The following is a 58,057-nucleotide window of genomic DNA, read 5'->3' on the forward strand; positions in this document are numbered from 1 at the left end:
AACAGTTTGATGTCGCTAGGATACGTGTTTTCAGATCCTTGATTTGATTGGTTAATTAGATCTTGAATCTCAAATTTCGAATCTCAAATCTCGTAGTTCGAATCTCGTATTTCGAATCTCGTATCTCGAATGATCCTTCTCGGCTTTCGTACCAAAGCGGGGTGTGACCCGATGTTCGTTCAGTTGGGCGATGTCATTAATCTTTAAAATGGAACATAATTCGGTGTCTTTCTAAATGTACATTACTACATTTAACAATTACTTATCAAGTGTGTTTTTTAATTCGATATATTTCTTCCGAAATTCCAAAACATCGGATCCAAAGTATAATATAATGTATGTAGCAATTACAAAACAAATGTTAAAAAATTCATCCCCCCCCCACCCCAGATCTCTGCCAATGGATGAGTTCATTCCTTGCTTGAACGGTAAAGCAGGATTTCACGCCAACATGTCTCATTCATAGTTTTTGCGCGCCGATTAGTTGACGAGTCCGTTGTGATCATGCAAATACCCCAGAGCACATCACAGGCACGTAGCATCGGGGGTTGGGGTGAGGGAGGCTGCTTTCCCCTCCCCTCTTTTTTGACAGCTGGCACTTTTCTTAACTTTATAGGATAAATTGAAATATCATGGATTTGCCTCCCCCCTCCACTTTTGTAGGAGCATGCAATAATGAAACTGCAAATAAGGAATTCTAATTGAATTGAAGTTACAGTTAGGGTTTTTGTAATGAATTTGAGAATTTACCCTTTTTTAATTGCTTGTCAAGATGATTTTGATGAAGCTGCCCACACACATTCAAAAAAAAAATACGTTTTTGTATACCCTCTCATATTTCATAAGGTTGGAAGTTTTTAAAAATGCCTTTCAGTTACATGTATGTAGCAATTTTGCAATTAATATAACAAATACAATTTGAAAAAAAACGACTAATAATTATACTCTTTAGCTTTCAAGTTTACATGAACTTACATGATATGTGTGCATATGTGCATTATAAATTTATGATCAGCAGCGAAAATTAAAATTCATTTCCGATAAGATAGCCTAATTGATACATGCATGCTTAAATTAAATAATTTCATTTAGTCAGGCAAGCTTTTTGGAAAGCTATTACTTGTAAAATATTGAGGTTTTGGTCAGAAAATTATCATGGTACTTAACTTTGCTAAATATTAAATTTTACTGTTCTTAATTATCTAAGGACACACGAGACGGTCCTCAATTTTATATAATTTTCCTTGATAAATTATTCCTTATTTATTAACATTTAAACCTGTTAATTTCCAAATATTCAAGGTTTATTACCAGGCTATTTTTAGAGCTATAATATTTAGAATTTTCCTTAAAATAGCATGCAAAATGCATTTGAATGCTTATAAATAAAGTCATAGTATATATTTTCAATTGAACACTTTATATCTAAATTAAAAAAAAGTATCATATAACAGGAAAATATAATTATGGAATCACTTGGTGGAAATCTTCACATTGAGGAAATAGGAAAAAATAGAAAATAATGGAAGATAGGTCGGGTCTGACCGTAAAGTGTGTTAAGTCAATGTAGTTCGTTATTGTTGCTCAGGTGAGCGATGTGGCCCATGGGCCTCTTGTTTTAAAAATTCAAATAAATTTTTATTAAACTTTGCAGGCAGCAACAGTTGAATGAGGAGTCAAGGAAGCAAGAGGAACAGATGAGACACAACACCGTAGTGATGATGGAGATGCAGGACACGATCAACGAGTTACAACGGGAGTTAACTGCCCTTGGTAAAGCCTCCAGTCGATCAAGACCTCCCTCTGAAGGAGTGGGGCAACAGGTAAAACAAATATTCCTTTTAAAGGAATGATCGGTAATAATGATATATTGATAGCTAGAAGCAATCAACATGATCAGTTTTTTGTAAAATAATTAAAAAAGTACTGTATTTTTACATAATATAGAATATTTTGAATCTGTACACCATTATTTTATCATTATAAACCGTCAACAAAGTTAATTTCGTAATAAATTTGGGGAAAGCAGTTCGTAAACTTGTTGTCTAGTTTTATATTTTTAACGTAACTATTAAATGTTAATGTATCTTCTTCTTTAGAATACTGAGTAGGGCTCTTCATAGATCATTAACACGTATAGAAAGAATGAATTGTTTTAAAATAATTTAATGCGACTGAAAAACATTGAATGCCATCATAACTTGCTATTGAGGTCGCATTATAACGTTACCTTGTTTATAAATCAAGCCGTCTTCCTCGCTTCTATTATGCAACATCAATAGATCGACGTCAGTTCATGGATCATCTTCTTATGATTGAGGTCAGTTCATCGAGGTCAACTGCATTACTGAATGAATCTTTCGATCGAAATTCTCACGCGTGAGACAAAATGTGCATTTTGAATTAACAGGTCGAACTGTATTATATGTATGTTTGCATCTCTTTAGGTAAATGAATTAAAATAAAACTGAGTAAAATGTAACATAACTACTAAACCAAACTTCAAGTTTTTATTGAAACTACTTATGCAAGCGGAATGTGTGCGCACGTGGAAGCATTTGCCGGATGCCTCATACGGACACAATAGCGAAGCCGATCACAATCTCTCTCTCTCTCTCTCTCTCTCTCTCTCTCTCTCTCTCTCTCTCTCTCTCTCTCTCTCTCTCTCTCTCTCTCTCTCTCTCTCTCTCTCTCTCTCTCTCTCTCTCTCTCTCTCTCTCTCTCTCTCTCTCTCTCTCTCTCTCTCTCTCTCTCTCTCTCTCTCTCTCTCTCTCTTAATGCTGCTTAACTTGAATTTAAAGGAACTGTTGTTTGTCTGATAAAAGGATAACTCCTGCATGAATTTTATCATCCATTATATTTTAATTATACATGTATGTTTATTGAAAGTATGTAATATTTTTTTTGTTTAAAAATTCTGATCTTGATTGTTTATTTTTTAGCAAACCCCAGAGTCAGCCATTATGTTTACAAGGCTGGACTCAGAAAGGAATGCCAAAATTTGAAGCGAGCTGTCAACGACGAGAGATTAGATACAAACAAATACATGGTACTGGTATCAATCCAGAAAATAGATATTAACAAAATGGCGACAACCATCAAGATCTCTGAAGTGTTTTATTATAGACCAATATGAATCTACAGGATGATAGCCTATAGTTTACAGACTAGCAGTTAGAGCCCTTACTTTGTGTTTCTGTAGGATGCGGTGACAACGATGGATGAATACGTCAGTCTGCCGGCAAAAAGACTAGGTCACCTGGTCAGGAAGTATGTCCATCACAGCAGGATGAAGGATATTGAAGGTACACAGCAACCTTAATATTGTAGTATTACTGCAATGATTATATGGTGATGTAACACTTAAGCTGTGAATGCTTATTTTTGGATGTGGTCGGTCCTATGACACACCAATGCGGTGCAGACAAATTGAATACCGCGCATTAGCGTGGTATGATAATTTGTCTTCATCGCATTGGTGTGTCATAGGACCGACGACATCCAAAATTAAGCATTCAATGTTTATATTTATATTCATACTGATTTTTTTTGTATGAAATATATGTGTATCATCGCTGTAAAGCTATTATATACGCTCTTAGTCAGGGATATGAAACATACATGGAACAGCCATATTAACATGTTATTTATTACACTACCGTGGCTTAAAAATAATGCCGGCAAATTTCTAGAGAAAAGTCTTTTTAATTAAGGAGTAGATATAATTTAATAATTTTTTTTAGAAGTACATATCAAATTGGTAAAGTTGAACGTTTCATTTAATCTTACAAAAATAAATATGTATACTCAAAACACGTGAAGACGTCTATAGTTGTGCTCATGGCGCATGGATTAGCAAAGGGTATTCATAGGAAGTTGAACATCGCAGATTTCCAATGCAAACATAAGGGGAAATATGCACTAAATGTAAAAATAGAAGGATGAAGGGGATTAAAGGCATGCAGCCACCTTAATATTGTAGTGTTATTGTAATTATTCTATTGTAAATACATTTAGGCAATCAATTTGATATCATCAATCTTATAACACAGCAGGCCATGCAGACAAATTGAATACTGTGCGTTAGTGCAGTATGATGGTTTTGATGTTGTTGTACATAATTTTTATGTTGTTTAATGTCATATCAACATATTTACTGCTCTATTACAGAAAATGTTAAGAAGAGCAAAGGTCTGGATGAAAATGTGTTTGAATTTCTTGACAAAATGGAAGCGCTACAGAATAAAGTGAGATATAATAACTGTTGATGCAAATAATTATTTATCATTAAGAACTAATACAGGCAAGCAAGGATGTCATATTTTTGCAATTTGATGCAAAACAACTCAATCGCACATTTAAGTGCTTGGGTTGAATAAGAAATCTACAGTAATAGAAGACTTATTATTTAGAAAGAAAAAGTTATTTGTCCTTGTTTTAGAGAAAGCTGAGCTTTACGCATATAATGTATGTAAAAAAATTAGCATGCGACGAGGAGCTTCAAAACCAGATTTAATGTATAATTATTTACAGTAAAACAAAATCCCCTGACTGACAGTGACAGAGGTACTACATTTTTGCCGGGCAAATTGACATAGTCTTCGAATACTGTGCAATCATTAAAAATTTCAGGGGCCAATTTTCGTGGATTGATACAGGTTCAGGAGGACGTAATTTCGTGTATTCTCTTATACCAACAAAAGAAAATATGATTTTTTAACACTAATTTTTTAATTCGTGGAGGATTTTATTTTGTGGATAAACGGTACCCACGAATACCACGAAAATTGAACCACCACGAAATATATTGATCCCACAGTATGATGTAATAACAACTGTTTTATTACCTAACAACTAAAAGGTTGCCAAATTATTTCAATTTGTCCTATAATAGAGCAGTACTACAGGTATTGTGACAAAACTGATTGAAATGTTCATGCATCATTTTATCTGTCTTCTATTTTTTCAGCGGGCTAAGCGCTTGGCGGACAAGATGGACGACATGGGCTCCGAGCAGATGCGACTCGCTAACCTCCTGATGGAAACTCTGGACTCAATAGAACAGGAATCAGGGATATTCCTCATCAAACCCATGTACTCTTACAGAGGGAGGTAAACAGAATAGTTACTTTATAAATGTTATATAGAAACCATGCAACCATAATATGGGATATTCCATATCAATCCAATGTACTCCTACAGGGGGAGGTAAATATAATTGACAATCTATAAATGTTATGTAGTGGCAGATGGGAGTAGTTGTATATAATATATAGAGCAAGAGTCTGAAATATTACTCATTAACCCAAGTACTTCTATCGAGGGTTTGGGGAGAGGGGGGGGGGGGTGTTAATACAATGAACAAGTGATGGAGAGAGGTAGATGGAAAAGTCAGTTAATTTCTTTTTAAAATGTAGTATTTTCCTCCATTGCTCTGTTAAATACTATAAAAACTAAGTTGTGTCTTTCTCTGATGCAGTCCTTTAGATGCAGATTACACCCAGCTGTTGGAGTAAGATGCATGACTTTATGCACATAGATTAACTTTTTGGTCATTTTAACAAATTTATTTGTCAATATTCAAATATATATTAATTTATTTAATTTTTTTCGTATAATTAAAATTTCAAGTTATTTATCAACTGTTAGACCTCCTGTGTACATTGTAGCACTGATATGCATGAACAAATATGTTTTCCTCAGGCAGTGAACAGCTTGTTAACTATTTTTTTGTCATTGCATATATATCATATCGCTACATTACAATTTGACTTAATTCCTGACATCTTTATCAGTCTAATTATAAAATATATTGTCATTCAAAAGCTTATATTATTCCGATACCTACTCTCAATGTGGTAGCTAGCTCCGCTCTATGGTACATTTATAAAGAGTTTTTACAATTATTTTTGCAAATTCTACCAATGAAGCAAAAATTAATGTATAAACTTGGCTAGGATCATTATAATTAAAACAAAACAACACTAAGCTGATATGCATAATTGGAAAATGTTGACTTATTTATTATTTCTGTACAATGGGTAGGGGTTAGGTCGAACTTCTAGATATTGATCATTTTTCAATATTTCAAAAATTGAATTCCCCTAATGACAAGGAGGACGAAAGGGGCAAAAATAAATCTGGGGCGAATATTTCCCTGTATACAGTATGTAAAGAAGAGATAATGTTGGATCAAAGAGACAATAGTAGTAATGAAGGACTGGGGAATCTCAGAATTTGTTATCAAAATTATCATTATCAAGTGGCTGGCAGCCTCAATGTGTGTAAATAGACACACCTTGGTTCAGAATGTTCATTAATTTTCTGATGTGTTTTTTTTAACGGTAGATATTCATATGGAGCATTGACACTCGAGCGGTAATTTAATTCTGCCGTGATGGGTGACACACTCTAAACTGCACCTTGGATGAAATATTGAGAATTTTTGTAAACTCAGTTCATGAATCACCTTAAATGAACATTAAAATATATTTTGTGAACACCCAGTTCCATTCACCTTAAATGAACAATCAAAGGTGATTTGTGAACGCACAGTTTTTGAGTCACATTGAATCAACAATTAAAGATATTTTGTGAATACACGTCAGCTCTAGTCATTTATAATCGATCATCTTCACAGCTACTTTCATTTTCCATAATTAACCACAACTACTTTCATTTTCAAAACATACTTTAAATTTGACAATCATGGCCACATTATTGTGTGCAAAGGTACAGATGCATTGATCATATACTTATCTAAGTCTTGGCATGCCTCAAGTTTTACTTGAACTTGGATCTTGAAGCATATTTAATCCCAATCCTCCAACTGCAATGGCACATTACTCAATATGACTGGATTTTACTGATAGCTTATCAAAAAACTACAGAAATAATTCGAAACAGTTTATTTCATTGTTGCAAGACAGATAACCATTTATATTTCAAATGACTCCATATTATAATGAAACTTTTTCAATGTCATACATTGGGAAATGTAAGAATTCATTCTTGTTGATATTGTAATATATAGAAAGGATTATCAAATGCACTGAAAGCATTCCAAAATCAATCATTAACAACTTAATTGTAATAATGAGAGACATAATATGTCTGTATGTAATTCGTGGCAGGTAATAAGGAATTGAAACAATTTATGTCCAATGATATTACTTGTGTATATCTCCCTGTAATTTGTTCTATATATGTGACTATTTGTGTATGAACTGTGACTTTATCACTGTTTGCTACATTTATCTGTCTGTTTGTTAGGGAGATAAAGGAGCGTTATGCGGGGAAGCTTACCCGCCCCACACGACCTCACCACTGGACCGTGTCTCCGTCCCGGGAGATGAGCTCCTTTGCCCCCGCCCCCACCCCCGCCTCTAACATCCGAGGAATCACCAGACAGCTACACTAGGTCAGTCACCAGCTGTTGATTGTTAAAAATAAAAAAGTTTTTAATATTATAGCAAGAAGATAATATCAAAGAGCAACATATTGGGTATTTTTTATATTCACAAAATGATACGCTAATCTGTGAAGGTTCTTTGATGATTTTTGTTTTGCATGATGTTGGTTTGTTTTTAGAATACAACACGATATGACAATGATATACTAGGCTGTCTTTGTTCTGTACAACATCATATAACATTGTAACACTGAGGCCGTCTATTTCTGTAGAATTTGGACCCCCCTCAGCAGCCACTGTTCAGGAGGGAGATTCCCCGCCCCCTGGAAGGAGATGAGACCGGGCTGATGGGATCCTCCGCTCTGAACTATAACACCGCCGTACAACGACAGACATGGAATGTAAGTTGTAGTTAGGTTCATTTTTGTATAAACATACACTTTCTTTTAACACAGCTCTGACTTTTACTGCCCTCATATAGTGACAGCCATTGAATTTGAGTAGTGGTATTAAAGTTGTTGTATTTTATTTAAGTTGTTGTATTTGTATTTGAGTTGTTGTATTTGAATTGTTGTAATAGGCAAATAATAACACATCAAACTGGAATTTAAGGTTCTCTACTAACTGAACGAGCTATATGGTACCACTATTTAAACTGCTCTGAAGGTCACATATATTTCTTTCAGAAATAAAAAACATTGTTGAAAAGTTTTCAGAGATATGAATTTGGTTGGTCACATGATCAAATGCAATATTTATATTTTTTTCCCCAAACAAAAATATTGGTTTTTGTGGATTTTAGTGACAATCATAGTGTAGTAATGTTGTAAAAATAGATACAGTTTTGATTCATTGGTACAATTACCTGAGATTGCAGATTAACACAAAGATGATGCTTTATCTCACATGTACACTGAGACGGGTTAAGTAATTTTTTTCTTATGGAATTTCAGATGAGTACATCGCTTGTCAAGGGCGATCCCTCTGATCCAATGAACTCCATGAACACACCACGCATCCTAGAGCTGGATATAAACAGGATGCTGATTGGTCAGAACACAATCAGGTAAATGAGGGGTCTACAGGACGCATGAGAATATACATGTTTGAAGTTATGAATATCCTATAACTGTTTGGCGGTAAATTGCTTTTAAACTGCCTAGGAAAGGACTATGTGCGGTATGGTCAAATATCTGCCCCCGATTTCAACCAATTTTTAAATTGTATCGTATTGCAAACAAATGAAAATCTTCTCATTTTTGCTCTATATTTTGCATTCGGAAGTATAGAGCGCAGGTCTGCTCAAGTGCGATTTTAACATATGTTTTTCTTCAGATAGTTATACACATTATACTAAAAAATGGTACTTGAGCAAGCCTGCGCTCGATGTTTCCTAATCGAAAAACCATCGGAAAACACCCATATTTTGCCACAAATCATCAATTTATCAAAATAATGCAATCTTCATGACGTCATTTCTACATTATGACGTCACTGTGGTAATAACCCTTTACACATTTATTTCCAACATGATTTTTACTATCTCTCACCTTATTTTTAAAGCTCTTTCTTAAACTTTGATTTTGGGGGCAAAAAATGCATAAAACCGCACTTAGTCCTTTGAAAAACTTTGAGCAATTTTGACAAAAATGATTGGTATTTTTCATTGTTAACTTTGATTAGAAAAAAAAAGCTTAAAAAAACGAAGTTGTAAAAATTATCTTTTCTTAATTGATTTGTACTTAATCTTTTTATTTAAGTTGCTTATTTGATTTTTTGTTTTATGATTATTTAATGTGTAGATGATTCAATATAACATACATCCTACATTAGGCAAGGATGTCACTGTATTGTTATCATACCCAGTACTAAATATTGATAATCTTGTATATAGCTGTGGTACAGTCATGATAACACAGTGTTTGTCATACACAGTACTAAGTATGGATCATGTTGTATATAGCTGTGGTACAATCAGGGTAACACTGTTTTTGTCATACCCAGTACTAAGTATGGACCATGTTGTATATAGCTGTTGTACAATCAGAGTAACACTGTTTTTATCATACCCAGTACTAAGTATGGATCATGCTGTATATAGCTGTGGTACAGTCAGGGTAACACTGATTTTGTCATACACAGTACTAAGTATGGATCATGTTGTATATAGCTGTGGTACAATCAGTGTAACACTGTTTTTGTCATACACAGTACTAAGTATGGATCATGTTGTATATAGTTGTGGAACGATCAGGGTAACACTGTTTTTGTCATACACAGTACTAAGTATGGATCATGTTGTATATAGCTGTGGTACAATCAGGGTAACACTGTTTTTGTCATACACAGTACTAGGTATGGACCATGTTGTATATAGCTGTGGTACAATCAGGGTAACACTGTTTTTGTCATACACAGTACTAAGTATGGACCATGTTGTATATAGCTGTGGTACAATCATGGTAACACTGTTTTTGTCATACACAGTACTAAGTATGGACCATGTTGTATATAGCTGTGGTACAATCAGGGTAACACTGTTTTTGTCATACACAGTACAAAGTATGGATCCCCGGGCCTGACGGACGACCGGCTAATCAACGCCTCACAGAACAACCTCAGGTCTTATGTCACCGTCAACCGACCCACCAACACAAATAGGCCAAGGTCATTTACAGGTAGGTCAAGGTCACGTATTATATTAATCGACCCATACTGGCAAGAAAGGTTATTCATATGTCTTATGTCACTGTTAACCAACCCACCCTCACAAATTGACAAAGGTCATTCAAAGGTAGATCAAGGTCAAAGTCTTATGTACTTGTAAAGTTAAAATGACAATAACATTCAAGGTCATGAACTGATAGACTGTGTCAATGTCATTGTATCAGTAAAAAATGAAGTGTTGAGCATTCACACTAAATGGATTTTATAATGATCATTTAGAGAATTACAATTGAAATTACAAATTGCGACAATTGGAAAGGGATTTAGCATAATTATGACATAGATTTTAAACAAAAAATGAGATGATAACAAATATGAGTAATTATATGTTCCTTGGTCGATATTTTGTCATCAGATCTATAAATCGTGTATTGACCTAATCAGAACGCTATTATATTATATATCTAGGTTCTAAAGACGTGCCGACTACCACCCCAGTATCTCGAGCCGTGACCAACAGTGCAGGGAACAAGCGAGTCCGACTCAGCGACTCTGAGATGTCGACTCGGCGGTCCATGTCCAACACTCCCCCTCTACCTCCAATCTCTGGTCAGGACGTCACGGAGCAGGGACCATTCAAAGGTGGGTATTCTTTCACTCCATTTGGTTAACAAAGGTGGGTATTTTCTCACTCCATTGGTTAATAAAGGTAGGTTATCTCTCACTATATTGGTTAACAAAGATGGGAATTCTTTCATTCCTTTGGTTAACAAAGGTTGGTATTCTCTCACTCCATTGGTTAACAAAGGTGAGTTATCTCTCACTCCATTGGTTAACAAAGGTAGGTGATCTCTCACTCTATCGGTTAACGGGTTGAGGAAAGCTGACTTAAATTCATAAATACACATAGTATCCCTTTTATCTCGGACTAATGTCATGTTAATTGTCAATTTCTCCTGCTACGCTCATCATTACACATCCCCTATATCAGACAGAGAGCACTATTCTTGCTTCACCAGTTTAAGGTGTTTCATTTACCTGAGCATGTTACATTAGACAAAAGGGTTACATGTATGTAACATGTAGATTGAAGGGTTGATTAGATATTAATATACTGTGTAAGTTAATTACAGTGTAATCCACATTTTTTATCACATTACTAGTGTACATTGTACATTGCTTCAAAATAGCATGTTACATGAATCAACATGTAACAATTATGTGTTATTACTCATGTTCATGTATTTGGCCTATTTTGTAAACATAATGTTGCATCATTGGAAAGCAAATTAAGAGAAACATGTTACTTACACATTTGTGTATTTATTGTATATATGATTAGTCCTTTCTGTGGTATATTTCACCTAATGACATCTACTGTAAAATAGATACCATATAAGAAGGCGTGAATAATGTATGAAACTATTGTATTGATACACCTGTATTTTTAAACCATGTGTAACATATGATTTTTTTTTAAATTTCAGAACCCCCTAGGAGCCCCCCTGGGTCATCACTGAGAGGATCCCCCACCCCCCAGCCTCACGTCAGAGAGATGATCTCTCCACTGAAGTAGAACGATAATTAGCATCTCATTAATAAACATTAATGTAAATCAGTTAGGGTGTGTGTTTAAATGAAACAGGGCATATTATTTTTAAAATATTTTTTTTAATAATAAAAAGGATTTTGATATTTTTAAAAATAATACTGTGTATTTTTATAAAGAAAATAATATGACTAAACAACAAACACATGTGCATTTAATCTTTCAATGTTTAAGATTATTTTTATTTTTTTTATTCACGCTCATTTTAACCTCTTTTGGGTGTATTCTTCGATAATGCAGTTTTTGATAAAAAAATTTCTTGTGATAAGATATGCCTGATATAGTAGTATGGGGGATTTTTACAACATTTGGGTGTTGACCTTTGACCTTTGAGGTCATTGGTCAAAGGTGAAATTAGTTTGATCTATGTACAGCAGTATGATGATATCCAGAGAATGTTTGCAAGATTGATATTTTCTTAGTGCTTTTTGTATTATTATTAAGACGTCTATAAGCGAATTTTGAGGAAGAAAAATGATTTGTTTCTCTCGAAAAACATTAGAACAAGCATGTTTTCTTGTATATTAGAAGTTTGATTTTTTTTGTTTTCGAATTATCAAAAAAATATTTGTTTTAAAATCAGAGTCAAGAACAATTCAGTTTTTTTTTTATTTGTTGTGGAAGGTCACCATAAACATTGAGAGCAATTACAAAAATGAAAGCAATTTTGGTCAGGTTTAATGAAAAATATTTTCCTGATAAAAAATTATACACTGTATTTTATTTTTTGAAGAATTTGTTTTATGCAGTCAGATTTTTTAAAAAAAAGTTTTTGTTATAATAGATATTAATTGTTTATCATTTTTATAACTGTCTGAAAAAGTCCAGAATCTGTGATATTTTTTGTTGCGTTTTACATTTACCAATTTAAGACAACCATCACTTCCTACAAGAAAAACTAATGATATTTCAAATACTGATAGATGATTTTGTAAAACTTAGGCAAGTTTTATCTCAAGCTACAAACATTTTTGTCTGTTCTTTCTGTAAACACATTACTTGAATGACACGTTGAACGTGTTTTCAGGCAACTCTAATTATTTCTGTTGTGAAGTGATATAAACTAGAGATGAAATCTGTTTGCGAGTGTTATATTAAGCCTTGCCATCATGTCCTTAGTATAATTGAACTAAATGCTTACTGTGATAAAATTGTCTTTTGAATAAAACTATCTTTTACTGCATTGTTTTGTTTATTAACAAAAATTCAAATGTTCATACGATTATTTTGTTACAAATAGCAACATATTCGATAAAGAAAAATACATTATTGTCAAAAGATTGCTTAATTGTTTGATATCATTCTTACGGGTTTGCAAAAACGTGCACATGCTGCTCGTCACTTTCCTCAACACCCGCAACTTAAACTGACCATTGTATGAGTATCATGGACTGTTATTTAGCTATCGATGATTATCTAAACATGGGTTTATGTTTCAATATAGGATAGTAAATGCAAACATTGTATATGTTACACATCATGTATGTATATGCAAAAAAATATGTAAGAACTTTAAAAAACGTCTTAATGAACACAACTCAACGATCTTATTTTGTTGACGGACATAATGGAGACACGGTACATGTTGACATTTATATAACGTTAAACTGTTTGTGGTCATCAAATCAAGCTTGTCTGCTGCGTAATTTGAATATAATGAATGTCCATGCAAACTTAATATAATTAATCATTAATAAGTCAGTAGGCATTGTTAAATAAAATTCTATAAAGTATTGCACGGTTGTATATAATAGATGATTGCATACAATATGATATATAAACTATCGATTAGACAATAATTAGACCATAATAAAGGTCATTTATACTTTGTGTTATCAACAAATCGTACAGTTCCCATCAGTAGTTTATAGTGATCACAGTTTTTCATTATCAACTTAATCTAACGTTCACCATGTATAAGTCAAATATGTTCCACTAAATTGTTTAAACGGTGTATAAATAAACGAAATTTTAAAATGTTTATTAATCTGTTTTCTTCATAATACTTGTTTAAATGAAACAAACAATATTTTTGTTGACAAGTAAAGTAACTCAGTATCGTATTTAACTTGAAATGCCAAAAGAGTTATTCCTCTTTCTATATGTTTTTGGATAAAAATCAAATTAAATAAACAACTTAATTTTATTATGTGTATCAAAAATCGGTTTCCTAAAAGTTTCATTAAATAGGTAAAGTGGAATATTTTTGCTATAATTTTTCAATGCTACATCAGGCTGCTTGTGTGTGCAACTATATCTTGTTCAAGATATTTTTTTTTCATACCTTTAGAATGCTTAATTTTTTTTTTTTCAATAAAACACAATAACATGTCAGTTTACACAATACAGTTGTTAAAACACATGTATGTGTACTTTTTTTTAACATAAAGTGACACTTTAAAGGTAGGTTATAATGACATAAATTGTATTCGTTTGATATACCTTAGAATAGAACATGTTCCCTTCTAAGAATAGGTCATCGTCTGAATTCCACTTCTTAGAACATTGTACTAATTGTAGATGCAATATGTGTGAAGTAGAAATCAATTCTTGATGAATAAGAAACATGTACCTTTTTGCGTATTTTACAGTCAGGCTATTATAGTATATTATAACTGACTAGTTGGTTAAAAAGGTTAATTTATACGTATTGAAAACAAACAAAAACGTCATCATTTAATAAGAATATAGAAAATATACTCTAATATGTCATTGTTATTAGAGGATATGTACGAAAAATAATAATATGTACGAGGGTTGCTGGAAAAGTTTGCGGACAAAGAAATTTACAGAAAATTACTGTCACAGAGTACTTATTAGGATGAAGTTTGTTTTAATAAATGACAATCAATTGAAAATAAGCATGTAAAAAATCACATGATTTTATTTTTTTAAATATAAAGCGATTTTTACTTTGCATGCATTAAATTTACGGAGCACCTTTTCATATTTCCATGACGTCAGGTGACGGTAAACAACTGGAAGGTAAACCTGTCACTCTTTTTCAAAGAAAACACCTTTCAGTTCCACACACTTTTATGTAATTTAACCCATTTATTATATGCACCTTCATACCATAATGTATCATGTTTTTGTATAATGTCTTTTGTGCCATATCGTAGATCATTCAAGTCCAAACATCTCTATTTAAGCCATTTCTACTTTACATAAGGAAATAAAGCGAAATCCATATGTGCATGATCCTGGCTGTATGGGGCTGGGGTGTTCAAAATATCAGTCATCCGTCTTTTAAACCCTTTATTCCAATTGTCAATAACAACTGAACATGGGGACAGGTTCAGAGATGCACACAGGACAGACAAACATCGAAGTCCCTGGTAACGGATGTATGTGCTAACCAGCACGAAGAGGACTATGTAAGTAAGTAAGTAAGTAAATATCGCAACTAACATTTCTTTACACGACGACAATTTTAAAAATTATGCCTTCTCCCCATCCTCTATACTTTTTTTTCACAAAGAGTTATTACAAAGAGAAATTTATCAATTCTTCTTCATCGTCAATTAATATGTATAGTTTAATGTTACATTACTTCCGGATGGACATTTCAGCCAATGTTTATTTTATTTGAAAGAAGATTACACGAGAGATATATCAAAGTTATGTGTCAAACTATTTAACATTTTTTCTCATGAAAACAATATAAAGAAAAACAAAACAAACTGTTGGAGTAGACATACTTATTTGTTCTCTTCCAAGTACCTCAATTTCATAAGAGTCACTCTGTCCTTGTAGTACCTCTAAGTGTAAATGTAAGACGTGCTAGAACTTCGTTATCACTGATATGTGATTTAAGTGGATAAAACCACAGAACTCAAGTGCGCTCTTTAAGGAAGAACATTCTTTGCGTCTCATCAAATGTATTTAGAATAAATTTGTTTCGGTCAAACCGATGTTCATTTTTATAGCAGATTGAAAAAGAATTATAATACAGAAATTTGTCCTATTATATGATTGAAATCGTTAAACAATTTAAGTAATAATTAGATATACAAACTAAAACTAAATTATTACAAAATAATTAAGCTTCGAAAAAAAGTGACTATATTGAACTTAAAAATAAATAGTTCTTTTACCAGTCATCATTCTTTGGTTTCAAAATGAACGAAAAATAAAGTATATCACGGTTAAGTTTCTGGATAATATTTGCTTTAATTGTTAAGGTGTGTCCATGTTTCCTGTTTTAATTTGGTTTTTTTTTATTCTATTTGCTTTTATGTTAAAGTGTGAATATTTTTCAAAGTGAAAGATAACAAAAAGTTTTATATTTTTTTTTAGCATATACCATTACAATAGTTGTTTGATATTTATATCACAAGCGTATTTAACCGAAAGTCAATAAATTTAAGGTAAATCTAAAAACAATATGGTTCTCGGCCATTTTTTAATACCACGCTCAGCAACTTTGGAAAAATTACCATGAATTAATTAACTTTTGCAGAATACATGTAACTGGATGTTTTCGTTTCACATTTAGCTTTCCACAGGAGATAAATCCATTTTCAATATACAAGATTTATAAGTATTGCTCAAGAGTTATTCCTCTTTTATTTACAAGTGTCTGCAGTATAACATTAAAGACAATTCCTATTCTAATTTACATATTTAGTACATACGTTTTATGACTAGTTACTAGTAGAATAAGGTTGTATTGGTACATATGTACATTTGAAATTATAAAATGTTATAAATATTAAGGTGTATTTTATTTAAATAAATGCTTTGTTATTTGAATAATCTTATTTATTTTCTCTGTCCTCTACTTTATCTAGTCACAAAATGATCAATGTATTCTGTCCTTAACTGTGTAGATGTCATCCACTAAACATGACACATTAACAAGGAACGTTTCAATTCATTGGCAAATAGGTCATTCATCCACTAAACATGACACATTAACAAGGTAAGTTTCAATTCATTGGCAAATAGGTCATTCATCCACTAAACATGACACATTAACAAGGTAAGTTTCAATTCATTGGCAAATAGGTCATCATCCACTAAACATGACACATTAACAAGGTAAGTTTCAATTCATTGGCAAATACAGACATCGTCCTCATCGTGAACTCTTACTTTGCTAATCATTAAATTGATTTTGTTTTATATTAGACAATGATTTTAACACGTTTTGCCTTTAGAGGGTGACTTTCGGTTTTCAACTGTAGTTTTAAATGTATGATCGCATGTTGTTTCTTTCAATTGATTCTGATAAGGGTTAAATTGTTTAACAATTTGCAATAATTTACGCTAATTAGCGTACCAAAATAGAATTTTCCAATTCGGTGATTTAAATAGACTCCATGGAAATTGTGACTGATAAAATTAAAGAAATCGTCTCTAGTTTCTCTAGAGTTCAAACTGGTTTTTTGCAACAAATCAACTTTTTCCAATGTTTATCGGATGGTTTAAATTCGAATTTATATTAAATACTTTTAACTGCGTTTCACTTAAACAGTATAATTTGCAGAAAGTTAATAACTTATGTACCTTAATGGAAAAATGAAAACATTTCTTTCTTTAAAAATTTTCTTAAAAAAACGGAATATATTCCTTTAAGTGCCACAGTGAAAAAAACCACGGCACACCAATTTGTTTCAATTTTTAACTACCTTTAAATCATTTGCGCTTTAGTTTTTCACACGCAAGTAACTCATTAATGACAAACAACGAATGGTATACATATTTTACCATTATGCCGATCATGACAATGAGCAACTTAAACAACAAGTGCGACCGGTTATCAGTGAATGCTTACTGGCCATTTGTACTTGATCCTCCATCTGATGTTTTAGATTTCCGCGTTTGCCTTGCTATAGATGTATATATCCGGTATTTTGTTGGATTTTGTTAGCATGGATAGTGTACATTTCTGCCATATTTCATACATATTTGTCTTACAGATAACATGGTTATACCTGTACAGGTACAATGTCTGTACACAAACAGATACCATGGTTGTACCTGTACAGGTACAATGTCTGTACACAAACAGATAACATAGTTATACCTGTACAGGTACAATGTCTGTACACAAACAGATAACATGGTTATACCTGTACAGGTACAATGTCTGTACACAAACAGATAACATAGTTATACCTGTACAGGTACAATGTCTGTACACAAACAGATAACATAGTTATACCTGTACAGGTACAATGTCTGTACACAAACAGATAACATGGTTATACCTGTACAGGTACAAAGTCTGTACACAAACAGATAACATGGTTATACCTGTACAGGTACAATGTCTGTACACAAACAGATAACATGGTTATACCTGTACAGGTACAATGTCTGTACACAAACAGATAACATAGTTATACCTGTACAGGTACAATGTCTGTACACAAACAGATAACATAGTTATACCTGTACAGGTACAATGTCTGTACACAAACAGATAACATGGTTATACCTGTACAGGTACAATGTCTGTACACAAACAGATAACATGGTTATACCTGTACAGGTACAAAGTCTGTACACAAACAGATAACATGGTTATACCTGTACAGGTACAATGTCTGTACACAAACAGATAACATGGTTATACCTGTACAGGTACAATGTCTGTACACAAACAGATAACATGGTTATACCTGTACAGGTACAATGTCTGTACACAAACAGATAACATAGTTATACCTGTACAGGTACAATGTCTGTACACAAACAGATAACATAGTTATACCTGTACAGGTACAATGTCTGTACACAAACAGATAACATGGTTATACCTGTACAGGTACAATGTCTGTACACAAACAGATAACATAGTTATACCTGTACAGGTACAATGTCTGTACACAAACAGATAACATAGTTATACCTGTACAGGTACAATGTCTGTACACAAACAGATAACATGGTTGTACCTGTACAGGTACAATGTCTGTACACAAATAAAACGTACGTGTGCTGATGTAGACAGAACATCCTCGAAGCTGGTAAATTATATTAAATTGAACATGAGTTATATTAGATTCTGAAAAATCCATAAGTCTGTCGTTAGTAAATTAAATTAAAGTAAATATATAAAATGGAGGAAGCCTACTCGGTTGTGTTTTGATATACATATTGAATTGATTTGATTTTTTGGTCGATTTAGTTTTTTGGGTTTTTTTGTTTGTTGTTGGTTTTTTTTTGGGGGGGGGGGGTTGTTTGTTTTTGTTTTGTTTTTTTGTTTCTTTTTTGTACCGATTTAGACAGAACCCCCTGGAAGTTAATAAATTATATCATGTTATAAAATGTTTATATTTAAAAATAAAAAAAAAAGTTTCTTCAAAATGTAATGTTAGATTATTTTAAACCCGGCCATACATGAGGCAATATTAAAACTGGAATTGGAAAGCACTCGCTCTATGTAGACCTTTTCATGACTAAATTATATGCCTTGAGCAAATCTGCTTAGAAGCTCTGTATCATTTTTTCTTCAATTTATTATCAGATGGCGTTTTCAAGTTGTTTGTCGCACATTGTCTCAGGATGAGAATACTCTGTACGAAAAAGATATGAAATGCGGGTACATGTATTTATTTATTTACATGGTGCACCTCCAACACCTCCAGCAATTTTTAAACAACTCGGATTTTTCTTCACTAATTTCATAAATTATGGTTAAAGCTGATAAAATTAGCATTAGAACAAACTGAATATAAATCAGCATAAATTTTGTATACCATCTGTACATTAAATGCGTTTGACACTGGACTTCCTTTCTGTGTCAAGGCTAATATGAAATTTAAATGAACTTGTTTGCAGGACTTGAAGCGCTTAAACTGATGTGGTGAGGTGAAAAAATAATGCAGACTATAAGAAGTCTACCATCATTACTGCAGGAAGGTGTGGGAATGTTTGTTCGCACATAACATTATATTTACATTCTACTGTGCTTCTTTCCATTAAATGCCTCTAAATGCAACACCTATTCACTGCGTATGAATTTACGAGTAATTTACATAAGTAGTTCTCAAACAGTGATTTTTATGTTATCGGTTAAAAATGTATTTCATGAATGTTGTCAAAACATCATGTTTTTTTATAATTATTCAACAAAAAAGTTGACTTTATAGTTGAAAGCAAAATTTCAAGAGTTATTTTTCATGGATTATATTTTCATGCTCGTCGATCTCAACTCAACAGTCTATGTAATAACCAGTTTAAACCGGTTTTATATAACAGCTGTTCTTGCTGTTACTCCCTCCGTGATCTGCACTTTATATCGATTTATTTAAGTAAACAATTGATTTCGTCAGTAAGGGAATGTAAATATAAGCATTAAATGATTTATTTTTGAGGTCGTCGTGGGTTATTCAATTTGACTGCTCACCTGACGGCAGTTATTGACACGACGACGTCACAAATAAATCATTCAATGCTTTAATATAGACACCTGGAAATATTGATATATGGGTGGTACATTTATTCATCCCTTTGAATTTTAAAATTTTTACAATATTTCCAGGAGAATACATTTTTATAGTATCTTGGAAATATAAACATCATAGAAACACCTTATTTTCCCCGGTGATAGTTATATGTTGAGTGCGGGTGTCCCATGTAACCCCGATTTTCGTCACTGGGTGAAATGTTAATAAATGGTGGTAATTTCATTCAAACTTATCTAGCTAACTCTCAACTTGTCTTTATTATTTTAATACTTCAAGATCAGATTGGAATAGGCTCTACCCATTTAAAATCCATGCCTCGAGCATGCACTTGTCTTAATTGCATTGTTTTCTTTGTTTATTGAGCTATGATTTAGTTTGTCTAAAAAAAATTATTGTCTAGCAATAAGAACATTAATAATTTGTAATACGTAATTATTAAAAGAGTTAATTTCTGATTTGAAACCAGAGTCTCTTTTTCATTCTCTAGATACATTAGAGTTTTTCTCAAAATTTTCGGGATTAAAAATCAACAGCTCAAAAACCAAGGTGGTTTGGATAGGCTCGAGAAAGTTCTCAGATCAGGTTTTTCACCATACCCGATGGAAAATCAATTGGGGTAGTACAACTTTTAATCTGTTAGGGATAGAATTCTGTGTAGAGTTAGATAAAATTACTGAATTAAATTACAATATACAACTGCCAAAAATTCTTTCACTGATTCAACAATGGAACAGAAGGGTTCTAACTCCTGTTGGTAGAGTAACCGTGGCCAAGACTTTAATTTTGCCGAAATTGAATCATCTATTTATTTCACTACCCACACCTGATAAAGCATTTTTATCCTCATTGAATACAGCAATATTTAATTTTATATGGAAATCTAAAGGTGATAAAGTAAAAAGAAAGATAGTTACTCAAGATTACACAAAAGGTGGTTTAAAAATGCTGGATGTCCATAATTTTGTTTCTTCTCTCAAATGTTCATGGATTAAAAGGTTAACTCTCAAACACAAACCATGGATGGATATTTTTTTTGCAATTAACGGCAAAAATGTTACTATGAAAATGTTAGAGTTTGGGGATGATTTTATAAGAAAGATGATTAAACAAAATAATGTTTTTTGGCAAGATGTTTTTCAATCATGGCACCAGGTAGTGAACATGTTAAACAAACAGCCTGGTTATACTAAGAAAAATATTATCAATGTTCCAATATGGCACAACTCTTGTATTACAGTTGCCAATAAATCTTTCTTTATTAATGTATTGTACCAACATGGTGTAAAGTTAGTTGGAGATTTCTTATCTGCAAATGGAGCTTTTTTGACATACGATAATTTTTTACATAAGTTTAACTTGCCTGATATGTATGTCATGCAATACAACAGTATTATTAGCGCTATTTCAAAGTTTTTAAAATCAGTGTTTGTTGAAAGAGTAAATATTGAAAAAAATTGTACTCCTTTTTTACCAATGTATTTTGAAGTGATTTTATTGAATGAAAAATGTACCAAGGCAATTTATAAAATTTTGAACTATACTGAAGCGGTTCCAACTGCAATATCAAGATGGAATAATGAATTACCACTTGAACAAAATTTGTGCATACAAGACTGTTTCAAAATATGTTTTATGACAACTAATGATTCATCTGTTCAATGGCTACAATACAGAGTTCTACACAGAATTCTTCCTGTTAACTATTATTTAAAAAAAATCAAGATCATTACAAATGATTGTTGTACTTTTTGTAAAGAAGAAATAGAAACAATACAACATGTATTCTTTAGTTGTACTAATGTTTTACCATTGTGGAATGATCTTAGTATGTCTATATATAGAAAAACAACAAAGAGGGTTGGATTCAATGTTATCAATATACTATTTGGAGAAAATTCTCTAAGTGTAGACAATAAACCTGTGAACTTCATAATTTTATATACAAAACAATTCATATATATATGTTTGAAGCAGAATAAGATTCCAAACTATGTTGATCTATTATATTATTTGAGTTTTAAATACAAGATAGAGAAATATGCATCGGTTCAAAAATTTCAACTTAGGAAATTTGAAAAATGTTGGTCACAGTGGGAAGATCTCTTTTGTTTATAATTGTATACCTATATTTTACAGAGGTGGAAATTGCTACGAATATTATTTCATTTATTATTTTTATTAACCATTTAATATACAACCTCAGGTTCATTTAATTTTGATTTTTGAACGAGTGTATGAATGAAAGTGGTATGAAAGTGTGATTATAATATTTAAAAAAGAAGTTGACATCAGTTTAATAGCAATTATGTATGTTTGAATTTGAAAAATGCAAATAAAAAAAAAAAAATTGTAATACGTAATTATTAAAAGAGTTAATTTCTGATTTGAAAAGACCCACAATGTTATACTTAGATTATAACTCGTCATTCTCAAACAAAAAACAGAACTCAAGTTATTAAACGAATCAAGTAATATATTAACCAAAGAATCCCAGGAATGTATCTTTATTGTTTATTTAAATTTTTTTGAATCAATCGATTTCTAACAAATACACAATTCATAAATGAAAAATAACAAACCATAATTATAACCCTACATTAAAAGTAATTGTAAAAGTAAAAGTAGGTGAACGACCTTTATAGATGACCATCTTCCACGGTCTGACGTAAATCCATTGTCCAGATCACGACCAGCCAAACTATGTACGTAATACAGTATTAAGAAAAAACATTAATACATATATAAACCATTTCGTCCTTAACTATTTACGTAATATTGTAAAAAATAAAAAAATATACCAATAGATATATCAAATATTTCATTGATGTGCAAATATAAACACCAGTTATGAATCATAAAAATCAAGAATGTTTTCAATTTAAATATTTGCCATTTGCATTTATTCTGTTCGAATTTTCCCTCGTTTATTAATTCTTTATTTTGTGTTACCTATATTACTTTACAATATAACTATTTTTTGGTAATATTTCAATACCCTTTTTTTAGACAATCAATAAAAAGAAACCCTTTTCATATGATTTTGTTTTATTGTTTCCAGTAAAATAAATGTCTGACAGCGAAGAATAAACATGACGAAACAAACTTTAAGTTAAATAAATAACACAATGTTTTACAGCAAATTAGTGTCATTTTAGTAATTTTTTTTCTATGTTCAACAGCTCTCAAGGAAAGTTTCATAACAATGTTTACAAGTATGCGTTACATTTAAAACAGAATGCATCTCAACCTTTTCTTTACAAAACACTGGGTTAATTCACAGGATTTAATAAATGGAGGAGGTGATACACATTTGTTACGTTAATTACATTGTAAATGAACAAAACATCATCAGCACCAACCAAAGAGAAAATAAAAGTACAAACATGTTAAGGTGGTATGGAAGACCTGTCGATATTACTGTTGATAAAAGTATGAACCTTTACATTTCTTTCTATAGTACGTCACAATATGGAGGTGTCTCATACCACCTTAAGCAAAAGAGAAGAATCGTAACATTCCATGATCAATCAAAATCTATAGAAGATTGAATAAAGCGATTTAAACAATGCACGAGATTCTCACAATGCAAAAAAAATTAACAGGAGGGGAACCTAAACTGATGAAAATAGCTAATTATATTAAAGCGATCTATTGACTCCCGATCTTGGATCTAAACTAAATTTCTAAGGAACATAAAGTTACAATCTCTCCTTTTGTCTCCATTCTGTTGAATAATGAAGCCGACCCATATTTATATCCAAAATAACTGATCTCATTGACTTTTAAAACACACAGATAATTTCTTGTTTTAACATAGACAACTTCCCATATAACAATACATATTTATAGATTGGTAATTCGTCCTGTGAATGGCACTAAGCAAAATAAATAACTAGCATCATTAGCAGGTGCTTGGTTTTGTAGGTGGCTAGATGACAACATGTGTTAAACCATTAAGTCACTAAGTAGATGTCCTGGGACTTTCATCATAGGGATATATGAAACAGTTAAAACTCTGGGAGAGGAGGTCAAACATGTATTATTTTTACGGCGATTGAAGAATCATTTGACGACCCAGGCAAAAAAAAACCAACAAAACATTCCAGTCCTTTTCTTTAGGCTACAGTTGCGATGAAATAAAATAAATAGAAAGGGGGAAATAAAGTGAAAACAATTGTTAAAAAATGTAGTTACATATCGCCTGTACATCATCAACATTGGTTAAATGTATTTCTGAATAGCATACAATTAAAATAGAGGATATATTGCAGTTTCTACTTGTGTCAGTTCTTTGTGCTCCTACAGTGCTGCTACTGAAAGTTGACAAGGATATGATAACGTGACTAGCATTCTGTAAGGGACTTGTCACGTACCTTAAATGTACGTATACTGTACTCAGTAAAGACACAAACAGACGTAAGAAATATTTAAAGAACTGTTAACAACTTAAAATGGTTTATAGATAGAGTTAAAATAATTAAAACAAACGTTTACAAATTAAGTGGCAAAAACCCACTTTCAAAGATATGTATAAATAAAGGAAAATGATGGTTAGATAGAGTCCACGAAAAGCTGGAACCTTTTAACACAAATTATGCTAGGAAATAGAACGACCAATAGAATACATATACCATTGTTACGTCACATTCCAAGGTGCGGTCATTCTGCTCCAGTCAGTTCAATAGCACACAATGGAAAAACCTGATATTTCTAATCCATAAGAAAGGGCATAAATGATTTACATTAACTCGATAGGCCATCATCTAAACATAGTTATACTATTAGTGCAATTAATAACGAAGATATTTGCCTTGATTGAAACAATGGATCACATTTTTAACGTACATTTGCTTACATTACAATGATTAGTATAGCCTTTTATTTTATAACATGATTCAAACTGAAGTAAACAATAACCAACACTGTATGCATGAGCACAAAAACTCCAAAAAATTAAGGTCAGACGACACGTTCTTCGAGAATCTTTTTTGTATCTCCTCGTTATAGAGAGTTCCAATAAAATTATTAATTTTATAATTATTTAAAAAATGATTAATATTTAATTACATGTGGTTATGTGTCTAGATGGCCGAGTGGTTAGAACCGTGGCCGCTCACTGCCAGAAGCGTACATGTTCTGGAGGTCGTGAGTTCAAATCCCTGCTCCGGCCGAGATAGAGTTCCTCTATAGTGAATTTTGCTGTGCTGTATATGTATTTATTTTTACATCAGCAATTCGAGTGTATTTCCAAGAAGATTATATAGGAAATTGCATACTCTAGTATTTTGTAGAAATGCCTTGTAAGGAACCCTAATTTTTTGCAAGAAAGCTTGTCAAAATAGTTGTAAACCATCAACAAATTCCTGGAAAAAGTTATATAAAATTGAGGAACGTGTCGCCTGACCTTAACAATCAAAAATGCCTCAATGTAATATCATTCTACCAAAATACAGAAGGAAATAATTTATTAAAAAATAATGAACAATTGAAACCCCAATATCCCGTCATATTGTTTTTCATAATAGGAATTATGTTTGCATAATGATTTACAAAGAAATGAACACAGATCTGTATCTTTAACACAAATGTAATATTATCAAAAATACCAAAGGACTACATCATTCAAAACACATATGGAAATGTTGTTCTTCTAGTGTACATTCGTTAAAAAAATCATTAAATACGATGAATTCAATTTAGATGATATATGGTTCAAACTTTGCGCATTTCTAAATTATTGTATCTCCCGCCTTTAGCCCCTGCTCCCTTCCTGTGCCCCTGTGGTGGGCCTCCGTGTGCTGAGTATGGCGGCGGGGGTCCCGATGGGCCCTTCAATAAGAAATAAAAACAAGGCTCAGTATAGATACCATTCGTCAAAACATATAACGTAACAATTGTACTAGTCTTTATAAAATGAAGAAAAAATATTAGTAAGTGCATGCAATTAAATTGCTTAGTTATGATTACACATCTCCAAATAATCTACTGTTTCAATTGTACAAACACATAATATTATCATTCGAATTTCAAAAGCGTCACTTCTAGAAATATTTTTCGGCATATGACATTGATCTTTTTGTGCAACGCAAGTTCTCATTTTGAATTGTAATTACCACAAGATGTTAAACATCTGTTAAAAAGACAAACTGTGCCCGTTTACATGTACCATTTGTTGACCAACATTAATTTATAACATTGTTTAACCAAAAAAAAGATTATTATTAATTATCTATCAGCTTTATAGCAGATTTATTGACCATACTATAGAATAAAACACAATTTAAAATCTTACCTTTATATAATAAAACAGAACTTAGAATCGTATCTTTAGAAATGGTATAATACACTAAACTAACTGCATCTCAATGTTCGTTTTTTATTTCAAGGAAAGAGTAGATTAGTTATGCTATAAATTACAACTTTTAATTTCCCTCTCGCACACACTTATCAGAATATAAATTACATTACGAACAAATTCTTTAATATTTATTCAAAATATAAGATTCAAATAATCACTGACATTTATCTTTTTAATTATAAATTAAAAATTAATCGAACATATTTTCGCACATACTTTTCAAAAATTTTTAAAAAAAAAACCCCAGATTGTTCATATTTAATTCAATAGTCCCCTATATTCTTTATTCTTAAATACTTGGTGGAAAACAAAACCCAGTACAACACGTGATGTTATCTAGTTATACCCATAATGCATCTGGCACCCACCACCATTACTATAAATGCCGTAGTGTAAGAGGCGAAAAGGGTAAAGGAGAAAGTATGGAAGCGGCAGCGTGCGTGTGGCTAAATTGGCTAAACGTTTACCCTAAATCTTTGATGTTGCTCTTGGTTGCTTGTAAATAAAGGACATACACATTACTATGTCGCAAAATTCACCTTATAAAAAAAAGGCTCTGCATCTGATTCAGTTTTTAACAATAAGTGTTTTTACTATACGTAACTGTAGAAGCTTTAAATTTGAAGTTTACGTCTAAATCTAAGCGTAAAATTCGTCTGATACAGAAGTTCATTACAAAATTACAGAAGACGTGTACAAATCTTATAATCAAGTAATGCATTAAGTACAAACACTGGTTATACTATTAGGGTAACGTTTAGGGTTGTTTTCAATATATACAACTTTATGAAACTTGGTCATTGGGTCCACTGAAATACATGTAAGTGTATTACGTTGTACGTAAACAGCTCATGTCCAACATGCAAGCAAATGACAGGAACTCAAACACATTCTGTGAATGTTCCCTTTTAAGTCATATCCCAACTAAAAACAACCTATTCAATGATATGTCAATTTAATTCCATGGTAGCATGTGGAATACAGTTTCTCTCCGCTGATTTTCTTTCTATCACTTATTGATTGGTCAAAACCCGAAAGAACTCTACAAACTTTGAATATAAACCCATCTCATCTGGAATAACCATATCGAAATCTGAACACGTACAATTTGCCACAAACCCATCAGGCGATACTACCAATGAAGTTAGAGATCCATCTAATGTAAAGAGATCCGACTGATCAGGCGATACTACCAATGAAGTTAGAGATCCACTAATGTAAAGAGAACCGAGTGATAGTTTATCACGGAATGATGCCATCTATCATTCACTTTCACAACATCTTCAGAGGCATCAACTTTATCATCTATATCAAATGATCGATGAAAACAAAGTTAAAGAAAACATGACTTTGATGTGTGATTCTTTATGAAAGTATCAGAATGTGCTACAATGAATCAAGCAGGCAAGTCTGTTCAAACAGATGGAGCTGTTAGCCAGCTGCTAGCACGTATTGCTTGGAAAGGACATATATGTAACATGAATAAACGATTCCTGATTAACACGTATCTGTATGTTAAATTGATCATTCACAACGATATAGCAGTACGGTGGACTCGTTTTGCCTTCAATTGATTTTATTACCCCCACCTCCCCTTGTTTATTCTTGGTGTATACCTTAGAATATCTCAGAGGTGCAACTCATGCTGTATTCATCGTAAAGAATATGTTCCTCTTCTATCAAATTTGTGTTAATAATATAACTTTTCAACAATACATTTATCATAAATATCTGTTTTTATTTTGTTTCTTGCACGTGTATTCTTGTTGTGTACCTTATCAGTTGTTTTTCTATTAATACCAGGTCTGACTTCTTCATTACAAAGGATAAAAAGTAAGTACAATTAGACTAGACATTAAAAAGTTATCTAACTAGTGCAAACTACGACAGCAGTTTTAAGCACACAAATTTGGTAAAGTTTCTGTATAGATAATGGCCGACATCAACCAAATCTCACGGCTAGTCGCCTAATTTCACTTTATAACACACTGCTTACGTATAATGCTATATGAATGTGAGAACAGAAGGAATTTGGACATTTTTTTCTTGCAGATGTTTTCTCACTATATAAGTGCATGTAAAAGAAAGAAGAGGAAGTTGGTTCCTGTCAGGGGTGTTGTTTTGAGACTGGCTGTGAGATTTCGCTGATGTGCAGTGCTAGGATATATGCAGGTTAATTCACACATGTAGATTTGCCTTAGACAGGATATATATACTTACAACTATCAAAGGGTATTGAGTGTCGTGGTTCTACAAAACCCAGACAGTGTCATATTTAGTGTTTTATTGCTATTAACTCAAGGATTAATATACATGGAAATTATCAGCCTAGTTTTTTTTCGTCCCTCTTTGTCAGTAGGTGAATTTAAGACTGGACAAATTCAATAACTGTGTTAAATAAGCATTATCTATCACATTAATGTGATTGGACGATTTATTAAGGTGTGAAACGTGGAGCAAAAAACCCAAAGTAAAATCATGGGCGAATATAACCCTGTATACAGTATGTTACACTATGAGGGGAACCATTATACTGTATGAATCATGGTTTGGCTGATTGTCCATTGTCATTTTTTTCTGGAAGGGTGGGGGGGGGGGGGTCATTTAATCTACAGTTGTAATATTTCAAATCTATAGGTACAGCAAAACTTGATGCATTTCGATATTTTGAGATGCCCAAAACTATAAGCAGATGGAATGATTTAGTATTTTTTTACAGTATGGTAGAAAATGATGATATTACTAACAACATGTTAAAATTTACACCATTATAGTATTTTCTTAATCTGCTGGCAATTTTCAGAGAAAATAAACTTTTATTCTGAGGTGATCCCTTTAAAAGAAGCAATTGGTAAGTTTTTTGTTTTTTTAAATTCGCAAATAGTTTAAAACTATAGTAAATTACATACGGTTTAAATGAAGAGTTTTGCTTTTGTAATGTTTTCGCAGAAAAAACTTCGTTTGCAGGGATATAATAAAATATACAGCACTTGGTCAATACTTGGAGACGGTCGGATGGCAGTGGCTACTTTTGACAAAAGTTTATATCTATTAAATCTATATTAGAGCAAGTACACTGTTTTAAGGTTTAGACACACAAACAAATCATAATGTCAAGGCTAAAATTTATAATTGTTTCTTATTGCATAATCGTTTATAGATTTATTAAAAATGACATGTGGTATTAACAACAGTGTTCAGGTGATGAAGGTATATTAAAAGGTATGTAATAAACAATACAATATTGTTTGATAATTTACTATATTGTGTCAAACTACATGTCATGTAAAACATTTATTGGGGGTATAAACGAATGTATGTTAATAATAAGCTTCAATTATATGGATGACATGTGGTGATAACGAACAGTGTACACAATCAAAAGTCCAATTGAAAATTACTAATCTGGAGCAGATCAAACATGGACCTCTATAATAATTAGAGGTAGGATCAGGTGCCATGGAGGAGCGAGCATCCTCTGCTGACCGGTCACACCTGCCGTGAGCTCTTTGTCGTAATTGCATAAATGGCACAATTTCGTACACAAATCGGCAATTGATATAATAAGTGTGAAAAGGTCAGTCAGTATTCTTGTCAAATCCACACTTTGCAAAGATTGTTTCCCTTTGCAGGGTCAATCCAAGGTCAAAAGGGAAAGACCAAACATTTTTCTTCGTTATGCTACCAAACAAAATTTTGGGCGTCCTGTGATTAAATCTATTTGAATTTAGTTTATTCCTTCGATGTGTGGATTGCCCCATTCTTGAGCAATCAAACTACACAACGGAAACGGAATTTTATTGCCAAATGACAAAGTTACAAACCTTTAAACTACAAAAGTTACAGTGAGAAACCTATGGGTTTTTCCCCAAAGATGGCGGCCAAGGGACATAACTTTTGTAAAGTGTGGATTGGTCTATAATTTCAAAAAAAAAATTATATTTAATGGTGGATTGCCACCCAGACCCCTTAAACATTTAATCTCTGAATAAATATTCTGTTTCAAATTTCTTAATGTTAAAAAGTTAAATGTTAAAAAATAGTGCTGCCAACGAAAGTAGCAATAGTTAATAAAAAAAAAAAAGGTTAAGAAGCTTTTAAAAGCTCATTAAACTATGGAAAGCTTAAGCTGTAACCTCTCATTAGAAACTTAAACAGGCAAAGTATATTTGCATGCATAATTATTTTGAAAAGAACGAGTGCACTTAAATTATAGAGAATTGGCCCTTTTCAGTGCCGTTTACATGTAGAAAATATAAACAAGTTTCTTTTTTCCGTAATATTCAAGCACTGATGGAAACTTCTGTTTCAAATGCACGCTTAAGTTGGCATGGGACACTTTCATATTGTGGTGTATTGTTTATCAGAATAAACAATTAAATAAACTGTATTATGTTAGTAGTTTCTTTCCCAATGTTGTCATCTAACAGCGTAGTGCAGTGGATTAGATGGTTTACTACAAATCTATAGGCCATAGGTTCGAATCCCGCTGGGCTTTTAATAACTTTTACCTTTCCAAATATTTTACTCCACATTAATATCGACGACAGATGTCCCATACCACCTTAACTTCACGGAAATTAATATACATTTTAGACAATTGTTGATTTTTAAATGCCATAGTGATCAAACAAACATTCCTAATCCTACAAAGCCAGAACAAAAAGATTTAAACGCAACAGTATTTTACAATGAGCACATTTGACAAACGTCTACCAGGTTAGGACCCAAGTGTCTATTTGGAAGAATTTAATCCATGCGTTGGTTTAACATGGGCCACGCTGATTATATTTCAAAGGAAATACCTTTAATTTTTTTATACTTTTTTTCATTTTTTAAAGACTGACCTGATGTTGTACAAACATTTTCACAGGAATGTTTTAAATGTAAACTGCGTTATTTGTCTTTTACACACATTTGTACTCGGTTAGGCTGACAGTAAACAAAGGCTTTGAAATGAATGCCCGTCCTTGATTTAGTATATACATTCAGGAATGTCGGTTGACCCTTACCAATTTATATCGTATGAAATTAGTTAATAGCGAGCGCAGCTCGCCGGCGCGCAGCGCCGGCGAGCGAAGCGAGCTCTAAGAACCAGTGTGCGCGGGAAAAAGAACGAGCTAAACCTACAGTTCATCAAACAAAATTTTTTGTCTACGTCCCATAATGCTCTCTAATGTTTTCACCCGTGGTGCTATGCCAAAAATGGCCGACTTTTAACTCGTAATTTACAGTGACTTAAAGTCTGAAGACACGTTTTGAGTATCGCATATGCTTTGGCGAGACTCAAAAGATTTGTTACATGCTTCCATACCTCCGTATTGAGTCGAGAAACGTAAATAAAGACGAACAAAGTCATGGATGACGTCACAGTGCACTCGCGCTATATTTCCCGCGATAAATTTAGAGGTGGATCAAACATCTGTATATGCGTGTACTAGCTATTCCAGAATAGACTGCGATACCTGCCTCATTGAAGGATGATTTGTTTTTATTTTTTTTTTAATATAGAGATTTTATGTATATATATATTAGCAAGAGCCATACTTTACTGTCATAACGATCCATTTTTAAGCTAATTGTGCATGCATGAGTAGGGAGGAAATAAACAATAGGACATTTTGAAATAAATAAAAAGGAATAAAATGAAAAAATTAACAGTTAAAAGAATTATGTAGATATTGCATATAGTCAGACCATTAAATTTAAAAGTGGGAATATACACACCTACAAACAGGTATCGGTCTCTCTCTCTCTCTCTCTCTCTCTCTCCGGCTCTCTCTCTCTCTCTCTCTCTCTCTCTGGGAAGGGGGTTGCGCTGTATTTATCATAACCATTAAAATTAGTACATTTGGCATACAATAGGACATTTACTCTCAATACTCTCAAAATTATTTGACGTTCGTTGATACCTAAATAAAACTATAAGTTGACAATGATGCAAGGTATGTGTAATTCTTGCTGCGCTCGCCATAACGGTAGCACCGTTAAACATATTATTTGAACTCATTGTTCATGATTTAATTGTTTGTTATAAATCGTAGATAAAAACGGTCATTTGACCTTTAAAATTACATTAAATTGTAAAACATTCAAATGTAACGTCAGGCGGATTAATACGTTTTTGACGTTAGCCTTACTATGACGTAAGCAACGTTCTTTTTACAATATAAACTAATTTTTAGTCAATCAGAAAGCGTGTTACAACCAAAACTAAATTTTATATCAAGAGATGATGTGAAACGAAAAAGTTAAAACATAATTAGAATCCTCATTTTTTCACTTTTTACCGGGGCCCATAAGTACACTCGTTCTTCAGATTATTATGCTATTAGTGCATCAGTTACAGATACAAGTAATTCTTAGAGCACTTAGTGTTTACATAACTTTCATTTTTCTTCATCAATTATTTAAGATTTTTTAAAAATCTCTCTAGAACAATAACTTGAGTTTCATTGAAATAATTAAACAAATGTCTGATTGAAGAGAAAGGTTATAGTTTGAAGTTAATGCAGTTATCTTAAATTTTCAGATATGTTCTAAAGGCTATAAACTTTAATTGGTAAAGAAAAATTACAAAATTTTATACTTTCGTTATAAAATTTGAATATTTTCCTTTACTTTATCTACAGCTCTTCTTTGAACGGAGATCAATACAGTCTAAAAATGGCCATTACCGTCCAGTCCTATTAAATGTCAGTTGTTGAGTAGCAGTATGATCCATAACAGTGTGTAAGTGAAGAACATCATTGTTTGTTTTAGTGCATATCACAGTTAGTAAAGCATATGATTAAATAGAAATCTCTAAACGTAAGACTTGAAGGCAAAGTAACCACATTGACCATTAGTGACAATTAAGATGTTGATAAATAAATAATCCAATATATAAATATGTCCAATCTTATTCATACATCTGTTAATATATCACATATCACCCCTATTTTCTACAGATCATCCTATAGTAGGAATAAGGTCCTTAATATCCTACACTAGGACTATAGTCCTAAACATCCTACACAAGGACTAAAGTTCTTAACACCTTACAATAGGACTATGGTCCTTAACATCCTACACTAGGACTATGGTCTTAAGCATCCTGCACTAGGACTATGATTTTTTTTATATCAAAACCATTATTGGTTTAGGAAATCCAGACTATTTCCATGTGTCCAGGAAATCCAGACTACTTCTAGACAAGACATTGTAAGACACCAGCGGATAAACTTGTTGTGTGTAGTTGTGACTCTACCAATGATGTAGTCACTCACTCCATTAACCCTATAAAGTCCGACATTATCAGTCTATCATCATTACTCTGTCAATCTAATCAGTGGTTGATCGCATTTTGTATGACATTCAACTATTGTGTAACCATTTGTATTACATCACAACGTTTCTTTAGCCCAGGTGATCTATATTTTATGATGTTATAATTTCTTTATCTGTAATTTAAGTACGACCTTGACATTATCTGTCCTCAAATAACTATGTCAAGGTCATTGACCATCCTACCTGGGCTCGATACTGTTGCTCTGGGTGACGGCGTCGTCGCCTCAATGTGTCCGTCAATTTCAAGGCTGGTTTGGCGTTAGGGTTTGAGCTGGGTGTGTGCACAGCACAGAACTTGATGAACAATCCCATAAACAGGATAAGTCCTATAGCCATCAGTAAGACGGCCCACCAATATTCCTACAACATTACATTATATATATAACACAAGTTATTTACAGTATAACATGTTAGATACAGCACAGAATCCCATAAACAGGATAAGGCCTATAGCCATCAGTAAGACGGCCCACCAATATTCCTACAACAGTACATTATATATATAACACAAGTTATTTACAGTATAACATGTTAGATACAGCACAGAACAAGATGAACAATCCCATAAACAGGATAAGTCCTATAGCCATCAGTAAGACGGCCCACCAATATTCCTACAACATTACATTATATATATAACACAAGTTATTTACAGTATAACATGTTAGATACAGCACAGAACTTGATGAACAATCCCATAAACAGGATAAGTCCTATAGCCATCAGTAAGACGGCCCACCAATATTCCTACAACATTACATTATATATATAACACAAGTTATTTACAGTATAACATGTTAGATACAGCACAGAATCCCATAAACAGGATAAGGCCTATAGCCATCAGTAAGACGGCCCACCAATATTCCTACAACAGTACATTATATATATAACACAAGTTATTTACAGTATAACATGTTAGATACAGCACAGAACTTGATGAACAATCCCATAAACAGGATAAGTCCTATAGCCATCAGTAAGACGGCCCACCAATATTCCTACAACATTACATTATATATATAACACAAGTTATTTACAGTATAACATGTTAGATACAGCACAGAATCCCATAAACAGGATAAGGCCTATAGCCATCAGTAAGACGGCCCACCAATATTCCTACAACAGTACATTATATATATAACACAAGTTATTTACAGTATAACATGTTAGATACAGCACAGAATCCCATAAACAGGATAAGTCCTATAGCCATCAATAAGACGGCCCACCAATATTCCTACAACATTACATTATATATATAACACAAGTTATTTACAGTATAACATTTTAGATACAGCACAGAACAAGATGAACAATCCCATAAACAGGATAAGTCCTATAGCCATCAGTAAGACGGCCCACCAATATTCCTACAACATTACATTATATATATAACACAAGTTATTTACAGTATAACATGTTAGATACAGCACAGAACAAGATGAACAATCCCATAAACAGGATAAGGCCTATAGCCATCAGTAAGACGGCACACCAATATTCCTACAACATTACATTATATATATAACACAAGTTATTTACAGTATAACATTTTAGATACAGCACAGAACAAGATGAACAATCCCATAAACAGGATAAGGCCTATAGCCATCAGTAAGACAGCCCACCAATATTCCTACAACATTACATTTATATATTCATATATCACACTGCTATCAGTAGATCAGCCATCATCATTCTCACTATATTGCATATGACACAGAAGATAAACCTTTTTATCTTACAATAACTCAGTTTTTGATATTAGACATAATTTTATTTTACTGTTACCTACCATTGTCAAGATCTTGTTCATATTGGCCAGACATTTTTACTTATTAGTATTGTTACTGACTGACTACAGAAATATATCGGGTTGATCAATCTCATAGGTGGTGAGGCGAAGCTAATAAATGTCTTGTTTTCCGCGAGGACAATCAAGTGACACATTTATTCACAAAAAGTGATGATTGACGCAAACCCATGGATACAAGTTGCCTAACATCTTGTCCAATTTAGTTACTTACATGTAAACTTTTTCAAAATTATCAATATTTAATAATAATATGAAATGTTGAAATGACAAGGCGAAATGTCAGTCAATAACATCTATATTGCCAAATATTAATTCTGATCAAAGAAACATAAAGATATATGAGGCAATCGCATGCTATATTTAAACCAATGAAAGTGTGACATTTCAGTCCAAGGGAAAACAATTATTTTTAGTGTTACCCTTCAATAAGTCAGTATGACTTACAATAATCCAGTCTGACTTACAATAACCCAGCATGACCTACAATAACTCAGTATGACTTACAGTAATCCATCATGACTTACAATAATCTACCCTCACTTACAATAATCAAGCATGACTTACAATAATCCACCATGACTTACAATAATCCACCATGACTTACAATAATCCACCATGACTTACAATAATCCACCATGACTTACAATAATCAAGTATGACTTAAAATAACCCAGTATGACTTAAAATAACCCACCAAGCCATACATTAATCCAACATAACTTACAATAATCCAGCATGACTTACAATAATCCACCATGACTTACAATAATCCACCATGACTAACAATAACCCAGTTTGACTTACAATAACCCGGCATGTCTTACAATAATCCAGCATGACTTACAAATAATCCAGCATGACCTACAATAATCTAGCATGACTTACAATAATCCATCATGACTTACAATAATTCAGCATGACTTACAATAATCCAGTTATTTATATTGGCAAGCGTTTTTTCGTTAAATATCAAGTTCTTTAGTCGTTGTAGTGGTCCTTCATTATCAACGCCACGGCAACGAGAAAACACATCACAGTAACCTTGGTAATTGTTACAGGGGGAACCTAGATCATAGAAAATCAACACATAAGTTGTGAAACTGTGGGATAAAGAGGCCCATGGGCTACATATCTCAACAGACCAACAGTTTTTGTATAGTTTTATATCTGTTCTTCTACATCTTCCCTAAGCCTATACATTTCTAAGTTAAATTTTAAACCCTTATTGGGACTCCAGTATTGGTATAGGGTCTCGATTTGAACAATTAAGAACCTACATTATTTGAGGATGTATCATTCTATATCAGTTTTTCAACAATTTCCCTATATATTTCTAAGTTACACTTTAAATTTTTATTGGGACCCCACGATTTGAACAATTTAGAACCTTTATCATATCAGGATGTTTGCATAGTAATCTCTTAAATTGTAGCATCATAGTTCTTGAGAAGAAGATTTTAAAACAATTTCCTTTTATATTTCTATGTCAAACTTTGAACCCCTCTTAGGCCCCATTATTTGTTCGGGGGTCAGGATTTTACAATGCAGAGTCTTCACTATACTAGTGTGTACAAGTTTCTTTGTCAATACATGTATTGGCATTTCTGTTGCAGTGGTTCTTAAGCAGAAGCTTTTTAAAGCAATTACATGCATCTCCTTTTTGAAAAAAAATTATTTGCTCTTTCTTTAAACAATTTTCAATTCTCTTTCCGTAAGGATGCTTTGTACTAAGTTTGGTATAATTCGGCCTAGTGGTTCTTGAGAAGAAGTCAAAAATGAGAAAATCTTAGAGACGAACGGACAAACTGACATACAGATGGATGGCTGTAATAAGAAGAGCTCACCCGAACCCACGATTTAGGTGAGCTTAAAATTATAACAGGGTGAACCTGTATCATAAATTTAATAGTATTTAATTTCATTTTCAAATCTTAATTTGTCTATCAAATATTTTCCAACTATGGATGAATCCCACAGGAGTTTTTTTAATGCAGGACCGAAGATTAAGGCTAGGATTTTGATTGGGTACATGTAGGTATGGTTTGTTTACTTTCCCGAGAGCAGCACAATATAAAAGTGTTGACAGGTCTAATCATTTACTTGATTCCCTCCTTCTAAAGAGAAGCAGGTAATGTTTTGACTTGTGTTAAAAGTAACAACCAGACAGGAAACTTATTTCTGCATACATGTATCATACTATTGAATCATTTAATTTTGTGAGGGCCAATTTTCAGGGACTGTGGGTTTGTTTTATTTGTGGGGATGTAGTATTGTGGATGCGTCAGTTTTTAGTTTCAGTAGGAAAACTAAATCTTTTATAATAAGTTTTCGTCGAGGATGTAAATTCTGATTCGTGGGTGACAGCTATTAACAAATACCACAAAAACTGAACCACAGGGAAGTCTAATGATTCCACAGTATTTCTTACAGGGAGACAATATATATTTCACCTGGGGTTTCAGACAAATTTCTTACCGGCTGTTAGTTTGATTCCGCCGCTGGACTGTTTCCGCTGGTTGACATCTTGTAGGAGAGCATACAGGGCATTAGAACAGTCCAGGTTCTGGTTTGTGGCATAGCATACAGCATCAGATTCATTCTTCTCTGTTGAAAGATTCAAACATATAAATCACACTTTGGCAAAACAGACAATTATTAGGCATAAGAAAAAAAATTGTTTGTTTCCGCTTTCCCGACCGATCCTAGATTTTACCCCCCGACTCAACACTTTTTTAAAGGATTTTTGATGGAAAATCGTTTATTTTCGTTTTTATCCGATTTGGAAAAAAAATTACTCAAAATTTTGGTCACAAAAATGCTTGAAGCAGTTACTCTTCTCAAATCAGTGTAACTCAAACGTTTTGTTTCAAAATGGCTGTATGTGTCCATGTGTTGTAGATTTTAATAATGCTCTCATCGTTGGCAGAGGAAGTATCTGATATATAATATCACTTTTGTGTTTTCTTAAGACCAGCTTTATAGTCAGGAATGATATGAAAAGTATTTCTCATATTATACTATTTAGCAGTGTCAGTATCTAATCGGCATGTATGGATACTGCAATATAAAAAGAAAAAAAATATTTGAAAAAAAAAAAAAAAATTCCGACCGACCCTACTTTTTTTTAGCATTAAAGCGGAAACAAACAATGTTTTTGTTAGGCCTTAGATAGATTGATTTTATATCTACAGCATGAATTATAACTTGTCGATACTACCCACTACAAATTAGACAACTTGTTTATAATGCTCACTACAAATTAGACAACTTGTTTATAATGCTTACTACAAATTAGACAAATTGTTTATAATGCTTACTACAAATGAGACAACTTGTTTATAATGCTTACTACAAATTAGACAACTTGTTTATAATGCTTACTACATATTAGACAACTTGTCTACAATACTACAGCTTAGACGACTTGTCTATAATACTTTCTACAAATAAGACAACTTATTTACTACAGACTTGACAACTTGTCTACAATACTACACATTAGACAACTTGTTTATAATACTAACCATGAGCTAACAGCTGTCTATAGGGTTTACTTTAGATTAGACAACAATACTTACTACAGGCTATGTAACACAGCTGCTCCTTCTGTTGTACTGTCAGACAATTTGTCTATAATACTATACATTAGACAACAATACTTACTACACATTAGACAACTTGTCTATAATAATACAGATTAGACAACCTAGTATACTTTACTACATATTAGACAATTTGTCCATAATACCTTCTACATACTAAGTAACACAGCTGTTCCTTCTGTTGTACTGTCAGACAATTTGTCTATAATACTAACTACAATTTAGACAACTTGACTATAATACTTACTACATATTAGACAACTTGTCTATAATACTATAGATTAGACAATAACACTTACTACACATTAGACGACTTGTCTATAATACTACAGATTAGACAATTTGTCTATAATACTTACTACAGATTAGACAACTTGTTTATAATACTTACTACAGATTAGACAACTCATCTACAATTCTTACTACAGATTAGAAAATATATATACAGACTTGACAACTTGTCTACTATACTACATATTAGACAATTTGTCTATAATACTTACTACAGATTAGACAACTCGTCTACAATTCTTACTACAGATTAGATAATGTATATACAGACTTGACAACTTGTCTTTAATACTACAGATAAGACAACTTGTCTATAATACTTACTACAGGCTAAGTAACATAGCTTTTCCTTCTGTTCTACTGTCACACAATTTGTCTATAATACTATAGATTAGACAATAACACTTACTACACATTAGGCAACTTGTCTATAATACTACAGATTAGACAACTTGTCTATAATACAAACCATGAGCTAACAGCTGTCTATAGGGTTTACTTTAGATTAGATAACAATACTTACTACAGGCTAAGTAACACAGCTGTTCCTTCTGTTGTACTGTCAGACAATTTGTCTATAATACTATAGATTAGACAACAATACTTACTACAGGCTATGTTACACAGCTGTTCCTTCTGTTGTACTGTCAGACAATTTGTCTATAATACTTTAGATTAGACAACAATACTTACTACAGGCTAAGTAACACAGCTGTTCCTTCTGTTCTACTGTCACACAATTTGTCTATAATACTTACTACAGATTAGACAACTTGTCTATAATACTACAGATTAGACAACTTGTCTACAGATTAGATAATGTATATACAGACTTGACAACTTGTCTACTATACTACATATTAGACAATTTGTCTATAATACCTTCTACATACTAAGTAACATAGCTGTTCCTTCTGTTGTACTGTCACACAATTTGTCTATAATACTTACTACATATTAGACAACTTGTCTATAATACTCTCTACAAAAAAAGACAACTTATTTACTACAGACTTGACAACTTGTCTACAATACTACACATTAGACAACTTGTTTATAATATTAACCATGAGCTAACAGCTGTCTATAGGGTTTACTTTAGATTAGACAACAATACCTACTACAGGCTAAGTAACACAGATGTTCCTTCTGTTGTACTGTCAGACAATTTTTCTATAATACTATAGATTAGATAACAATACTTACTACAGGCTAAGTAACACAGCTGTTCCTTCTGTTGTACTGTCACACAATTTGTCTATAATACTATAGATTAGATAACAATACGTACTACAGGCTATGTAACACAGATGTTCCTTCTGTTGTACTGTCACACAATTTGTCTATAATACTTACTACATATTAGACAACTTGTCTATAATACTTACTACAGATTAGACAACCTGTCTATAATACTACAGATTATACAATTTGTCTATAATACTTTAGATTAGATAACAATACTTACTACAGGCTAAGTAACACAGCTGTTCCTTCTGATGTACTGTCAGACAATTTGTCTATAATACTTACTACACATTAGACAACGTGTCTATAACACTACAGATTAGACAACTTGTCTACAATTCTAACTACAGATTAGACAACGTGTCTACAATACTTACTACAGGCTAAGTAACACAGCTGCTCCTTTTGTTGTACTGTCAGATCACCAGGCAGTGTAACAAAACATTCCTCCCAAACACCTGGAGATGTCCCATTTTCTGGTGTTCCGACCTTTAGACATAGGGACCCTGTGCAAAACTAAAAAGAAACCATTCATATTATTGCAACTTCCTTTAATTTGACTGCAATAACTTACAGCTAACGACTTCTGAAAAATAACAGCCTTGATGATTGCTTGTTGTGATTTTACACACAAATTCTGTAAAATTGTACTTCGAAACTTGCTCTTGCAGAAATCATTGTAATAACAAACTTACCCCTTGTTGGCAGACCAGAGAAATCATTGTAATAACAAACTTACCTCTTGTTGGCAGTCAAGAGAATGTCTTTGTAATAACAACTTACCCCTTGTTTGCAGACCTGGGAATAGTCATTACAGTATTTGAGATCTGGCTCCTTCACTGAATCTGGACATGATGCATTGTTCCCAGTGAACAGTAGTTAAGGTCAATAATCATTTACAATCTTTTGACATGAAGCATTGTTCCCAGTGAATCAGAGTTAAATGCAATAACAATTCATTAACATAGCTTTAGAACAGTTATGGATCTACTGTTATGATGTTATTGTAACATTAGATGTTCATGATTATAGAGAGTACCCATCATTAACAAATAAACAACACAAATGACATATAAAACTTTGTATTGTTTGTTCACACTCCCCTATCTAAATTTATCTTTAGATCCCCCATTGAATAATTACCCTAGCATGATATCAATTATTAACCCCCAATGCTGTAACACTATTTCTACAGTGAATCCAACAAGGTGTCACAACTAGTATTAAGAGGGCTCAATAGTTGGGACCATTTTAAGACTATATTGATCTCCTTTAAAAAAAAGAGCTTCATATAAAAATAAAGGAACCCATCCAAAGGTAAAGTATATGGATGTTTTCTTTACCAAATTATAGTTTATAGTTTAACAATTTGAATCTGAATATTTGAGGTAGATCTGAGGGTGGATTTATTGGCCATCCTTAAAGTAGATACGATAATTAACTGTTTTCTTTATTAAAATATAGCTTAACAATACTTTTGGAGAAACGTTACCATTATAAGTCTAAGAAAGTTAGATGATCGCTTGCTGATATTTATTGTTGTTAAAGTAAATAAGGAACATAAAGAATGAATGAGGATGGCACTGGTAATATTAAAATATGGACTTAGTTTTATTTGTTAAACCTCCTTTTAAAGTCAACCAGGTTTGTATAAAAATCTATGAACCTGTCAATAGTAAACAAAAAATAATTATTAAGCAACTAACAAACACAAAACAAATAGGCTCTTTATTGTGGGAAAACATCTGAGCAAAATCCATGGTTTTAATGCTATTGAAGCAAGATATTAGCCCATTAGCTAATTCTACTTTTTGATGTAACAATACCTTATTTATGAAAGAATGTATTTTATAAATTATCCCAGTAACTCATAGTTTTGATATCTAAGCTATAGTATTTTATTTCTAATATATGTGAAAAGTTAGTTATTGTTACCATATTGAATACTTGTAGTTAGAGAGTACTACCATTATCAGAGTGATCAGAATTGTGAAACATTGTTCCACAAACAGGTGATCGTTGCAAAGTTATATTTTTATGTTTATTATATGTATCATGATATAGTGTAATCTACAAAGGAGCTACATTAAAAACTTGTTTTTATTTAATCAAATATTGATATTGATAATGATGTAGAACATATTTCTATATTTTTGTAAATTGTGTTTAAGAGCAGTAACTCTTCTTGACACTGTAAGAGTTATGCATTATACTCATAGTTATCCTTCTTTACAAATAGTTTGCTTAGTGAACTCTGAGCAGTAATGTATTTCATGAATATATATTTGAATATGATTGTATATTTTTATGCTGAAACTTATTGTAAACATTGATCATTTTTATGCTGATATCTATAAGTTATATTACAGGGTTTAATCCCTATACATGTATCTGAATAAATGAAGAACCCTTAAGTGGACTTGTTGATCTTTGGGACAACCCACTGTCACAAATGTAAAATGTTTAAGTGTATGTGTGTCGATCTAAAGTGGTAGAAAGCACTAACTAAATAGTAAAAGAAAGAATTAGATATTATTTATTGTAATTTGATAAACTTTTACTAATTTACATTTACATTATATTTTCATTTATTACTTTTTAATCAAAATCTCATCTACTACACACTTAACGTCCAAATCCAGATCACGTTGTTTGATCTTATTGACTACATTGAGCTGTCTGTCCATTGTAAAAAAAATCACTGAGAATCAAAATCATACCCCCACCCCCATCCCCGGGGGATTGTTTTGAGTCTAACTAAAAAAGTCAAAACAAATTATCAGACAAATACATCAGTCTTAACAATAGTCCGAGATAAATGTGTCTGATTAAGCATGCGTTTTATATGCTAACCTAACCACAATATATATCAAATAAGAACATCATTATAACATGTCCTGCCTAGAGAGAGAGAGAGAGGGAGAGATAGAGAGAGAGAGAGAGAGAGACTACATGTCTGAGAGTAAGATGCACATGTTTACTTGTATAAGAGGAAGTCTCAGAGAGAGAGAGAGAGAGAGAGAGAGAGAGAGAGAGAGAGAGAGAGATAAATGTAAACAAACATACATACTGTAGATAATAATGGAGTGTTTGTGTGCGTCACCTTTTATATTTGAAGATTTCAAAAAAAGGTAATAGTCCGTCTTTGGGATAAAACCTAAAAAGAAAAGCTACGAGGAAAATTGATCACCTATGCTCAAATGAGGAAATTAATAAGCGTTAAATAAAATATTAACAACACCCTATCCCCTAGTAAAATCAAGCCCCCGTAAAAATTGCCAAAAAAGAAATCAAAATATATACAAATCCAGCTTGTTTAAAAAAATAAGAGTACTGCTGTACTTAATCTTTAGCTGTTTATCATCAACTTATTATTTATACAAGCAGTTTCCGAATACAGACTGTGCTTGTTAAAGTCACGTGACCATACAAACTTCCGACCAACAGACTTTGGTGTACGCAAAGAAAGCCCTGACCTAACTGCGCTACAAAATCTCGAATAACCTCTACCTCTGTTCTACAAGTAACAAGTGTGTCTTTAACAAGTCTAAAGCGGTAAGTAAAAAGTATTTATTTTTTAATGATTTTGAAACACAACTCTACATCTGCATATAATATCAATACGGAAGTTAAATTATTTATCTTATATATAAGTTATTGCACGTTTATGTATATTCTTATTTAGAGTAGTCCTTAATCTTTATTGAATACTTGTATTGCCAACCGTATTTATCGACTAAAATAAATTCTAAAATGTCGATATATTTCACGACTTTATAAAGTAGGTACGTGCATGGCCATTCATCCCTCTCTTATTACTCAGTTTCCTCGATCAAAAATGGCGACCAAAAAACCCCCTGCTGAAGAGAAAGTAGTTCAGCTCGTTGAGATAATTATTCATTTTATGGTTTGATAAAGAATACAATTTGTGTGTTATGATACCATGAATACTCTTATTGTCTTACTCTTATGTCTGATTTCATGCCTTCATTGTGCAAATTGCTAAAATTGCGCTTACGTTTCATCTGAATTTAAATTTGCACTAACTTTTGCAATATATTTGAAGTATTACAAAAGGAGATTGGCACAACAAATTCCCTTAAAAAAAATAGCACCAATGATAGCATTATTGTGCTATATGTTATGATATATATTATTAAATTTCAAAGCCGTACACTTGTTACTCTTTCTTTTCTTTTCTTAACTTCTGGCAAACTCCTTCAAATATTCATTTTATCATAATGCCATAAAGGAACAGTTGCAGCTATAGGACATGGAATAGCTTGCTCACAATGAAGATCCAATCCCACAATTTATCTTTCGAAAAATCAGTAATGGGGTTTTGCATGTATGTTGTAGAAAGAAAACAAGAGATATTTATAAAAAGAGATGGGTGATTGATTGATTGATTGAGAGAGAGAGAGAGAGAGATAGAGAGAGAGAGAGAGAGCGGCAATGACACTGCACTTGGAGAACAATATAGACAATACTGTGCAAAAAAGAAAAAAAAAGAAAAGAAACGCACATTTACACAGGCAGCCATACAAAATATACATATAAATATATACATGTATAATAAATATAACATATTAAAAGCAACTGGTGAGTTAAAAAAAATAAACTTGAAACTGAAACTAAATATATAGTATAAGTGGTTTGTCTTTAACTGTCAAATATTTTGATAATCTCTGAGCGAAATAAGGAAGTAACATGTAGTATGAGGAAGGATGAGTCAGATTTGAATATCGACCTGCATCCATTGTATCTACCACAATGTGTCTCTAACACATTATTACGGCCCATAAAACAGGAAAGAGCTTCTTCACACAAGAGATCTAAGTTGTTTTCTCGTCTGGTTTAGTTGAATAAGCGGCTCTCTAAAAACATCAGTACATGCTTTATTTAGTTCCAAATTCAAATGAAAATTGTTATTATGGAATTGCTGAATAAATGAACTGTCAATGTACAGTAAACTTTTTTCTTTCATTCTTGCTTTCTTTCAGGCTTTCGTTTCGAAACTGAATATCTCTCTCTCTCTCTCTCTCTCTCTCTCTCTCTCTCTCTCTCTCTCTCATCAATTATTGTAATAACTAAAATAAATCAATGCAATAACTATAAATAGGAAATAACATTGCTGTAAATTATTTATGGTGAGCAAAATGTCATTTGTTTACAGCAACGTATTTGTGGTATTTGTTATAGTATAATGTGTTTTCCATAACAACTAAAGAATCGAATTTAATACGGAAGATAATCAATATTTATAGCATAAGAAACAGATAAGCACAAAAATTCAACCAAGCGACACAGTTAATATTTATGCACCTCAATGCAATCTATCAGCATAAAAAGGCACGTATCCATGAATTGATTTGATTTGGTCGTAATAATCTTCTCTTAAGATTTGTTTATTTGTTTTTGTTTTGTTTCGTTTTGTTTTTGTTGCTTTTCTCATTGTTAGGAGGGGTTGGGGGGTTAAGTGGATCAATGTGTTGGTATATTAGTAAACGAAAGAGAAAACCATTATAAATTCATGTGTATAATGCGATATCTCATGAATCAGTTTACGGGCGCTTACTCAGAATAATGAGTGATATGTTACAAATATTATGGGGAACACCACTACATCACGTGACGACGGCTTTGAATTGTGGGTCTATTTTCCTTTCCTTTTTGCCGTGTCACTCCACAGATTGACCTCGAGAAAAGAGCGAACAGTTACACGTGCACTTTATTTAATTATTAACAAAGCACCACATTCTCACTTCTTGCAATTGATACATTTGTGTTTTGCTATACGTACCATACTATATTTACGTACAGAAATTAGGGTATAATATATAACATGGTACCCCCAATACAAAATGAACACTCGTATTTATGTGTCTAAAAATGATAGGTGATAGTGGTCCTGGTGACACTAGGTACGAGGTACGAATTGTCTAGGCGCCGCCTCGTCCAGCCGTCCTCGTTCAACTTGCTTGCAAGGCGCCTCTCTCTCTTCTTCTGCCTTGAGTACAGATCATGTATATCTTTGAATGTTAGTTATATACTATTCATTAACCTGTTTTATATCTGTAAGGGGCATGTAAAACTATAAGGGGGATCTAAAATTCAATTCACTTAATGGACCACGCTTGCCATGAGGGCTGTAGGTGAGGTTTGAGGTGCCAACATTTTCTTGATCACAATTTTAATTCCTTTTTTATTAATTTAGAATGATATAATTGCTCAATACGTTTTACGACTGTGATATCGCCGTGCAATAAATTAATGCCACTCCACATATGATGTACAATATTTGTATTTTGTTCAAAAGATTAGCCTATGCCTGCAAAATCTCTAAGATCAGAAAACAGAATTTTTGATGGTGGCTTATTAAACCTTATGATATATTTATACACCCATTATCAAGAAGATCTAAAACAGCGTTATCAACAAATTCTGCATTTTTAATTATCATTTTTTTGGAGTTGATTTTAATGAACTCTCCTATACACTTATTGGGGCAAAGCGAAAGTGAAACAGTGTTGGACCTAAGCACAAATCAATACCGCTGACAACACTTAGTTCTTGAAAATAATCGATAAATTCGATGCTATGTATTCTGAAGCATTGTTTTTCAAGAAAACGTATTTATTAATACCATGAAAATAATAAGATTTTAAATTGTACAAACAGTGTTATTTTTTAAAGTCGTATATATTCCTACGCTAGAGTTCAATGTAGTCTCGTTCAAACAGAGGCTTGGCTGTCTCCCGTAATATCCGACAAAACAGTCTCTCTTGCGGAGATAAACGGAGACAGGCGAGCGTTTGGTTGAACAAGACAAGAGTTCAATCTTGCCTGGATCCATACAATTTCTCAGAAATATTTCGATTACTGATACTACTTGCCAGGCAAAATCACATATCGTTGATTTTGAATAAATGATAATTGATAAAATCAACTCCATCAGTACTTCAGTACTTTGATTTTCAATTAATACTCAATTAATTCTCGTTGGAAATTCTTTTAAAGGAATTGTATACCCAAATTTTATGACATTCAAAATGAAACTTTTAGCATTACAAATATTTTTTTTAGCTTTAATTTAACGCTGATAACTTTAACATTTTTTCTTCCCAAATTTTATGACATTCAAAATGAAACTATTAGCATTACAACTATTTTGTTTAGCTTTTATTTAACGCTGATAACATTTTTTCTTCTTATTCATTTTTTTCATGCAGTTCAAACATATTCTTAACTTAACCATTTACAGTGTTTTGGGACTCCACTAGTATTAAGTGATGACAGGGTTGGGTTGGTTGTCCTTTAAGATAGGAACATTCCCCTAATTATGTGATCAAAATCCCGTGAGTCCGACTTTGGAGGTTCCATTGCTGAATTTGTCGTTAGAGCTATACGACTGGCTAAAGCCACGAAAAAAGTCACTGGGTGCAAAACCGCCCCTGCGCCTGTAGTCCGGTCAACTTCTGTAAGCGTTTTTCCTTGCAGCACGACCCACAGCGTAACGAAGCTTAGCAGCGTCTTCAGTACCGTCTGTCAGCAGGACGTCCAGATATCCGTGTACTGTGTCCCAGTCAGCAAATTTAAGGTGGAAAACTAGTAACACATCATTACACAATGTCTAACCTCTGATCGAAAGGACACTTTGTTTTATATAAAGAATTTAAGGGAAAACACATATAACTTACTACATAGCCGAGGGAAGTGTCGGGGCTTGTGATCCGTACTTTCCGAGTTCGAATCTCGCAGGGGTTTTTGATGTTACATGTACTTACTGAATTGAATTTTTATTCATTTGTTTATCCTCAATTTTTGCTTATTTGACATACGCACAGTTTATATATCATAATATCTTTTATTACTAAATACTTTATTGTTAGTTACCAGGTAAGGAAATTCCACCTTAAGGACTTTGTTTCTTTGTTGTAAACGGCTTTCTCCTCGTCAATAACGAGCGCGGCCTTCGCTAAATTTCCCTCCTGAAACAGTTCTTCAAATTCAGCCAACTTTTGGGACCTCGACCCTCGTGCTTAAATTCAAATGCTGGTCCGGTCTCTGCCACATGCGCAGCACTGCTCACCGTGGTGGGGTTTTTGGAAGTTTCTGAGTAAGCCCCGTTATGTTTTTATGATTAAACAACTCTGTTTTTCTATCGCTTTGTTTAGTAAGGAAGTAAAATAATTAAACTGTCTCATCGCTCGATAGTCCTATATAACTGCATTCCATTCTATCTGCCAGTTTACCTTATTTAAAACGCATACAACTAACGAGCAAGCCTAGAGCGCCACGTCACCGCATGGTTCTACTATTTATATTACCTGATCACGTGACTCGAAACCTATTCGAGTTCATGTATGTATAAAAACTCATTACGCACATGATTTCAAATACAGTTGAACGAATGGCAGAGCTTTATCGCCGTGTTTTAATGATAAAACATGCGAGGTGAAAGGTTGTGAATAATGCGTGGTGGGTGGATAGATGTAGAGGGACTGATTATCATGACAACACATTTAACGAGAGAGAGAGAGAGAGAGAGAGAGAGAGGGGGGGGGTTAGTTATGCTGAAGAGGTTGATAATTTGAGTTATCTCCCTTATTACACTAAGTTATGGCATATCCTGTAAATAATTTACAACAATTATTTTAGATGACATGATAGTACTCTGAATCAAATTGGTTATACTAGCTAGTGTTTTAGCGACTCTTCCATGGTTATTATAATACAAGCTGGCATAGTTATCTTTTTTGTGGTTTATCTATACGATTGTTGTTGTTGTTTTTTAATCTTTAATTTTCATAGAACAGCTAATGTCTATGTAAAATTTTGGCTTTTTCTTTAGTGTCATAAATGCTGTGTAATTTAGAATTATTTTGTACAAGGTTCATTTCTTTTTATTTTGAAATATCAAGACCATTAAGAACTAGTAGACTAATTGTTCACGGAACAATTAGAGGCCTTTCCACCTTCCATAATGATTTTAAAAAAATCCCGAAAATGTTGATAATTATTGAGTAACTAGAGAAAAATCAATTTACGAAAAAAAAAATCAAAAAAAAATCGGTGGCGCCCACCCTGTATCGATCCGAGAACCCTAAGCTTTGTAGGCGAGAGTGATTCCACTACGCTATTCCGCTTGTTATCTGTTAGATGTTGAGTTGTGTAGTCGATTTGGATGATGATAGAAAGAAGAGATGAAGCATTCCTCTGTCCATCTAAAATTGATACCCGACGTTAAGGAACCTTTAGAATAGATAGGGGCTTAGCGATTGGTTGGGAGGGCAGTATTTGTTCATCAGTTTATTCATAAAAATCAGTGCTGCTTGTAAACAATGTGGCCGGATAGCGTTGACTAAGAAATCAAAAGGCCAGGTCAAACTCTGGTCGCCGGCGGGTATTTGAAGGTGTGGGAACGTCACGTCAGCTCAGCTGATGCGAATTCTCCTTGTGATTTGAAATGCACGTGCTTATAAATCTATTAACTGTCATGCATTCGTGGATTACAAGTACGGAAAATCGGAACTGAATTAAGGCCAGTCATGTATTTCAGCCAAGTCGGGAAAAAAACAAACTGAAAGAAAATGTAAACTAAATTCATCTAAAATCGGGGTCTGGGAAGGAAGAGTTATCTTTCGTTGCACTTCAACACAAGTCGTCACAGGTTGCCGATAGAAATGTAAACACAGATTTTCAGTGAAATTTGAGCGTGAATTTATTAGACACAAATATCGAAGCGTTGAAATTTCGTTTTTCGGGATGATGGTTCGATGCCGCTGAGGTGGATAAATTTCTTCAATAGGGTTCATTTCGTTTGAAATTTGGCAGGCAATTAGATTCAGGTGTGAGGAACAGTCCCATGAATTTTCGCCAAGTTCTAAAGAGTTTTACTGGAGCTGGAATTTTTATTTGGAGGCGTAGTCTAAAACGCGGTCTGGAGTCAAATGGCAGGCAGTGTTTCACCTTTTCAAAAAATTCTGACAAACGGTTGTAACACTTTTTTAGGTTTTATTTTAAAAAGGAATATTAAATTTCAAGTCAAATATCGAGGGTCAAGTTCATATAAGAATTCAATCCTTGTAGAAACGAAGTGGGGGGGGGGGGGTTAATTGTACATATGAATAAATCTGATATATATGTTGCATACACCTATTACTCATTAGTTTTAAGAGGTCAAAGGTCAAGGTCAGGTCAAAGGTCAAGGTCAAAAGTCAAGGTGACCTTTAAATAAGGGGGGGGGTGTTGGTTGTTTTAAAGAGCTTATTGCACATATAAATGAATCTGAAATGTATATGTTAAATATACTTGTAACGCATAAGTCCTTTAAGGTCAAGGTCAGGTCAAAGGTCAAGGTGAAAGGTCAAGGTCAAACCTGGGGGGGGGGTGAATTCGTGATTGAAAGAGCTATTCGTACATATAAATGAATCTGATATTATAGATGTTGCAGATACTTATAACACACCAGTCCTAAGAGGTCAAAGGTCAAGGTCAAAGGTCAAGGTCAAAACATTTTTTAAAAAAGGGAGGGGGGTGTTTATTTCGTATGTGTTTGTGAAATCAATGAAATTGAAAGGGGAATTACTGCCAGAAAGGGACGTCAGACCCTTTTGGGATCATAGATTGAACAAACTCCTAAGTGTACTGAAGACATTGGTAAAAATTTCAAGTGTCTACTTGTTATGGTTTCAGAGGAGTAGCGATAACAAGCATTTCGTACAAAAGGGGCAATTACTCACTAACTATTACAAGATGGGAGCTGAAGGGCTACATTTTGAAATGTCTTAAGACGTCCTACTACATCCTTGATCAAATTTCTCTATAGCACCCTAAACAAAAGAGATACAAAAACTCATGAATACACAGATTTTCAGATGACCTTGACCTTTGACCTTTACGTCATTTTGATCGGCCAAGGAAGACGCTTCCATCCAAAGTGGTCCGAAGTCTCTATGACAAATAGTAAAAAAGTTGGAAGTGATTTTATGGAAATTGAAATACTTTCAGGGACAATAACTGAAAGAAGGGGTCTCGGAACCTTTCGGTATGAATAGATTGAAAGAGCATCTACGTAAACTACAGACGTTAGTAAAAGTTTCAAGTCTCTATCTCTTATGGTTTCAGATGAGTAGCGATAACAATCACTTCGTACACAAAGGGCAATCACTTTGTAAGTTCTGGGAGTGATCGAGCAAAGGGTCATTTGGTACCATAACTTTTAATGGTCAATCACATAAAGAAAAAATTGCTTCAATATCTCTTAAGGATGACGTTTACTCAGAATGAAAAAAAATTCCACTGATGATAATGAAAAACCAACTACTGTGTGTTGTAGACCTTACATGGTAGTGTTATTCTTCACTTTCAAATAAGTAGGTCAATGACCTACTTTTTGAGTTAATGGCCATTGAATATTTTTTGAAAATTTAAGAAAAATCCATAAAAAATTTACTCTATGATTGAGATTTTCTTAATTGTGAAAATAATACAAATTGCTTAATTCTTTGACAAATAAAATACAGTTCATGAATGGTAGTGACATTAAATAGATGCAAAGAATTAAGTTTTCATTCACAATTTTTTAGGGTATTCTAGTCCGAATTTCCTCTATCAGTTTTCAAATTACCACCCATTTTTGATTCAATATAACAAAAAACTGAATGATGATAATGCTTAAACATTTATAGTATTAAACTAAGTATAATGACCTTTCTCTCCTGGCATAAAACTTATATGAGGTCAATGATCAAAATTTTGAGATATGGTGTCTTTTATCATTTTTAAGCATTTTTCAATATTTTTGTAGTGTGTGCCATACGATTATCTAAACGAAAAAGCAAGATAAAACCAACAGAAAATATGCAAAATTATGTTGACTAACAAATAAAATCTTAACTTTAAATATTATAGTACTATCAAAAATAGTTCAGTGGAAAACAAAATCTGAAAAATTTAATCCGAATTTCCTCTGCATGCTAAAAGTCAAACTTTGTCAGAGCCTAATTCCATAATTTAGTAAACATATCGATTGTTATGTCAATAATAGTTCATTTCATAAATACTTTTTGTATTTAAAACAAGTTTTACTCATTAAATTGAACTTCTTAACAATCCGGATTTGAGAACTCAAACCCTGAGTAAACAACGTCCTTAAAACAAAAAAGCTGTCCCTGGAAAAAAAGGTGGAAAGACCTAATAATAAAAAACATAAGAAAAACAAAAGGTCTTTCACCTGAAAGGTGGAAAGACCTAATAATAAAAACCTAGTCTGAAAGTTAACAAAAAGCAATCTTACTTGGAAATATAGAAAGTAATCAAAAATTAGCAGTAAGTAATACAAACGCATGTTAGAGGGCATTAGATGTAAACTTAAATGATACTATTTCATCTTTTCTTTTTTATACAAGAAACAAATTTCGATGATACTGAAGTCAATGTGTATGTGCGTTTGTTCCAATGTACAATGTACAGCAATAAAAAAAATCTTAGAATCGCGAAATTTATCGAAACTTCAGATTACTGCATGCATCTGCATGCACTCTATAAACGACTATTATTTAATTTTTTTTAAATATATAATCACTTGGCCGATATTTGTATTCATTGTTCATTGAGAGAGAGAGAGAGAGAGAGAGAGAGAGAGAGAGAGAGAGAGAGAGGGAGGGAGGGAGAGAGAGAGAGACATGTATTCATTCGTTGTGTAACATCGATAATATGAAAATTTTAGACACCATGTAAAAATCTTACTACTGACCGAGTATAAGCTACAACTATCGGCACTGTGCTATCGATTAGTGCCAAAAAATGGACATAATTAACGCAGATGTCTTATTGAGAGTTACATGCAATCTTACATTTTGAAAAAAAAAATATGTGAATAATGCTTATATATAATTAATTATTTCAAAGATTATGGTTTATAAAAATCGCATCACAAAATACAACGGTGCGTGTGAACTTACCAAGGGATTTTCATGTGGTGTAGACACGTGTACTTATAAGTGAAACTCAAATATAAGCTGTGATTGTCACTTTAACTTATGAAATTCCGAAAACATATTTTATAAACAATTTGTGCAAAGGAGGGGCGAGCTTGAACAGATCTGGAAAGTCTAAAACATGCATACATGAAAGGCGATGACTTGATTGAATAGAAGGGTATACTTGTAGGTTCAGCAAGTGGGGTGGCTTTTGTATTTTGTTGGTCTGGCGTATTTGATACACTTAATTTGGCGTGAACGATTATGTTTCAACACTGATGAATTTGATAAATCCAGTGTTAATGGGAAATTTATCAACAAACTGTGTTTATGTGAAATGTTTTTGTAAAAGAGGTAAGGAGCGTAGATATAAACAACTTTTAAAAGAACGAGGTAATTAACGGTCTGTTATTCTCTCTCTCTCTCTCTCTCTCTCTCTCTCTCTCTCTCTCTCTCTCTCTCTCTCTCTCTCTCTCTCTCTCTATAACCCGGGTAATTTACAGTTTAAACAAATTAAGCTTGTTTATGTAAACTAATGATAGTACTTTAATTAATTAAAACACGCATGATAAAAGCTAAAAATTATGAGAGAGAGAAAGAGAGAGAGAATTTCATCAGTTATAGATGCAGACACATCTCTATGCTCGCAGATGATAAAGGGCATAATATACATGTAAATAATGTGTTATATTTTGTTCAGAAATAATTGATCTGGATACACGTACAGTTTGTCTACATGTCAGGACTTTTTACATGAATTTCCGTGCTCTGTTTTCCTCTAGAGACGTAAGAATTCCCTCCACCAGCTTTTGGAGCATACTCCAAATAGTACTCATGCAGCGGAAATTATGTGTTTTATTAGAAGATTAAATTAAAAATGCTCCCCAGTTTCGAACCCCCATACTTCACATTTGTATTAAGAGTCAGGGTTGATCTTGTACATGTGGGGTTTTCTCTCTCTCTCTCTCTCTCTCTCTCTCTCTCTCTCTCTCTCTTGCTTACGCATGCATTGTTGATAAGTAAGAAATACCACATAAGTGTGGGGGAGGGCAGGCCCCATCCACCTCCCCCCTCCCCTAATCCACCCCCGATCCTGAAGCCTGCAAACATTTCTTTGTTTTGAAGTTGCCTAATTATAGGAAGTAAAGGACGTGTCTTGCGCTGACGATTTTTAAACGATGGCGTGGTTTAAGCTACCCCCCCCCCCCCAACTTATTAAAGCAGTGTAGTAAAGCTACCAAAAATAGACCTCATACCCCCCCCCCCTAGCTTCCTCTGGGAGAAGGGTGGGGGGCAAACAAAATAACACACCTTAGGTTAAAAGTTGAAAATTATAATATCTTGGTGATTGCTGCTTATATATGTTTAATGTATATTAATAGCTTTGTTATGATTTATATGTTTAATGTATATTAATAGCTTTGTTATGATTTATATGTTTAATGTATGCTGTTTCTTAAATAGAGTGTGTCTATAATGCGAATAACATTTCTAGCTGTAATTCATTAAAAAAGCCATTATGCCATTCGATTCTTACCGTATATATTTTGCTTTCATTGATTATTTTATTTTGTGCAAAAGTGCGTGTACCGAATGTCCTTGACATGTTGTTATGTGCTTGTGTTCAGTTCAACAAGTGCGATGTTTTGGCTGCTGAAATAAACACGATTACCGGTGTCAGTCAGAATCAGACATTCTGTTATAAAACAAACACACTGCTCACGACGGTAGTACATCTGACCAGCACGTTAATATCTCAGGTGACCTTCATCAAATTCAGCAAAGTTTGACAGAAATAAGAGAGTCCATGGTGAAAAAATCGGATGTCAAGGTCTTGGTTTCGGAAATATTGTTAGAATTGAAAAATGAAATAAAAAGTGAAATAAAACAAGAAATTGTCGATGAAATGAAAAAAGATTTCGAAGAAAGTATCAAAAACAAAGTCAAGAAAGAGTTTGAAGATAAAATCGACGAAAAGTGTAAAGAGTTCGAAACACAAACAAAAGAAATCTCCGAGGGTTTTAATCTTGATTTCGACACTCTGAGAGAAAAATTGAACTCCCAAGCCAGTGAACTGAGATCTCTCAACGACAAGCTCAAACAATGTGAATCTGCGGCACAATCTGCAATGACCCTCGCCAATCAAAATCAACAATACTCGCAGAAAGCCAATATTAAATTTCTAAACTGGGCCGAGGAGAAAAACGAAAACCTCAGGAGTAAATTGTGTACAATTCTCAAGGAGGCAGTGAAGATGGACCTGGACCCCTCGGATGTTCTTGCGATTCATCGGATTCCTGGGGGAGATGGGAAAGGGCCACGCCCTGTGATCGCCAAATTCCGTAACACGGAGGTCAAGATCGCGGTCATCAAAAATCGATCGAATGACAAACTCAAAAAATGTTTTACCATGCATGACCACCTAACATATTTCAACGCAAAACTTTTGCGCAATCTTAATGGTGACCCTCGAATCCAGTCTGCCTGGTACTACAACGGCAAGATTTTTGCGCTGGACGAACAAGGACGCCGCCACAGATTCGATATTCTGGACAATGTTTCTGAAAAACTAAAACGGCGCTAGTACACTTTTTTGATAGACAGCGGAGTGGAACCTGGATGCTTCGGGATCGGTCAACGGTTTTCAGATCGGGATCGGTATCTCAATTTCAGAACTGTTTACTTTCTGTTTAGACATGTGTGTATGTGTGAGTGTGCGTGTTTCTCCCTTTATAAGTGTTCTTAATGAACTGGTAGGATGCTTAGTTTCTTATGTGTGTGTAATATTTTTGGGTATGGTTGGATCAGAAAATTTGGTAATGGTAAGTGGTTATTTGCTTCTCGCATGTGTTATTTTTGAATACTTTCTTTGTCTTACATGTGTTGCTTTTGTTATTTTCTATTTAATACGTAAATATGATGTCGTCTGACAACATTTTAATAGCTACGGTGAACTGTCAGGGGCTCGCCACACCATCAAAACGTAAAGATGTTCTTAACTACTATAAACAAAAACATTATTCTATCATTTGCCTGCAAGATACTCATTTTATTTCTGAACATGAACAGTTTATAGAAACACAGTGGGGATATAAATGTGTGTTTAATTCATATTCATCTAACTCAAGAGGGGTCTGTATACTTTTCAATAACAACTTTGAGTTTAAAATTCATAGAGTGAAAAACGACTGTGAAGGTAATTTGTTAGCTTTGGACATGACAATTGAGGACCACAAGGTTACCCTCATTAATATATACGGTCCTAATATTGACAACCCTGAGTTTTATGAAAATGTAAGAAGTATCTTCCTTGAATTTGATAATGAATATTTTATTTTATGTGGGGACTTTAATCTTGCATTGAATCCCATGCAGGATACTTATAACTACTGTAGTGTTAACAATCCAAAGGCTCGAAGTAAAGTCCTGGAAATAATGGAGGACTTATGCCTCATAGATTACTATAGAGTCCTAAATCCTGAAAAAAAAGTATATACATGGCGGAAAAAAAATCCGCTAAAACAAGGTCGCCTTGATTATTTTCTCATTTCTGACAGCTTAACAAATCTTGTTGAAAACTGTACTATCAAACCTGGATACAGGTCTGATCATTCTATAGTTTTGCTCGAGCTTAAATTTAATCCCTTCCGGAGAGGGCGTGGTCTTTGGAAATTTAATAATTATTTACTTACAGATAAAGACTACGTTCAAAAGGTAAAAAATGTAATAAAGTGTGTTAGTAATCAATATTTAGAGAATGCAGAGAGTAAAAATTTCCAATGTAAAAATAACATGGATGAAAGTTTATTTCTTGAGGTACTACTGATGGAAATACGGGGAAATACTATCTCATATTCTTCATATATCAAAAAAGAAAAAGACCAAAAAGAAAAAACACTACTGCAAGAAATTGAGGATTTAGAATCAGATGCTTTCATTGATTTAAATAAATTAGATGAAAAAAAAAAGGAACTCGAGAGTATTAGAAAAGAAAAGTTACTAGGCCACATGATAAGGTCCCGAGCTCGCTGGATAGAAGAGGGTGAAAAACCATCAAAATATTTCTGTAATTTAGAATCTAGGAATTATTTAAATAAAACAATAAAAAAAATTGAATTAGAGGGTACTGGCACTATATATGAACAAACAGAAATTTTAGATGAAGTTAAGATATATTATGAAACTCTGTATAAAAGTGCAGATTCAAGTTTAGTTAATATAAATTTAGAAGAAATGTTCTTGAATTCTAATAATCCTAAAATGGATACAAATACGTCCAAAGGTCTGGAGAAAGACATTGAGGAAAGAGAAGTT

General features: G+C 33.0%; 2 protein-coding genes across 5 annotated transcripts; one reads left to right on the plus strand and one right to left on the minus strand.

Annotated features, from left to right (window-relative positions):
• The first annotated feature begins 1,670 nt into the window (after positions 1–1,670).
• On the plus strand, positions 1,671–12,868 carry LOC128171411 (uncharacterized). 3 transcript variants are annotated; one of them, XM_052837207.1, is made up of 8 exons: positions 1,671–1,823; positions 2,943–3,049; positions 3,203–3,305; positions 4,171–4,247; positions 4,970–5,112; positions 5,480–5,512; positions 7,273–7,420; positions 7,684–7,817. In XM_052837207.1, exons 2-7 carry the CDS (start codon positions 3,047–3,049, stop codon positions 7,418–7,420), a joined length of 507 nt encoding a protein of 168 aa, XP_052693167.1. In that variant the 5' UTR covers positions 1,671–1,823; positions 2,943–3,046; the 3' UTR covers positions 7,684–7,817. The 3 variants fall into 3 exon arrangements, with proteins under 3 accessions (XP_052693167.1, XP_052693168.1, XP_052693166.1); XM_052837208.1 differs by lacking the exon at positions 5,480–5,512; XM_052837206.1 differs by lacking the exons at positions 1,671–1,823; positions 2,943–3,049; positions 3,203–3,305; ... (1 more) ...; positions 4,970–5,112; positions 5,480–5,512 and adding exons at positions 8,365–8,477; positions 9,968–10,089; positions 10,547–10,720; positions 11,566–12,868 and having other exon boundaries at positions 7,311–7,420; positions 7,684–7,812.
• Positions 12,869–22,595: 9,727 nt separating this feature from the next.
• LOC128171430 (disintegrin and metalloproteinase domain-containing protein 10-like) lies at positions 22,596–34,173 on the minus strand. 2 transcript variants are annotated; one of them, XM_052837227.1, is made up of 3 exons: positions 33,978–34,173; positions 28,686–28,715; positions 22,596–25,936 (listed from the first exon to the last, which is right to left on the minus strand). In XM_052837227.1, the coding sequence occupies exons 1-3, from the start codon at positions 34,128–34,130 to the stop codon at positions 25,820–25,822; spliced, it is 300 nt and encodes a 99-aa protein (XP_052693187.1). In that variant the 5' UTR covers positions 34,131–34,173; the 3' UTR covers positions 22,596–25,819. The 2 variants fall into 2 exon arrangements, 1 of the variants encoding a protein (XP_052693187.1); XR_008242073.1 differs by lacking the exon at positions 28,686–28,715 and having other exon boundaries at positions 33,978–34,118.
• Between the last annotated feature and the right edge of the window lie 23,884 nt (positions 34,174–58,057).

This window comes from Crassostrea angulata, chromosome 2, assembly GCF_025612915.1.
Source record: "Crassostrea angulata isolate pt1a10 chromosome 2, ASM2561291v2, whole genome shotgun sequence".
Lineage (NCBI taxonomy): Eukaryota > Metazoa > Mollusca > Bivalvia > Ostreida > Ostreidae > Magallana > Magallana angulata.

Bases quoted from the DNA above. Each gene is read 5' to 3' on its own strand.
- LOC128171411 (XM_052837206.1), top strand. From the start codon at position 7,759: ATGGGATCCTCCGCTCTGAACTATAACACCGCCGTACAACGACAGACA. The intron at 10,090-10,546 runs GTAGGTCAAGGT...TTATATATCTAG, and splicing joins TAGGCCAAGGTCATTTACAG to GTTCTAAAGACGTGCCGACT. The intron at 10,721-11,565 runs GTGGGTATTCTT...TTTAAATTTCAG, and splicing joins GGAGCAGGGACCATTCAAAG to AACCCCCTAGGAGCCCCCCT.
- LOC128171430 (XM_052837227.1), bottom strand. From the start codon at position 34,130: ATGGCTATAGGACTTATCCTGTTTATGGGATTGTTCATCAAGTTCTGT. The intron at 28,716-33,977 runs GTAGGATGGTCA...TGGGTTTTGTAG, and splicing joins AGCAACAGTATCGAGCCCAG to AACCACGACACTCAATACCC. The intron at 25,937-28,685 runs GTAAGTATATAT...TTCTTATTGAAG, and splicing joins CTCAATACCCTTTGATAGTT to GGCCCATCGGGACCCCCGCC.